The following is a 72089-nucleotide window of genomic DNA, read 5'->3' on the forward strand; positions in this document are numbered from 1 at the left end:
TGTTTTGGGATAAAATTTAACTCCTTTGATTTATGTGACGGAAGGAATATAAGTAATATAAGTCTATCTTTGATTAGATGAAGTAGCGTCATTAGCTATGTTTTTAATAGAAAATATATTTCATTAATATATAATAAAATTAAAATATTACTTAAAGTCATCTATAGCATACAAAACAAAAAATGTTATATAAAGTTTGGAAACTCCAATAATTTTAAAAAAAGAATCACGCACAATATAAATAGATGAACTAACTCCATTATTGTGACATATTTTTTCTAATAAATTTGAGGATATACAGGTTCAAATAATATGCCCAACAGTTATTAACGAACATATGTTTAAAATACAGTAAAAAATATTTCAAAAATATCATCCACACATAAACATTCATAATAATAAAATTTCAAACAAGATTAAACAACATGCCCACGCGTATGCGCGGGCTACCTTACTAGTTTTAGTTTTAAAGATTAAACCACCTATATTGATGGAGTGATGTTCTCAGATTTGTCATGATGAACTGGACAAAACTGGTAGCCTGCTGTGTATATGTCAAACTGAACTTTTACTGGGTTGTTCTGCTTCAACCAGCTGAGAGCCTGAGACTTGTTCACCAATTTATCAGTTGGGACACCTGCCACAAAATAAAAATTTAAAAATAAACAGTTGAGACTTGTCCAATGCCCACCAACTTGAATCAATCTTGAATCTATCTCTGTTCCCAAATATACCTCGCACTATCCCATAAAGAAAATCACTATGTATTCATCATGACATTTTTCTATGCAAAAATCGAGGCTAATTTTGAAAGACTATTTGTATGTCAGGATGGATTTAGCATGAGCCATTTTCTTTCTGACACTTCCATATGAGTCCAGATTGTACTTTCTATTCATGCAAGGTGCAGCACTCAACTTAGCGGCCAGCCTTAGAAGACACTGGTACATTATAATTGGATTTTTAGGATGTGAGAAGATTATTGCACTTAGTACTGACCTTATAGAACGCCATGCTGTAAATATCGAATGCAGAAAAACAGTTGTTCTTTTTTTAAGAGCTATTACCTCATAGGAGGTAATCAATAAGAGTACCAAACATTAGATCTATGAAATGGACGATCTAAACAATCCCGGAGTGACTTAAAAGTACTCCTACACTATAAATCAACATTATTAGGTCCTTGATTGAATTATGTTAAGGAAAATTCATCAAGCGCAGTCCTCGCATTCTTGTAACTTCCAATCCTATATATGATCTCGATGTTTATTCGTAAATTAATGTTCCTTGCCAGTGGCCAGAGACATGCGCGCCATGAACGAACAATGAATAGGATTAGCGAGGCCACTGCAATAATCCAGTTTGATCCCGACAACATCTATCCTTTTTGCCCAAAACATAATTGTGTACATCGATTGGTTTATATTTCTTTTACACACAAACAGATGGCACTTTGGGGTTGATCAACTGCTATTTGGTTTTGAATATACACTCAAAGATGGATGTTTGGCACCATATTAATATTCCAGGTAACGGTTCAAGGTTGCTACCAAGTACTTCATTGATCACAAAATATAGTAACCTTATACTGGATTAGACATACGCAAGTACTACAAATCTGGACATGCCCCTATCCAGATTTATAGTACTGGAATATGTCTAATCCAGTACGAGATGCATGGAGCGAGTAGTAATCACCAAAAGGCATGGGTAGACTTGATGTTGTCTCGAAGAGAATTCAGACTTCAGAAAATATGTATGACTAGTAAGGTGGAAGTAGCTCTTGCATTATGAATTTTGAATAATGTTTTGCTTCCGTGCTTATTACTACTACATAACATCAGAAAGAGCATTAATGAGTCTTTAACATATTGAGCACAAAAGGAGTACTTAATAAGCCATAAACATTTCATTGTCTGAACTTTTTAACCGAGCTGAAAATTATCCATGTAAATAAGCACTGAGATATATCTCCAGCACCCATCAGACCATTATTGTCCCGTATATACAGGTGGTAGGTGCTGCATTACTCTGCAGTAACAGAGTTGAATACAAATGATGTATAAATCAAACACTGGACATGTTCCATAAATAAAAAAAAAATCAGAACCAAAGAGAGATGAACAACACACCACATGTTAAAAGGCAGATCAGCCACTGGTTGTCTGGTTGGCCTGGGAGGAATCAGGATTTGCCATTTGACCGTATCACCCTGAACTGCCTGGTTGTCTTTGAGCCATCATCCTCAACACTCCTGGCACCATCAACCCTCCTGTTCTGGCAACGTCAACCAAATTCACTTGCTGATGTACGCCGCGCGCTTCTCACGAAACAGAGCTCAGCGTAGCCTTCCTGCTTGTGTGGTTGGGTCATCTTCACCGAATGGGGATTGTTGTTAAGCCAGAGAGCAAAGGCACAGGCTCTGGTGGGAGTAGGAGCCATGGCAAAATAGGCCTTCATGGTAAAATGGTATATCCGTGAGTCGGTTCCGTTGTTGATGAAAAATTGTGGCTTGATTGGCTGGTTAAATTGTGGCGGATTATTTTTTATGACACGCACAATGAACAAAAGAAGGGTGTTACGTTGAAGGTGACATTTGCTGCTTTATTAGGGGCGATATAATTTGCGCCAGTAACATTGAGGAGCTTCAGTAATATTAAGAAGCTGTTAAAAATTGAGTAAGGGGTAGTATATGGTAGGATATATTGTTTTCTTGTGATATGTTTTTTTTTTATTCAGATTTGACCACCTGAACCATGGTTGCATGGATCACTACAGGAGAAGTTAACTATTGCCACGAACATATTGCAACAACATATGAGTTGTGGCAATAGTTTATACTTTCACCACAATTTTTGGTTTTGTAGTAATAAATAAGACTTTCTTGCCATGATATAACGTTGTGGCGATACTTCAGCAATTCATTGCAATATAAATCAGAAAGCACCATGAAAATAAACGTTGCAACAAGAAAACTCTATCGTAGCTTAAGATTTGTTACCACGGCTAGCTAGCAACTCTACTGTAACTTTAGATTTGAAAAAAAAAACTACAATATTAGGGAAGGACCTAATATCAAATAATTAGGAGGGGTGAGGCTTTGAACCCAGGTCGTCTATCGCACCACCTTGTGGAGCTAGCCGGAAAACCCCTGGGCATTTCTCATAACTTTAGATTTGTGGCAATGCATAGCTATTGCCATGAATTTGGCTCTAATAATGCAACAATTTGTTTTGTGGCAAAAGGTCAATTTCGTAGTAGGCTTCTGAAAGATGCTGAATTTCTGAAATGATAAACTATAACTGGACCACAGTGGAAGCATATAAACCGAACTGCTGGTTTTTTAATTTATAAATTGTAGGGAATTCTTTGTGCCATACAGCAGCTGAGGCTACGAGAGGAAAACCACTAATATTCTTTCTTTTACAAAAGAAGAGCCGAATACTCCACGGATACAACAGTCCAGGTGAGTCAACTGCACAGAGAACACTCCTAGCCTCTACAAAGGTAGGATACACTGTCAAATCACAAGCACACCCATAAGTTCTGAAATAAAAGAGATATAGGAATTATTAAGAACCATCGATCATCCATAAAAACACTATCTAACCATCTACGTTGACACACGCTTTGTTGGATCGGTCTGCTCAGAATCTTCATCCACTGCTTGGCATGTCGAGTGGTAACTATACATGATACTTTACTTGGTGTGTCTAGCATAACCTACCAATATCCCTACATGTTGATGCAGGTGGGATTCTCGTTCCCCACATAATTTGGAAGGTGTGCAACGCACGGAATTTCCAGGGATCCTCGTCCAGGAGATAGCTAGCTCGCGCGCACGCGCGAGTATCTTAAGTCGCGCGCACGCGGCCTCCTCGTCCGTAGCGTTTACAAAATGACGCTACGTCGCTAATCCCAACGATCAGCGCTAATCATGGCAATTAGCGAAATGCTACAGTAATCTCTCAATAAAAATAAAAACAATTGCTTTTGAAATTTTGAGTTAAAAGTTTTCAAATATTGACTTGAAAATTTTCAAAATACGATTTGAAAGTTGTCAAAATATTGACATGAAAGTTTTCAAATCTGAGTTAAAAAGTTTTAAATTTTGAGTTGAAAGTTTTTAATTTTGAGTTGAAAGTTTTCAAATCTCGAGTTGAAAGTTTTCAAATCTGGGTTGAAAGTTTTCAAATCTAAGTTGAAAGTTTTTCAAATTTGAGATGAAAGTTGAAAGTTTTCAAATCTCGACTTGAAAGTTTTCAAATCTCAAGTTAAAAGTTTTCAAATCTGGGTTAAAAGTTTTCAAATCTAAGTTGAAATTTTTTCAAACTTGAGATGAAAGTTGAAAGATTTCAAATCTCGAGTTGAAAGTTTTCAAATATGAGTTGAAAGTTTTTAAAATTTAACTTCAAAGTTTAAATCTTAAGTCAAAAGTTTTCAAATGTAACTTAAAAAGTTTCAATCTATTAATAAAAAAAATCTACCAAAAAAAATTCCGTAAATACTATCATTATCCTTAACTAACATATTTAGTTACGTTAGTTTAAAGAAAGCCACTTGTAAAAAAATCAATTACGAAGCGTACAAAGAGACCAACGTCAAGGGCCCACGAGATTCGAGGCGGCACGCGGCTTACACGAGATTCCTAATTGGCCGCGTGGGCCGAGGGCCGGAATTGCGCGCCCGGGGCGCGTATGCGCCAATTAGGAATCTCGCCTCGTCCATGAGTCTGGGGTGTGTGCACAGTTGTGCATGAGTGGAGGATTTGGCAAGAGACAGGAATTCTGTAGTGCTTTTTTCAATGTAGTTTCTCTTTTTAATGGCACTTAAACACGGAGTTGGCCTTTCCCCTGTGTGTAATTTACTCATACGAATAAAATATATGGCCCGCCCTTAAACTTATGAGAGGGGGGTACCACTTGATGGTCCATAAACTTGAAAATTGCACATCAAGGTCCATCATCTTGGTTTAATTAGCCATAGCCGGTCTAAACCTCGTTTGACCAGGGATGACCGCCTATGTGGCATTCCACGTGGGCATCCATTTTTGTAGCCAGCCCCCTCCACAATGAAGCGTGGAGAAATATTTGCAGTTAGCCCCTTCAAACTATAGTACCACTTGGATAGCCACAAAATCCCCAAATCCATGCTCTGTCGCCTTCTCCCATGACAACTAGGGTTCAACGCTTCAGGCCGCCATGGCTCCTCCAAGCTCGTCCTCATTTAGTAGTCGCCGGAAGAGGTTAGTTGTTCCGTTGATTCAGTGCCCCTCATGCAATGATCAGACCATCATGAAGTGCACAGCAATGACGGATGCTAATCAGGGCAATATTTTCTAAACTTGCCTAGTCACCTGATGATTATTAGTTGAGTTCATTTGGTTTTGTAGCCACCCACCACTCCAAGCCGAAGTGTTGGGTAGCGATGAGGGAGATGATTTGACATTACTTGGATTTTCTGTAGAAAGATGGATCAGGGTGTAAGTTTTGGGATTGGGATACATCAATTATCTATAGAGTTATGTCTTCATTGGTGAATAAGATAGTGCAGATCAGTGCGGGGTATTGGGATGCCAATGTGGAATGCCACATCGGCGGGATAGTGAGGAGGGAGTGGTGGGTGGCTGAGAAAGTCTTGCCCACGTGGAATGTCACGTCAGCGGTCAACTCCAGTCAAATAAGGTTTGGACCGACCATGGTTCATCAAGCCATGATGATGGACCTATATGTGCATTTTTCTAGTTTATGGAGCTAAGTGGCACCTCTGTCATGTTTAAGAACCGGCCATATATTTTGCTCTTAAATGTATGGTCATTCTAATGATAACCTGAAGAGTGACTAATCTTGAAGTCATATCTCCAAAAGGAAAAATATATATGCAGTTGTAGGTGCACAATGATCAAAAGAACTGCAGAAAATGATGAATAACTATATGTAATCAGATCGTACTTCCTTTTTTTCTCTATAAAACTTGTGATGAGAAAGAGCACTTTGCTAAGAGCTAATGGCGGTATGAGGACTGGCCAATAAGGTTGCATGCTGTGGTAGGCCTGGGAGGCACCAGGAGTTCATCTGTTTTATACAGAGCTCAGGACATTCGACAGAAGTGAGGAAACGTGCTGCTAGTTTGGTCAGGTTGCCGGCAGCACAATGAAACAAAGCCAGAGCTAGAGCTAGACTTAACGGTTCCCTTGAAGCATGTTGAGCCCTCTCAGTCTCAGGGAAGCTCAAACCATCGTTGGGGGTCCCTTGAGCCAGGTAGCGCGCTTGTCCTTATCACTGTTAACATAGGAACCTACAATGTCGAACCATTCTTAGAGTGATTAATTTTCCCTCCACCTAAGAAATGGAGCCACATCAAGGAGGCAAACAAGACTGGGGACTCTTCTTACTGATGCCCCTCATAGAAAACCAACCTTGGTTTGTCATTGACATTTTCTTCTTCATGTCACCACTTTGCTATGGCAGGAACAAGACGCATGTGTGAAATAAGTTCTTGGCCAGCAGTGTCGAACAGTGGCACAACTGTGGGGGGTGCTAGAGGGGGTCAACACCCACCTATCCGGACGCCCCCCCCCCAACCCACAACCAACCTGTTGTTGTATGGTTGTACTTACAAGATCAGTTCTGAAAAAAAACATTAGCAAGAACATGATCTACAACTTTCATATTTAGTTTGTGATTTCTCATCTTTTTTGGAAGTAAAATAGAAGTTACTTATTTGTGAGATTATTCAGTAGTTTACATTGAAAGGATTTAGCAATAAAGACTAGTTCCAAACTTTCTGTGATATTATTAAAGAGCTAGAATTCAAGTTTTTTTAAAGGACTAGTTTACACATTAATTGTTATTGATGGTGACTATTTGAGACCCTTAGCTATCGATATTGGTCGATCGGTCTTATGGCTTATCCCCACACCCACACCCCCCTAATATCAAATCCTGGCTTCGCTACTAGTGTCGAAAGCAGATGTCTGGTGACCAAGTGTATGAATTATCAAAGCACAACCCCGCAAAAAAAAAATCATCAAAGCACAAAGAACCAAGACACATCCTTATCCACACAAAAGGAAAAAACAAGACTCATCCTTGGTAAATCCCACTTCTGATAACAGCCAAGTGACAAGGGAAAGGATTTTTCTCAGTTTTCTTGATTCCACAATGCAAACTGAATAAACCACTGAGTTGATTTCAATGCCTGGTTCTTCTTGAATCCCTTGAAGTTTGGCACATATCCCCATTCTTATTGTTCAGATTGTATATATAGTATATTTTAATTTATGCATGCAAATATTACCTTTTCTTAGTCCTTAATCCTATGTCTGGTTATTCAAATTGAGGTTTCTACTAAGTGTGTGATACCATACAAGAATGTTTAAGACTTGTTCTTTCTTTCATTTGTTAGTTAATGTGCTAGCTAGTAACGTCGAGGATCTTCATATATGGTATCGTGCTGCCCTTTTTTCCATGAAATATAGAGGCAGTGGGTGAGCCCAAGTGCTACAAGCTGATGGAGAGAAATGAAGAGTTAGTGAGGACGAGTCTACTATTCAGTGGGTTGTTATGGTAGGGCTGGGAGGCACCAGAGAAGCTCCTGTGTTACTTCATTTCTATTGTTCTGACAATTCTAGCAAACCGGCATCCATCTTTCGATAGTAGCATGAAGCCAACACATACCAGCTGTAATTAGTAAGAAGTTTATTTTTATAAGATAATGGAATTCATTCCGGCATTTTCTTATAAGAAGCGACAGCCAATGACTCCAAAATTACAGGTCAAAAGACTAGGATGAGAACCAGTCTGGTCTCTAGTGGCCCAATGGTAGGGTACACCTGAGAAGCAAACACAAACTCATGTATTACATACGGAAATTAACCCTTGTGTTGACTTCTCAGGAGTTTCTCTTTGTCATGCACTCAATAGTTTGATCTTGCAGAGGGGCATACATTGTTTGTCGACGGTAGCAGTAAGTCAACTCACAAAGGCCATAACATCTGTCGTTGTCGCTACTATTGTAGATGAATTTCCACTGGAATCAGAACATGACGAAAAGACTTAAGTCGCATTTTTGTCACAAATTTTTCTTTTGGTATTTTCAGATTAGACATATTTAGTTTGACCTCGTCTTTCCGTGCCAGTCTAGGCAGGCCCATCCATCTGCGTGTAAAATGATGAACTCAATAGCAGTGGTACACTAGAGGCCTGGTCTCGAGTCTGTCCAACTAACAGAGTCCTTGTTACACAATTGAGGGAGAATAAGTTCGGAGAAGCAACCTTAGTAATCCGAGCGATGCTTCGGTGCTCTATACTGGTAATATTATACTACCAGTAATTATTAGGGGCAAATTAGTAATTTACTAATACCATAATTAGAAGTAACTGTCATTTATGTTCTTTTCCAACTAAATCGATTTATGATTATCCATTGCACTGGCATCACTAGTATTCCTTGAAAAAGTCCAAAAAATAAGGAAAAAAAGTTTAGTAACTGCAAAATGATGATTATGCCCCTCCGCACATATTTCTTTGATACAATAATGTCCCTCCACGTTTCTACTACCGCTAAATGGGATGGTAGTATAAATAGATATGAACCCTTTTATCAAATGAGATCAATGGTTCAGATTTCTTTCTATACCAGTAGAGAGCACTGTAGTGGGGCTCTAGTAACAACTAACCTGTCTGCCCATAACATTAGTTCTGTGCATACACCGTACATCCATCTTTTTGGCATCCAATGGACAATTCTTAGGAGTTGATCATATGCCATTTGATTTTAATGAGACCCTTGAAGATGGAAATCTAGTACCAAATGCACGAGCAGACTTTGAAGTTGTATCTCCGGTCGAATGCGTACTTCAGAGAATGTGGATATATAACCACTATGAAAGTAAGGTGAAAGCAGCTCTTGCATTATAAATTCTAAAGGATGTTTTTGTTTGCTACTTGTGTCTATTCAACATCAGAAAGAACATTAAGGAGACGTACACATACTATGCCGTTAATTAGCCGTTAATATATTTCTTTGCCTGAACTTTTGATTGAGTTGGAGCAAAACATTATCCAAACAATTAAGCATTGAGGTATCTCCAAAACACATCTGATGATTGGCCCATATATACACAGGTGGAAGTAGGTGCTACATTCATCTGCAACGACAGTTAATTAATGAGGAATTTTATAGTACAATATACTGATATTAATACTATCAGTATAAACAAGCGTACCTTAGAAATTTGCTAGAAAATTAGAAAGGGCAAATGGCAACACAGCGTGCGCAAGGCGGTGGTGCACGGACTTGTGTGGTGGGTAGTGACGACATGCTATGATGAATGATGAGTGGACGATATTGAGGAAAGATGAAAGGGATCGATGGAGGAAAAGACCTAGCATTGCCGCTCTCAACAGCCATCAGTGTTGAAACAGTCCTACAGTGAAGCACTCGTCCTTCATCATGATTTTCCCTGGTGATGGCGAGTACTCCTTCCATCCAAAAAAGAACCAATTCCTGGCTATGAATATGGATATGTGCATATGTCCATATTCATAGCCAGGAATTGGTTCTTATTGGGACGGAGGGAGTACGCTGCGCTGAGCATGGCAGCTTGCCGAGGAGACATTCACACGGTGGGGATGATAAGATGTCATGCACGCATATTGGCTCCATCACGAGTAGAGCAGTTAGATGGACCTCACTGTCTTTCATGTCCCTCTTTGTGCAAAAACAGCACACCGGCAATGTGTGGCAGACTACCGCGTCTTCTTGTGGTGCCGCCTCTGATGGCACCATCCTCTGCCATATCTTCTTACTATCACTGTCAAGCCGGCCATATGTTCTTCAACCTCCCGTTGATGGTTCACTATGGTAGGATTAGGGCTAGTGTTCTGTCACACCCTAAAAATCCCAAATATATAAATTGTTGTCTAAATTAGAATTATTAGAATTTATTTTAAAAGCCTAGAAGAGAAGATCTAATTTTAAATAATAAATTACAATATAAAATAGGGCCAGATAAAATTTCATTAAATACTTTGCTTAATTCTATAATTCCTAGATTTTTCTGGGATTTATTTGAGCTAAGGAAGTATTTTTAATAAATGGAATTGCATTTAATGAATAATTTAAATTGGAAAAGGTTTTAAAAGTCCTCTTTTGGCTTTGGGCCGAAAGTCGGCCCAAAACCTTCTCTCTCTCTCTCCCCGGCCAAAGCCGGCCCAGTCTGCCCGCAGCAGCCGCGTGCGTGCGCCCTTGGACGCTGACAGGTGGGGCCCGCCTGTCAGGTCGTCGTCTACCTCCGGCCGCCCGCCGCCCGAGCCCTAGAGTCGCGCCGCCGCCATCTCCTTCCAAATCCGGCCGCCCCTTTTCGTTTCCGATGAAATTAGTAGAGGGGAAATGATCCCCGGGATCCCCTCTATCTTTTCTCTTATGGAATCGTCGGCTAATTTCGTTTGGAAATCCGTGGATTCGATCTCGAATCGGATTCGTCTCTCTCCTCTGAACCCTAGACTTTCCTTCACGTCGCCGGTCGCCGTGGGCCTTCGTCGCCGCCTCCTAAGCCCTATAAAAGGACCCCCGGTGTCTCCGCTACCCGCCGCCACCCTCGCCTTCGCCTCTCGTCGCCGGTAGAGCCCTAGCACCGTGTAGCCTAGCGCCGCCGTCGCCGCCGTTCGTCCAGCCGTGCGCCGCCGCCGCTCCGGTCGTCGTCGTCGCTCGGGAAGGCCGCCGTCGTGATCGCCAAGCCGTCGCCGACCTCGTCTGCCCCTCCGCCGTCGCTGACGACAACCGTAACACCATCGCCGTCGTCAAGCCGAAGGTCGCCGCCGCTTCTTCCTCGACGCCGTCGCCGTCCGTTGATCTTCCACCATTGTTTTGGTCACCGGTGAGTTCGCCGCGTCGCCCTCTACGTGTTGGTTCCCTCCGTTCGCGCTGTCGTGCTGTCGTTCGCCGGCGAGCATGCACGCCCGAGCCGTCGCCGGTGGTGACGTCACCGCTGACGTCATTGTCGTCATTCCCCGTGGCCCGGTCGTGGACCGATGGATCTTGGCCGTCCGTTTTGGATGAATCGATCTCGGCCGTTCGTTTCCGTGAGCCGCCGCCGTGCACCCGGTTCACCGCGAACCCTAGCCGCTGACGCAATAATTCCCTTTTACTTTTCAAAAATAATTCATTATTGCGTCATAATTCAATTAAAATCCATATAAGTGTTTTAATCCGATTTAATCTTTAAAAATTCATAACTAATTCATCTTAGCTCGGATTTAGTTGGTTCAAGTCTCTAAATTTTTCTAAAATTGAGATCTAGATGTTAAAAATATCAACATATACTGTTCATGCTTGTTTATGTGCTGTTTTGGTGATTTTGCTCTTTTCTCTTTAGATTCCGACGTTTCCGGAGAGTCCGTTTTTGCAGGAGAAGAATTTGAAGAGTTCCAAGGCCAGCAAGGCAAGTCACACAGATCCCAAACAACCCTTTGAGCATGTTGATCCCGTTTAAAGCTATTGTTTCTATTCAACTATTGCATTTATTTTCGAATGTCATTGGGTGGAATTAACCTATTGTTTGTTATAGCCCTTTTGTTCTTGATTACTTTATTCCTTGATACCTTGGGTTATTATAACTTGACTAGTTGAGCTTTATATATTGGTTCAGCTAGATATCAGATATGATTGCTTAGCCATGCTTAGAAACACTAGTCCATATAAATGGGATACTTATGACTCACTATTATTTAATGATGGCTTAATGATAGCTCACGATGGTCAATCGTGATTGGTTAATTAATTAAATTGCCAACTAAAATTTGATAATGGTGGGTTGTGAGCACATGGTTTTGATGGTCGTGCTCACGACGATTAAGGACCGGTTCACGAGTTTCAGTTGTGAAACATTAACCGTGCCAACCACAAGCCAGCGTGGGCAACGGCTTTACCTTTTGTATAGCATGGTTCATTGCGGAGCACCAGACTGAGAAGTGGCGGAGATAAGCCCACGGGGGTCGCTGGGGAGTCCATGCCTTGTTTATAAGGGGGTGATTATGATCCAGGAACGGTGCGCTGTGGTGGATTGTGTTGTGCGAGGGGTACTGTCACAGCTCCTTTCTGAGGTACCGTGGTGGTATTGAGGCGCATGGTGACGTTGTGGGGCTGTGTCTTGTGGGTACAGTGGTACACCTCTGGCCAGAGTAAAACTATTCGAATAGCCGTGCCTGCGGTTATGGGCAGGTCTAATAATGTCTTTCGTGATTAGTTTCACATTTCTCACCATAATAAAAGATGCTATAACTGGTAATAATTTGATTAGCTCCTGGTTTGGAATGGTATATTCCTGGTTTGGAGATAGAACTCTGCAGCTGGGATGGTTGTTCAGAATGGTTGGGCCTATGCAACAGGGTATGTTGTATAGCGTTGGATTAATATTGTTTAATTATTACTTAACCGTTTTATTAAATTCTGAAATGTTTATTAAATGTTGTTTATGCAAATGAAACCCTACTATGCCATCCTTTGTTATCCTGTGCACTTGCATATTTGCTGCGTGGCTTGCTGAGTATGTCATATACTCACCTTGCAATCATTCATCAGAGGAGGAGTTCTACAGTGATGCTGATGGTATGGAGGATTAGGTGTAACCCTGGTCAAGTTGCCTGTGGAGTGGAGTCGTCTGCACCGTTTATCTTATTTTTCTGCTGCTTAGATCTTTATTGGTTGAGAGGAACTATCTACCTCTGTAATGACATTTATTCGCTTATTAATTAGAGTAATAATTATACTCTATTATCAATTTGTTATTGTATGCCTCGGCTGATTCCTGGACGAGGGTTCACACGCATGTAAGCGTTTGAAATTTTGGATAGAAATTCCGGGCGTGACATGTTCAATATTTCAATTTCGGTAGTTCCATCAGGGGTTGACAATACGGCCGAAATTTCGGTTATTTCGGTCTGAAATAATTTGAATTTTTAATAAAATTTGGTCAAATTCAAATATTTTTTGTTGAATTCACAAAAAGTTGAAAAAATCCAAAAATATTCGAGCAAAATAATTTTGCATCGCGGGGGTGGGGAGGGGGTCTGATAGACCCAAAATTCAGAAATTTTGGAAATTTCTTCTTCTATGTGAGCATAGTCTGGAATATGCTAGACCTCTGCTTCTCCCTAAGCATAATCCTGATCCTCGCCATGGACCAAGGTTGACTTCAATCACATAGTACACATATAGACCAAACAACCGTTTCTAGTCATAGATATAGCAACCTGACCCACATTAGTCACGCGCACTAACGTTGACAATTGCCAACATTTCAAACCAAATTTCCAAGAAATTAAACCAACAGAAGGTTTCCAATTTCCTTGCCAATTTTACAAATAAACCAAAACAACACTTGGTTTCACAATTATTAGCCATCAACATTTCTTTTCCTGAACCTTTTAACTGAGTTGGAGCCAAACGATATTATCCTCAAAATTAAGTACTGAGATATCTCCGGTACGAGGTAGATGCTGCATTCAACTGCAGCGATAGAGTTAACTAATTGCATCGAATAAAATGCTGTATAAATCAAATACCAGATCAAAGAAGGAGGGGGGGGGCAAACAAACAACATTTCATATAAAAAAATTTTCTTGCAGATCAGACCACTCCAGGCACACAGCCATGTGCTTTGCAATGCCTTGCTATTTGGCCTAGGAGGCATCAGGATTTGTCATTTCGCTTCTCCATCATCCCTACGGCCATCAGGCTCATCATAGACCTACAGCTGAGCGCTTGCCGCCATCACAACTATACTTGAGGAAGGCAACGATGCTGCGCATGGCAGCTTCCAGAAGAGATGCTCACGCGGTGCGATCTAAAGAAGCCACGCGTGTTGGCGCCGGCACGGGGAGAGCGGTTAGATGGATGGACCTCACCGACTTTCGCCTCCCTCTTGGGGCTAAAACTGCACGCTGGAAGCGTGGGAGACTACCGCCGACGAGCTTCTTCTTGCGGAGCATCGGCAGAAGCCGGTCGCCTCAAAACCAAGATGGCCCTCTGCATGTAATTGATCAAACCAAGATTTGTAGTAATTAGTTAGTTATTGAGCTAGTAAAATTTAAACCACTGGATCGGTAGTATAATCCACTAGTATATGGTAGTATGGAGCACCGTAAAGGTGCTCTACAAATTTGCCACAAAATTGAAAAGAATGAGTGTTAGCGCAGCATGCCCACTGTGCAGTGGCACGGTGTGCATGGACTTGCAGTAGCTAGTAGCACCTCGCTATGGTGAAGGACGAGTGGATGATGGGGAATGAGGAATGGGCTCGTCTGGGGGAAAACACCTAGCGTTGTTCCATTATACAAAGCAAATTTATAGATTTGCATCCGAGCAGTAGCACAAAAATACAATTTTACCGCTTTTAATTTTATACTTTAATCTATTTAAGTGGAAGGAAAATCAATCTATACATTAGGACTTAGAACCTTTCATTGTACCATAAAGGCTCTATAAATAATTGCATCGAATGAAATGTTGTATGAATCAATCAACAGATCAGCAAAGAAGCGAATTCTCTACAAACACAGAGTGGGAACAAACAACACTTCATGTGAAAATACTTTCTGGCAGATCAGGCCACTCCAAGTATATTATATGTACCGCCATGTACCAGGTCACTTTGTAGTGCCTGCAGGCTGTTTGGCCTAGGAGGCATCGGGATTCATCATTTTACTTCATCATCTCCAATGTCATCAGGGTTGAGACAATCCTACAGCCAAGCACTCGCACTCGGCACAACTGTCCTTGACGAGAGTGAGCACACTGAGCATCGCAGCTAGGTGAGAAGATATTCACGCGGTGGGATGATAAGATGCCATGCTAGTTATCGGTGTCGTCATGGCGAGAGCAGTTAGGTGGACCTCGCCGTCTTTCGGGTCCATATAGGGGCCGAAACCGTGCACCGGCGGCATGGCAGACTACTGCCTATGTCTTCTTGCGGCGCCGCCTCTGATGATACCAGCCTCATCCATGTCTTCTTCCTGTTCCTGTCAAGCCGGTCATATGTTTTTCCTCCTCCTATCGATGGTCCACTATGGCAGGAGCATGATTGGGTTGCCTTTCAGCTGATCAAAGTAAGATTTCTGCTAAGCATGATATATGGTAGATAGATGGTTTAGCAGTTTAAGACACTGTGCTAGCCTTATTCTAAAAATTGAGTATCTGGAAAGAAACTTTCTGGATCATATTTTCTTATACAGTTCTCAAAATTGTATGGCTCTATCGCTGATGATTTTAGACATGATGAATGGCGTTGTCACTGTCACTTGGTCTGAAATGAAAGTAATGACATACCATACCAATTCCATTGTGCATATGCCTGATAACGATCCACACTCTGCATTCCATTTTGCATTTTGCTATTTCGCATATATTCCAATTTGTTGCCTAAAAACGGACTAGCCTCCTCTTCATCCAACCGACAGTCCACACTCCAAGTCCAGTGGAACTGCTCTCACCGGCAGCCACCTGATAACCTCAGCAAAGGATTCGACTCCCTCATCCTCCTTGTTACCTGGCATGGTCTCATCGTGTAGGAGGGGAAGCTCTAGGTAGGAGTGAAGCCTAATCCTCTAGGAGTCCTTCTCGCATATAGTCCTGAATTTTTTTCTTTTTCCTGCCTTATTGTTTGTTCGGGGCCTGATTTTAATTAGCTAACACAGCCTTTGCTCTCCTTTCTCCTCGTGTAAACTCCCATGACCGCTACATCAGGTCACAGTTGTACTTTTTTTTTCTCTCTTACTAATATATTGATGTGCAAAGCTCTTGCACATCAATATATTGTTAGGCTCGATGAGCCCATATAATGTTAGGCTCAGCATGGAACTTGTATTCATCAATGATGTATTAGCGGACTTTGAAAGTAGATGTCTCTATTGCAAATTCAGACTGCAGAGGATTGTGATAGTTGTGCTGAAACTAGGTGAAAGGGATTCCTGTATCATAATTTCTTAACAACGGCTTGACATCAATAGCTCCTGACAAGCAGCTTTAACATCGACAGCTCCTGACAGGGGCTATTTCATCATAATCAATGCACTAGCTAAGCTCTCCAGGTGTAGAAGCGGAATTGATGTGGTACATGCCAAAGCGCTTTGTTGAATAGTCCCACATTAGTTGTGGAAGGGCAAATGACCTAAGATATAAGTAGGGGAGCCCCTTGCCTCAACGGCTAGCTTTTGGGGTGACAGCGGTTGACATGCGAACCATGTTAGTTGGGCCAGAACGGTACTGTTGCCTTCAGCCCATATTATCTGTATCCAATGCGATTCATGTGCATGTTTAGGCCATTGGGCTGAAATGATAACGTGGTCTACGTGCAGCCCATATATATGGGGTGGGTAGGAAATGTTTGTGGTTTACATGCAGCCTGTAAAACTAGGTGGGCACAACGTTTTGCTACATTTACACAAGCCCCATATTAGTTTTAGTTCAAACGGGTGCAATTCCCCTTGCCACTGACATGTGGACCATCTATATCATCGGAATTGGACCAATATAGCAAATGGGTTACCACTCATATGACTACAGTGGCAAATTATAAAATTTCAGCCGTGCAAGACACCATGTCTTTGTCTTCCTCACTGTCAGGCTCGCTCTCGATCTGCCAATGTGATTACGCATTATTCATTCATGCCCCCTGCTTATCCTCAATCACATCTCCTCCTCCGTGCACGGCAATGATAGTTGGCGCCTCACGGGCTCACAGGATCAAGGGTGCACTCGGCACCACATCCTCCTCCCTCTTGAAGTTAATTGGCAACAAAACGATATGGCATGGAGTTTGTCTAAACTAATTATAAGGATTCTGAGCTGGGGACGATGGTTGATGTATAGATAATGATGAAACTCTTTAAGCGAGTTGAACATCCAAGTAATTAAGTAGAGGATACCTCTAGTATAGGGATGTAAGCGGGGCGGCCAAGCGGGTTTTTTTTGGCCCGCTTATCTCACTTCTAGTTCATTTTTTCTTCTAAATTTTGTACTAACATGTGAAAAATGAATTAGCAAGCGGGGTTTTTTTGCGGGTAGCAGGACTACCCACTTGCATATCTGTACCCCACCGCACGATTGTCCCATATAACCGGTTTGGTAGGTAGTGCATTAAATTGTAAAACCGAGTTGAATAATTGCATCAAATTAATAAATTGTTGTACAGACTAAAGATCATGGAGAGGCTGCAGATAAGTCACTCTAGGCTGGACACACGATTGCCTTGCTTGGCTTAATTAATTACCAGGCTTAAAGATGTTGATTGGCTTAATGTTTGATAAACTGAACCGGTTAAACCGGGGAAACCAAACGCCCACCCCTACCCATATATACAGGTTGTAGTTGCTGCGTCCAACTGTAATGACAATGGTGGAATAGATTCATCAAATGAAATGCATGCTTTATACATGATAGATCACAAGGAGCAAGAAAATTCCATAGCATGAGAGATAGAGAGAGAGAGAGAGAGAGAGAGAAAGGTGAAACACAATGCTTCATGGAGGCCGGTCAAGGCCACATCAATCATGCAACAGGTTTATTTTGATATGCATGGTTGTTGTTGGGCCTTGGAGGCATTGGGAACTGTTACTCCACTGATCAGTGACCAGTCCTTACCTGTGGCAGAGAGAATGCAAACAAAGGAAACCGTTGGGGCCATTGCAACATCTGTTTCCTCCTGGATCCCTTCTAGAATACCACTAATTATCATTTTTATTTCCTTTGATATTCATGTCTTGTATACTCATACAAATCTTGTATGCATCATACAAAAATGGTTTAAGAATTTAATATGTACGACTAAGTTAATGTTTCATGTTTGTGTCATATGATACAAGAATTCTTGGGAGATGTTTTTTCTTTCATCGTTTAGTTATTGAGCCACACCACGGTTAAAAATTTATATGATGCTAACAACTACTAATTGGGTAACATTTGAATGGAAAACAATTTATTATAATATTTTTCATTTTCAGATTGGCCGTCTAAATTGTTCTCAGAATTGTATGGCTTAATCTAATGGCTGCCTCATGCAGCGTCGTCTACACTTCCAGGTCTAGAATGAACTAACTGAACAAAACTTGCTGGCATGTGCATGTATGCATGTTATACTGAACTGCAGGTTTTGGATAATTCGCAGGGAAAACTTTTTGTCAAAGAGCACCAAATAACTACAGGCTCGGAGAAAAACACTAATAGTTTCATTGGACAACTGCAAAAATCTTACAGTCCAGCATTTGATGGTTGAGATTAAGCATGCAGCTGTAGCTGCAAATTGAACACCTACAGCACTTGAATATATAATTGCCAAGCAATGGATTGTGTACATCACAAAAGATATATATGAGATAAGCAATATGTATTGTGTGGTACTCCCTCCGTTTCGAAATGTTTAACACCGTTGATTTTTTAGTACGTGTTTGACCATTCGTCTTATTCAAAAAATTTAAGTAATTATTTATTCTTTTCATATCATTTGATTCATTGTTAAATATACTTTCATGTACACATATAGTTTTACATATTTCGCAATTTTTTTGAATAAGACGAACGGTCAAACATGTGCTAAAAAGTCAATGGTGTCAAACATTTTGAAACGGAGGGAGTACTTTCTGCTCCATAAAAGATGAGGTGAGTGAACCAACTGCAAGTTCCACAAGCTAATGAAGAGTGATCATAAAAATCAGTCCATTGGGTTGCTATAGTAGGCCTATGAGGCACCGGGAACTCCTGCGTTACAAATTGCATGGAAATTGGTACTACCGTGCATTCATACAGTTAGTTTGGTTAGGCATTGTGAACATGAAACAGTAGGACTGTAGAAGTGAGAAATACCAGCGTGGTGGGTTGCTGGCAATGATGCAACTGAGAGAACTGTCTTTTCACCAACAACTTGCAAAGATCCCATTCGGAATTCTAGTTTTCAGGGACAACACTTGCTTAAAGTGTGAAACCAGCTCTTTTGACTTAATTTGTTAGTAGCTAACAGTTGCATTTTGTTGTCCTCATTGATACATTCATTTGTTCTAAAAAAACACGGAATATTTATGTAAGCATGTTCGATATATCCCTGAGGCAGCTTATAGTGTGATCATGACAATTTTCTGTAGCATGCAGTCTGCTGCGACTTATGTTTTCTATGTCTCAAGAGGTGGCCTGGTGTTCATGTGGCAATCGTCTCCAGGATGAAAACCCTGATCTGGTTATCTATATTAGATAATGTTGGCATATGTTTGTCTTTTTTTTTTCTTGTTGAAGGTGTTACCTTAGGGATGTCTCTTGATGAAAATCTGGAACTTGTGGTTAGGTTGGTTTGGACAACATCGATGAACATATCCTAATTCCTTCTTGAAGGCAATGTTCTCGACAAATGGCATAGACACTATGTTGTCGTCACAGTTACAGGAGAGCAGGCAGTTGCAACAGTATGATATGTTCATGCTGTTTTAGTTTTTTTTTTCCCTTCTTTTCTTTTCGGGCTGGGTGCATCCTCACTAGATGAAGAGAGCACCGGATGTAACTTCACTACTCAATGAAATATCTAGTATCTAAAGAAAATGTAAATCTTACGTGCTGGACATTACTAAAACTGGTGCTTGCTTGCAGTTTGAACTAGCTAGAATTCAGAAAAATGCAATGAGGAAGTCAAATTAACACAGGCACACCGCTAGCAATTGTTTGATCATGTTTTTATTATTTATACTGATTACAAACTAAGAATTGAGGAATGGTCCAGACAATGGCAAATATTGGTAGATACAGATCCTGACGATATTACGCTAGCTGTCAGAATTCATAAACCTCCCAGAATTCTTCCTTTCTGATTAGCCACATGGATGATTGATCATACAATCCATTTCGTAGAAGCTGAAAGCGGTGGCGGTACATGTTGTCCTGGTGATGGAGCCTTTGACAAAACCAACCTTGGTATCATATCTTCTTCAAATCACCATGGCAGGGTACAAGGATCAAAATTTATGGGGAGAATGCTGGTAGGCGCAACCTGAATGGACTGTGGTGGCGACTGGCGACTTCACAAGAACTGCATCAATCTCTTGGCTATGCGCCTATGCTACGAGATCGATACACCCTCCCCCACCCCCTTCCTTCCCTAGCAAGGTTGAATCTGTGACTTGGTGGCAATGTGGCGTCAAGTTTGTGAGATGTGAGTAATGACAGTGTAAGAGTATTTCTTCACTCCAAATGCGGATAAAACGAAGGGTTCCATGTGAAAAAAACACCCACTGCCGCTTCCCAAAGAGACTGATCTATACTCCCTCTGTCCCAAAATATAAGAGAAATTGGAGGGATGTGATACATCCTAACAAACTTATGTCCAGATTCATAGTGCTAGAATGTGTCATATCCCTCCAAAATCCTTTATATTTTGGAACGAAGAGACTACCACTTAATTTTGAGCGGACGGGTGGGAGGTGGCTCAGTAGGATTATCAGGGGGCCTAACATATACTTGTATTAACGGAGAGTTTTCTATGCAAAAATGTCATTTGCAATTGTACGGCGATATGGGAAGCTAACATTTGGTACGATTGTCTAAAACTGCCCTTTTTGTGCCATAAAAGATAAGACGACTGAGCGCCAGTGCTACAAATTATCATACAGAAATGATGAGTTATGGTCAGGTCCATTACCGTGTCCAGTGGGTCACTAGCTAGGGTAGGTCTGGGAGGCACCGGAAGCTCTTGTGTTACTGATCCTCTTGCGACATCTTGAAGGATGACACTCAAGTGTTCTAGTTTACCATGTCCTTGAGAATTTTATCTTGCTGGGCTACATCTATCGCTTAAGAGTTGCAGCTCATGGGTGCGCACGAGCCGTAACATCTATTGTTGTTCTAGATGAATGCATGAATGGCTAGTGGGGCGAGGGAGGATGAAGGGAAGATAGAGATTTCAATATTTGTTTAGTTATTGTCATGTAGTAGTGTTATTGTTGGATTAAGCTATTACCCATCTTAATATCTACTTCTACAATGGTGAACCAAGTAGTAATCCTACTTATTTGCAGGTTTTTTTTCATATTGTGGATGCCCTCATGACAAAGTGGAATAATCCCATCAATTCACCGATACATTGTGCCTGTCACAATCAGTTTTAATGTACACATGCAGCTAGGGATGAAACTGGTTCGGATAGTTTCCGTTCGTCCAGACCATTTTTCGGATTCGGATAGTTTCGGTCGGAACTATCCGGAAATCCTCGGATTCGGAAACGAATTCGGATTTTTTTTCTCGGAAACGAAAACGAATACAGTAAGGGTACTATCCGTCGGAATCGGAAAACGGTCGAAAACTATCCGGAATGTTTTTCGGATATCCGCAGACATTGAGCAAATTTTAGAAAAAACACGTATATATACATAACTTTTTCATACGGAATCAGATGAAGACAAACTTTATATCAAAATTGTAGAGGTCGATGAGATCTACAACTTTCTTATTGACTATTTTATTATTTGAGGTTATTTAAGGGTCTAAATATTCATTATAATATACCATACTAATTTTTACAAAATCTCAGATCTACAATTCAAATGACATCTGATGGAGATGTGTTCCATATCAAAATTGTAGAGCTCAACGGGATTTACCACTTTGTAGTTTATAACATTTGTATTTGAAAGCATTTAAAGCATAAAACAAATATTACTAGTTTCGAAGATGTGAAGTAAAATAAATAACATCTCCAATTTATACAATGTCAAGTAAGTTATACATCTACTAAAAAGTCTTGAGAATAGAAAATGATAATCATATTTGCATATGGATCTCTTAGAGGAACAACCATGAAAATCGATTTTCATATGCGGTTGTGAGACCATCTACAAAATTGACGATATAAATGTTGGAGATGTTGAACTAAAATAATAAGTGATCTCTCTTCCTTGATCAAGAAACTCAATTTGAGGGGCTTTTTATATACCGGTAAATATTCGCTACCGTATTCGTTCCGTCTCGTATTCGCTCCGTATCTGTATTCGATAATATTCGATTTCATTTCCGTATCCGAGTTTTCGATTCCGATTCCGATTCCGAAAAAATATATGAAAACAAATATGATAAAGCTAGTTTCCGTCCATTTATGATCCATTTTCATCCCTACATGCAGCGATCTATTACCATTGGCATGTGAGTTATCCCTACAGTGGTAAGCTGCATTCTCGACCAATAATACGAATAAATATTGGGTGGGTTAGAAATCTTTGTTCAAGAAATTTTACGATCTTTGAGATACTTAGCACGTAGCTAGAAGTACCAAATTTTAAACTGAAATATGTGGTATCTCTCAGTTCCTTCTCAAGAATGATAAAATTACGTACCCTAGTTCGGAACCGCTACCTTGATTGGATGGAACTGTCAACGCCCCGTTCTGATTGATTACCTGGTTGCATTGGTCCAAAGGCTTGGACATAAATACATTCAAGTGCTATACTGACGTATTAGAACATTTCAGGGAATCATATATGCACATATAATGCAGTCCCATCATCCCACCTATTGATGAATTGTTCGTGTCAGGTATAGCTCGAGTGGGTTTGGAGTGGATGGTTCTGAATTAGTAAGGTACTAAAAGATACTCCCTCCGTTTCAAAATGTTTGACACCGTTGACTTTTTAGTACGTGTTTGACCGTTCGTCTTATTCAAAAAATTTAAGTAATTATTTTTTCTTTTCATATCATTTGATTCATTGTTAAATATACTTTCATGTACACATATATATTTTATATATTTTACAATTTTTTTAATAAGACGAACGGTCAAACATGTGCTAAAAAGTCAACGGTGTCAAATATTTTGAAACGGAGGGAGTAGTCATCAATATTTCCTTGTCTAAACGTATGTAGGAGTTGATTGGCTGGCCCATATATACGGAGTGGCAGGTGCTACATTGAACTATCCTGACAGAGTAGGAACAATTGCATAAAAATGTAATTGCTGTATAAATCAAAGATCGGAGGAAGAGCGACAACTTTTACAGGCTGAGAGAGAGATGAAAGAACACTTGATAGATAGCACACCCTGAAACTCCAGGGTCCAGCCATATGATGTTCCCTGGTTGTTGGCATAGGAGGCATCAGGAGTTGTCATTTCAGCCATTCGTTGGCACGCCGATCTTCCTCACACGAACATGCATCAGGAGTGGTTATGCTGGCTATATTTGACTCCTTTAGGTCTAATCTTCCTTGTTGCACACACACTCCGTAGGCGATGCCAACTCTATCGGTCAAAAGGAAAATCTGTAGGATCTCCATATAGAAATGGTCCCCCCCACCCCTACCCTAACCACCTCATAGACCATAAATTTTCGCCGATGCCAGATCTTATACAAGTTTTACGTGGGGAAATCAATTGTTTGAAATTGTTAGCATGTTCTCCCCTTTGTGTTTTATTATTCATTAGAGGTGAGTTTTATTCTGCAGGCCTTCTGAAATAGCCACCGTACTGGGGTTCAGTTGAGCCTCCTAGTAGTTTTCTTTCCATTATAGTTTGAGATTGTTTCCTCGTGGGATGGCACGGTCATTAGCTGGCGCCGGTGAAAACAATAAATTAGTTGTGCGAGTAAATTGCACCCACGGTACAACAACTTGGCAGGTGGGTGCGGTATAGTGCAAGAACTTGGGAATTGAACGTTTGAGTGCAATAACTTGACAAATGGGTGCGTTCTAGTACAATTTACATCCAATTACCTTTAAGATTTTTTTTTGTTTTCTTCACCTTCTCAAATATCAACCGAAATATAATAATTTTTACATCACTTTAATTGACTTTCAATTATTATTTTTACGTCTGAGTGCAATAACTTTACAAATGGGTGCGTGACCTATTGTTTTGCATAGGCCAGCCAATATTTGGATCCAAACCAAAATTATACTTTGTACTGTTAATGTGGCCCAAACATTGGTAAGGCCATTTTAGGCTATGAACCAAACCGGCCCTATACTACAGATGGGTTGCGTTGTATTAAACCGCAACCCACCCCCTGGGGGCAACCCACACCCCTACCCCTACACCACACCACACCACACTAGCACATCCCTGTCCCCCTCAATTCCCGTAATGGTGTTACTAACGGTACTATCAATTTCTACTGAGTAATTGTTTTACTGGTAGTAGTGTTTAAATCGTCGTATACATACATGTGTTGGTCCCACACCGTAACTAACCACTAATCAATTTCCCCCCTTTTTTTTTTGGATCTATAGAGGCAGGAAGCCGGCTCGGCAGCTGTGGCATCAGGAAGCGGAGGCGGCGGCGACGGCGATGGCGTGCTACAGGGAGGAGGCGCCGTGCTGGATCTAATGGGTTAGGCGGCAAGAACGGGCATGTCCATGTCTGGCGAGGAGGCGGGGACGGTTTCGCTCTCGTTTCCGTGGTTGTCGTCGGCTCCCTCCCTCAAGCGAGAAAAGCAAGAAGCGCGCCGCCTCCGCCAAGGCTGCCGACGAGGCCTCCACCAACCGCACCCGCGCTACCTCCCGACGCCAACTCCTCCGCTGGATCCCTATTGCTGTATCGTTCTCCTTGGTGAGGTGGGGACTTCTCTAGGGTTTGGGGATTGGGGGATTTATAGGGTTCCTCTGCCCTCCCTGCGTATAGGAACGAATCAGAATTTGGTTTTTCTTTTTTTTTTCTTTACTTCATGCGATGGGATTTTGCATGGTGGTTCTGCTCCAGATCTGGAAGCTTCAATGGCATGGGTATCATGTGAGAAGCTCCTTGCTGGTAGATGCCCCTTGTTCTTCTGTTCCAGATGTACATGCTACAGGGCGACACGAGCTCCTGCTCCCTGCACTCCATAGGTTAGCCTGCATCGACGAGGAATACTTGAGGACGCCAGGGGTGAAGAAGGGTGTAGCCTTTGGGAGCCTTGCCGCCAGATCCGCCGTATCCAGCGGCCCCGCGCGTCCCCGACATCCCTCTTGTCGTGGTCTAGGGTGCTGCGATGTCGTCTTGCCGTGGTCTCCATTCGGTTTGTTCTCCATACTATTTTAATTGGACATAGTTTTTTTGAGTGCTCAGACTGTTGTGGGATCTATTCAATAAGCTGTAATGACTTGTTGTCTTTCCAATTGCTGAAATCTTGGAGATTTTTTTCGGTTAATTTGGCTGAATAACAATGTTATGCGATGCTGTTTGTGCTTTGATTCTTCAGGTACTAATTAGAGATATTGGAGCCATTGTTTAATTACTTTACGAGCAGTTCAGGTACTTTACTAGCAATTCAAGTGACAAATTTGGTTCACTAATCTAGTTCACAAATAAGCAGTGAGATATGTAAACTCTGAGATATGTCATATTTTTACAGCATGTGTACAGTATTCGTCGTAGTTTTCTGAAATTAGTACTGCATGTCCTGTGAGATGTGTAAACTCTGAGATATGTGATATTTTTACAGCATGTGTACAGTATTCGTCGTATTTTTCTGAAATTAGTACTGCATGTCCTGATTCTGAATTTTCGGATAGATGAAAGCTCAAAAAGCTCGATCGGATAGCAGTTTTCTAAATTTTTGTTGTTCAAAGGAGCACATCGATTGAATTTTTTTTTCTGAACTTCTGACTAGATATGTTCGCTGTTGAACATACCCTTTTTTCTCTGTATATTTTTGACAGAACAGACATCTTCAGACTAAGACTAAGGTCTAAATTTTACTGAAATTATTAACTTCTAATTCTTGCAGGCATCAGCATCTACAGTGTGCACTCTTGCAGGTGGATGCACATCTTGATGGTATGGTGGTTGGTATTTGCTCTGTTGAAGATGTACATGTTCTAATTTTTTTGGTTGCTCATCTATATCTGAATTTTCTTTTTAATTGTGAATTCATTTGTGTTCAGGAAACTAGAAAAGAACATGAGAAGATTATGCCAGTGGTGGTGGTGCCACTGGAATGCCATCCTCGACATGTCCTTCGTCAACGTTCGTCGCCGGCGGCCAACACAAAGGGTCAACCCAGGACGACCACACCACAATTGATGACAGGCTTCGGTGGCAGGCGATGCGATGCCCTCTGGATTGTGCTTTTTTTTTTTGGTACCGAGTGTATATGTGTTTGTAACGATGATGGCACGATCAATTGTAAAAACAAAGTCCATTATACCCGTATTCGTGCAGTAAAATATTTACTACCTTATATATCAGGCCCAATCAACTACTAAGTAACTTTTTTACTCCCTCCATGATTGGATAATCCCAATACATATCAGTAATTTTTTTATTCCATGAATATGTTGCTTCTTATCTATTAGTAAATCATTTACTCATGGGCTGAGTCTCTATTAGTAACGCATGTACTCATTGCCAATACGAGATGTGGCTAGCAAACGATATTCTTATATGTTAGTAACTCATTGTGGGCCAAGTCTCTGTTAGTAACGCATTTACTCATGGGCCAATAAGGGAAGTGCCAAACAAATGTTACTCTTATCTGTTAGTAACTCATTTACTAATGGGCTTTGTCTCTGATAGTAACTCATTTACTCGAGAATAGTAACTCGATTACTTATCGAAAACATACTGATAGTAAATGAATTACTAAAGTCACACATATTATTGTTGGTGGCTGGGCTAGCAAAAGGTGCGGGATTGATACATCATTCAATTTTTACGTATAGTAAATATGTTACTTATCGTATATTGCGCCACAAACAATCATTTAGTAATTAATTTATTATACGTTATTTCTAAAAGGTGCGGGGTGAGGGATGTGGGGTGGGTGTGGCTGGGGGGTAGGGGGGAGGGTGGGGGTGGGGGTTGGGGGTTGTGAGGGGAGTAGTTTAGTTATAACGCACCCTGGGTGTGTGTGTATGTGCGTGTATATATAGATACTATACTACACGTGGGGTGCGTTGTATTAAAAAGCAACCCACCCCTACCCCCCACCCCGTCCCCAACCCTCCACATAACCAACACACCCCGGGTCCCAACTCGTGCCGATCCTCCTAACCATAGTAAATCAGTTACTAATTAGTACTATCAACAGAATCCACTGTACATATTTATTCCCAGCCATAACCAACCAACCTATTTTACCTATTCTTTTGGATCTGGAGAGGCACCCTCCCTCGTCGCCGGCGTTCGTCCTCCCCCAGGCTCTACCGTCCGCCCTCCACCGACGCAGACGTCCGAGAGCCCGCGCCTTTCTTCCCATGCATGGCCCTCCCTGCTCCTCGGCCGGCCATCCACATTGGCCGTGGTCGATGCGGTGCCGAACCCGCCAGCACCTCGCGTCGGCCACGGCTTCGACCCTCATCATCGGGGGCATCGACATCCCGCATGACCACGGCTGTGACAACCACTCCGACGGTAGGTTCCCATGCTGTGACTAACCACCCATCTGTTTTCCTTTTTTTGGATCTGAACAGGCGGAGGTGCTCCTGGCGGCGAACGGCTGACGGCCATAACCGGGGAGGACCGCCAGCTTACTCGACGTTGAGCAGATCGGCCGTCCTCCATGGTCGTTCCACCACCGGATCTGGCTGTTAGGATCGACAAGCAGGAGGTAACGGATCCCAATCGTCGAAGGCGACGGTGACCAAGGAGCGACAGTCGCCGTCGCCCGTGCAGGACAACGCATGCGGCAAGGAGCCAAAGGGGCGTGAGACCACCAGGGCAGTGCCATCAGCAGGAGGTAACGCACTCATGCATCCCTCGCCGGTCTGACCTGATCGTTCGCCGGATGAGGAGGAGATTAAGGCCCGTGCGCAGCCACTACCGCTCCGGCAAGGTTGATGCCTTGACGGCACAGTCTACCGCCTCCACGATGACATCTATGTCCAGATTCACCACCATCTCCTCCACATCCTACATGCTTTGCACTTTGCACCACTCACGTTCCTTCTCCTTTACTGTATCTTGTGTTGGTTCCAGTCTATGGTTGAATTTACTGCGACCTGCTTCTGAAAAAAATCCGCATCACTCTGATGATTTCTCTCTTTCGTTGTGTGTGATTTCCGCTTAGAAAAATCTCTTCAAATGATTTTGTAAGCGAACAGGTTCACTGATGAGATTTAAAGAAGTAAACGCTGCTTGGAATGTACATGCTGTCAAGAAAATTTAGGTGAACTAAATCGTTATGCCCTTTTTGGTTTCTTCTGACATACTAGTTGTAAGTTTGTTTGGAGAAGAGACTTTAATTAAGACCAAGAGAAAGGGCACATGTAAATTTGTTTATTTAATAAAATTATGTTTCTCATGAATACACCATGTAAATTTGGGTGGACTATGTGAATCTGGGCACATAGGCTGAGGTTTTAATACATCATTGCCCACTGCAGAGAAAGGACTGAACTATTAATTGTTTTGAGTACTTATTTACTCTCTGATCTTTTAACAGAAAAGGATATTGGTTGTTACTGGTTTTAGATTCAGTTAACCTGGGCAAGTGCAATTAGCCTTTGTGTGACCTTGTCTGAGATATCTTCAAATTGGTTTGAGTTCTGACATACTATAGTTCAGATGATTGGAGCCTTGAATAATCCACAATTGAAGATTTGAATGATCTTACCATTTTCTTTTTATCTACATATAGTACTTGAGTGCATGCTTTTGATGTATTTTTAAATTTTTTTCACACGTGTAGAACAAGTGCAAGTGACAGTTCAATGTTTCTTGCATGGGTGATGGATAAATGTTGGCGGGGAGGATTAAGGAATCTGCAACACTGCGTGGGCTCGACAATGATGTGTGGCACTTGCACTGTCCGGCGTCTATGGGTCTCTCTCAGCATATTGCATTCCCCAGCTGAAGGTTCCCTGCCATGAATTCAGAGAAGAAACAACATTAAGAGAAATATGTATTCCTGTTCTTTAGACAGTGCATCATTAGACTACTACCTCTATTACTACAAGAAGTTTGTGTTAGCAATAATGTGGCTACATGATGTTTGTATTAGCAGTAATGTGGCTGTGTTAGTCATTTGGAATTAGAAATTAATTCCATACACCGAGAGAAGCAATGTTGGATACTATTCTTCTTGTTCAATATTGTCCTATTGTACACAAAATAGAACATTATGTCGTCAGGTTGCGTTGTATTTACTGATGGGCCAATTGCGATAAGAGTGAGGGAGGAAAAATAAAAAAACGTTAGTAACTTAATTACTTATGGGTGAACAGCCTCAGTAATCCAGTTACTACATACTCAGTAATCATTTTACTAATGTGCCAATTGTGATAGGAGTGTGGGTGGAAAGAAAAATAAAGTTAGTAACTCAATTACTTATGGGTTAACCGTCTCAGTAATCCAGTTACTCATGTGGGCTAGTAGAGAACAAAATAGATAGGAAAATAGATAGGAGTGCGTGCGGGAGGAAAGAAAAAAACGTTAGTAACTCACTTACTAATGGGTTAACAGATCCAGTAATTCAGTAACTCATGGGCCAATGGAGAACCAAACTGATAAGAGTGCGGGAGGAAAGAAAAAGACGTTAGTAACTCAATTACTTATGGGTTAATGGGGGGGTGCCGTGAGGGGAGTAGTTTAGTTATACCACACCCTCGGTGCGGTTTAGCGCATCCCTATATATATATAGGTGGTGGGGTGGGTGGGTGGTGCGGGGAGGCCAAGGGTGTGGGTGTGTTTTAGCTATACTACATCCCTATATATATAGGGATGTAGACTCTGAAGCATACAACTTATATGAAGAATTTGAGCTATCCCACTCGCAAATTCCGGCTTTAGAAGATATTTGGAATTCATAGTTATACTCAAAGTAAGATAAAACAGCTCTTGCATTATATATGCTGAAGAATGATTTGCTTCAGTGCTTAATTAACATCACAAGGACTACTAACGATTCCTAAACATTAGTTAGGAACAAATCATTGGGGGTCTGGCTGGTTCGAACTAAGAACCAAGAAGAATCTCACTTGATGCAAAAAGGACTCCATTGAATCGAAGGAATTGGGGAGGATTTTTGTAAAATTGAACTAATCTCTATGAAATTCTTGCAAAATTCATATGTTCCAAGGAGCCAACTGTGTGAATGCTAGTCTGGCTTTCTCATGTACAAGACAAGTCTCCACATCTTTCTCTGGTTCGTGTAAAGTAAGATCATAACGAAAGGGTACATTAGTTATACACTACACCGGACAAGGCTACCTGTGACGGGCTCAAACTGTCACCTCTGACGGATTTGGCCCTGGTCAGAGATAAGTGGTCACTGATGACTGTCCTCACCTTTGACGGGTGAAGGTCCGTCAGTGGTGACCAACACCTGTGACGGACCATATATAAAACCCGTCACAGGTGACTATTAACCTGTGACGGACCTTATATTGTGACCCGTCAGTGATATCTTTAACCCAACAAAAAAAATTGAAAGACATAGCGTGCAACCCGTCACTGGTGTGAAAAACCTAGCAAAAGAAAAAATGGCGCACGCTGCCATGGTGGTGCTCGTTGTCACAGTTGCTTTGCTCACACAAGAAATTCAAACCGATAGATCTCATATAGCACACATTCATAGAAGTCATATAGCACACATTCACAGAAAGGGGATGGCAAGAATTTCTCAATCCACATACAACAATATAATATCAAAGCAAAACAAGAGGATGGCGGCCATGGCGAGGGACGGTCGGGAGGTGGAGGCGGCAGCGCCCTCTGGTGGGAGGCACATCCGGCCGCCGGAGCAAAGGGGAAGCAGAGCCGGCGTTCGATAGTCGGGAGGCGGCCTCGTCCGGCGGCTGGGACGCGGATCCACATCCCCTAACCTTGTGGAGGCGGGATCTGGTGGGGGAGGCAGGGGAGGCGTCCGGCAGTCGGTGTGGGAGGCGCTGGCGGCCGGATCCGGCTTCCCGGAGGCCAGATCCGGCGTCCGACGGTCGAGAGGCGGCCGCGTCTGGTGGCCGGGACGCGGATCCACGTCTCCTGATCTCGTGGAGGCCGGATCCGGTGGGGGAGGTGGGGGACGAGTTCGGCAGTCGGTGTAGGAGGCGCTAGCGGCCGGGAGGTGGCCGGGATGCGTATCCACGTCCCCCGACCTCGTGGAGGCCGGATCTGGTGGGGGAGGCGGGGGAGGAGTCCGGCAGTCGATGGGGGGGCGCTGTCGGCCGGATCCGGCGTCCGATGGCCGGGGGCCGGCGAGGCGTGGGAGATGGAGGCGGCCGGCGGTCGGGAGGCGGCGAGATGTGGGAGGTCGGGAGGAAGAAGAGAGAGGTGGAGGCGGGAGGTCGGGAGGAAGTGAGGGAGAGAGTTGAGGAAGAGGAGAGAGTGGTGGGGAGGAGTTGAGAGAAGAGGAGATAAGGCCGGGAGGTGGGTGGGTAGTGGGCCCCCTGGGTGGGTGGTAGGGGTTTCTTTTTTTTTAACTCACCAGTGACGGGTATAAAAATCCAACACGTTTGAGGTGAGGTATCTCACCTGTGACGGGTTACAAACTTAAAACCCGTCACAGGTAAGAGGTCATCAGTGACGGGTCTATATGTAGACACGTTAAAGATGTTGTGTGTCGGGTTCCTTATATAGATCCGTCACAGATGAGTACTTACCTGTGACGGGTTATTTTCTTGAGCCCTATCTATGACGTGATTTATTGTAACCCGTCACAGATGAGGTTATCTCTGACGAGGCACTTTGGTCCGTCACTAATAGGCCGTCACAGATGGGCCGATCTGGCGTAGTGATAACTTTTTATTGAACAAATTAAACGATTGTTTATTTTAGTGGCCAAATTAAAAGAACCACTTATTTACATTAGATCATGTTGATTGATCATATAGTACAAGGGAAAAAGAAAATACAACTTATATCATTCAACTTGTTTTCTTAATTACAGCGACGGAGAGAGCGACCTGCTTCATCATATCATCACAAGAAAATTGTTTTGCATCAACACTGATAATAATTTAAGCATCTTTGCATCTAACATGCAGCCCATGTCGTAAAATTAATTAGTGCAGTATTTATGTTGAATGCATGGGGCATTCTGCATTCGTGCTAGACCAATGTATCAATTACGACGATGAATTAAAACTACAACTTGTGTTGGCTAATTGAGTTGTTATTACTGCCACAACACGCAGCTTCCTCGTATGTATGCACAGCGTTGAGTGGTCTGTCTTGATTGGATTTGAGACGCACGGCTGTGAGTTTAGGAACAAAATTTGAAAATATATATTACTTTTCACGCTTTTATAATTATATATAATGTTTTCAAAGATTTGTGAAAATACACGCGTACCGCGGTTTGGTAATGCGCGATTGATTTTTTAGCGCCGCACGGAGATGTGGGACCGACGGCCGGAACAATCCCATGAATCGGGAGAGCGGTACCGTAGCGGTCCCGCCAGCCAGCCGTGCGGCACCACACGGTCATGCAGACCGGGCATCGCGCACTGCTCGGTCGCGCGTGGCCAGCCAGCGGGCCCGCAGGACCGACGCAGTACCGCGCGTCAGCATCGCGGGATTGTTCCGGCCGTTGGTCCCGCGGCTCCATGCCACGGGAAACAACCTGTCGCGCATTTTTGAACTGTTGTACGCGTATATTTTCACAAAGTCTTCCAAAACCATATATATAACCCTAAAAATGTAGGGATGAAAGTAGGCCAACCCGCGAACCCGCTTATAGACAAAATTAGTGGGTAAACTGTGGGTTACCTACTAATTTGACCTACAAATGGGTTTATAGGTTGACCCACTTGCATCTTTACGACGGGGCAAGCCGAGCCATTACACGGAAATCCATAGATTACCCCTTATTTAACATAAATGTAGGTTCGCAGGTCAGCCCACTTGCATTATAGCGCATGTCTCATGCATTACTTTTACAAAGTATATGTTTACACAACTCTATATTTTCATGTATCACCATACATAAAGTACTTTCCATGGCAGATCTATATCACTGGTGGAGAAACCCTTTGTACTCCCGATTCGTAACCGCCCTTTAGTCCCGGTTATCCAACCGGGACTACGAATCCGGGACTAAAGATCGCTACCATTAGTCTCGAGTGAAATAACCGGGACTAAAGATCGATCTTTAGTCCCGGTTGGTACCTATCTTTAGTCCTACTAAAGAGAGGGTAGCGGCAGTCCCATTAGGTCTCTTTTTCTTTTCTTTTCATTATTTTTTAGCCAGAGTTTAATCCCTGTATTTTCTCCCAAATCGAGTGGGATGCATATTCCTAAATCAAACCCTAAATCAAAGTAATATCCCAAAACATTCACATCACAAATCTTAAGTTACTTCAACACACAAATCAAATACATCACAAATCATTAAAAAAATACACACAAACCAAATACATCACATATTATACATCTCAGATCCATACAACAAATCACAAAATTATACATCTAAGTGAATCACAAATTGTAAAAAAAAAGAAAAAAAGAATGGATGCCGGTAGCGCCGCCTGCTCCCCGTGCGCGGCCTGCGTGCGGCCCCGCCGGCCGCCTACCACGTGCGGCCCCGCCGGGCGCGGCCCCGCCTGACGTGTTCGGGAAGGGAGGAGGGGGAGGAGGTGGCCCTTGCTGGGCATTGGATGGGAAGGGAGAAGGGGGAGGAGAGGGCCGGGATGGGAGGCGGAAGGGGAGGAGAGGGAGGAGGAGAGGAGATGGATCTAAGGAGAGGAGAGGCCGGTTGTTGTTGAGGAGATTGAGGCCGGTTGTGGGGGAGAGGATAGGGAATAGGGATTATATACTAGGCGTGATTTTAGTTCCGGTTGGTAATACTAACCGGGAGTAAAGACCGGGACTAAAGTGGTGATCTTTAGTCCCGGTTTGTGACACCAACCGGGACTAAAGATCCCCACCCCTCTGACAAGGGACTGACAGGGGATGAACCGGGACTAAAGATCATCGGGACTAAAGATCATCTTTAGTCCCGGTTGGTGTTAGCAACCGGGACTAAATATCATAGAATGGCTATGGGGTTTTAAACCGGGACTAAAGATCATCTTTAGTCCCGGTTCTTTTTATAACCGGGACTATTGTGGTTTTGGGGCGAGCGAGTAAAGATCAGTTTTCCAGTAGTGTATTTTCCATTTTCAAATATTTAAATCTAATCTATACATATACTAATTGAGAACTTTCTACAAGATCTCATATTAACCAGAAAGATCTAGCTATTGTTTAGATATATCGTACCATTGTAACCGTTAATGTAAAATCCAGTCTCTACGCTTAATGTTATGGCCCACGTTAAAGCCCATCCACCTTGCAGTATATGTAACGCACTATAGGCAAAATTGGTTATATAGCATCGAAAGTTCACGTTTTTGGTTTTATAGCACCGAAAGATACCGGTTCACTTTAATAGCACCCAAAGTTCACCATGTTCCCATTTTTAACACTTCCGTCAATTCTCGGTCGTTTTCCGTCCGTCTTGATCCAGCCACACACACGATATGACGTTTCTACCCCTCACAAGTACAAGTAGAATGCATGTCAATGAGGGGTAGAAACGTCATATCGTGTGCGTGGCTGGGTCAATAGCGATCAAGACGGACGGAAAAATTGACGGAAGTGTTAAAAATGGGAACAGGGTGAACTTTGGGTGCTATTAAAGTGAACCGGTATCTTTCGGTGCTATAAAACCAAAAACGTGAACTTTCGATGCCATATAACCAATTTTGCCCGCACTATATCATATCTCTCGGTAGCGCCTACCCCCATCGATCCCATCTGAAATAGCCAGTCGATTATACGAGCGGAACGTAGATGGGAACGACGAGAGCGTAAACCAGGCAGATGCATTCGCCGGCTGGCCATCAACGTTAATCCGATCAAACCCAGAATACTGACAACTTCGTTCCACGCGAGGAGATGGACATCGCCCTTCAATCTTTCTGCTTCAAAATTAGGTAAAAAGTAATGCTAATTTTATTTCCCTAACCGTCTTTATCTGTGTTTAACAAGAAGCGCATGCGTGTATATATGCAGCGCTGCTGCAGGAGCAAGCAGATCCTCAATAAGGAGAGAGAACAATTATGAAGAGAAAGCACATCAGGAGAGGCGATTATATAACTGCTTGCACTGTTTGATTTTATTTTCTGTCGTTACTAATTCATAATACGGATTGCTTGGTTCAAGTGGCCGCACGGTATATTTGCGTACACAAATTCGACCGATGACATGATCTTGCTTCTTGCAGCCAAAATAACAGTGATGCAAATAGAAAAGCTGCTCTTTGAACATCATGTGCCGGTAATTACAAATATATCATTATTTTTCGTACGTATATATTAAATAGATCTGCAGCGGTAACCAATCAGCAAGACAATGGCATCTGCATCAGATTCAACTGAAAGCTAATTACTTTGGTACTTACAAATTACTTTCCAGTAAACAATGGTACATGCAAATGTTTATCTTTGAGTTACATATTATCGTTTTTAGCCAAGCTAATTACTTTGCTATGTTTCTTAGAGCAAAAGTTTGATGACTATAATTGTTATAGCTATCTTTGTCATGCATATCATGCAGATTCATTTAAGGTTAGTTCTTTTTTTTCCACACTTTTTATGATGTACTGCTCCTTTTGTATCATTCCAAAAAGATTGGCTATGCTTCAACCATTTTGCTTGGTTATTTCATTACTAATTTTATTTGTCAGGCAAGATGCAATTTAATCCTAGGACCGACATATATATATATATATATATGGTTCACGTTCAATTTTCAAGATATTATTAAATTAACTAATCTATGTCAAGGGGCAATTTTTAACTATGAGGATCTTATATTCATCGTGTCATCCACAGGTAATTACGATTTTACTTTTCATCAATCTCTGCCCGCAGCAGGAGCTGCTCCATTACTCATAGACAAAGCCAACAACTTACTCTTCACAACGCTGGAGTATGGCATGATGGAGGCCACATCGACCTCCTTTGTCTTGCACATGACGATCAGCAGCGTGCCGGTGTGTGCATATACTGCTCAACTGACGACGTCAATTGGATACACGCAACCTCAGACTCTATAGGTTCAGACTATTTTCTCCATCCAGATTTTGAGGTAATCTTTTTTTTTTCATCTTGGTTGTTTTATTTACATATTTCTCATCTGAAATGAGATCAGGACTCAACCACACCATCACCACATCTAATAATATAAAATTTAGGTATTGATCCACAAAATAAAACAACTTTGTTGCACCTATAATGCAAATATAAATAAAACTTCATTGCAGTTTCAATTAGATGTCATTATTTACAAACATGCATATATTAAGAAATATCAACTCTCAATTTAAGATTTTGCATGAATTATAAATAACTTAGTATTTTAACTCTCGATTATATTAATTAGTTTTTGTTAATCTGTACACTATAAGTATAATTTTAAGTAAAACACAACAGAATATGTTTCAATTGAAATATTCTAGAGCAATAGAATATTACATAAATATCATCCACTCCTTATTTCAGTTTTTTTCGAAAAATTCCAAAATTTGAATTAATAAATATCATACACTCTTTAGTTTCAGTTTTTTCCTAAAAAAATGCTAATTCCAAAATTTAAATGAATAAATATGAAGTTGACTCCTGTTTTATAGTATTTTATTAGTTTAATTCCGAAGTTTGAAATTAATAATTTGTATGCAGTCCTTGATGTGGACCCTTTTTGGTTTAAATAGGTATAATTAGAAAAGTAACATTTAGCATATTAACTTTTTAATATTTATAATAATTATATAATAGCACGTGTGATGCACAGGTTGGCGACCAACATAATCATGTTAACTATGGGTCACATTAGTTATGACTCACTAATATAGTTTTTTTTTCTAAATTTTGAGCGTACAAAATAGATATTTAGACAAGTACATCATGATACTTATTATTTTTTAAAATTTGGAAGTATAGATCATATACCCAAAGAACAGTTTATGCTCCAGTACTTTTCATTGATTAATTGTACAGTTTGAATTTACTTGATCAAAAAAAATCTAAAATTACGACACCAGTAAACCTTTCTATTACTAATTTAAATAGATAATCAAAAGGCTGTCTTCTTTAGCAATTCAATAATTACAAAAATCTTGCAGTGCAAGCATTGCCTGCCACACGCGAAGTTCAACGTGGGCTAAGATTTTATTGCTATTATCAAAATTTTTAATTATTCTATGATAATTAAATTACTTGATATTTTTATTATTCTCTATCTATTTATTAAAGAGTTGTGTGGGAAAATCAAGAATATAAATAAGGTAAAGTTGTAGGGGGCAATCCTGCTAATTGCCTTTTAGAGAGATATTTTGAAAAACAAATAATCAAAGTTTCGACATCTGATTAAAACCTATATATTTATTTATATTATATTGATAGAGCCCATGCAACGCACGAGTTGGCGGCTAGTATTTTTTAATCTACGAATAATTTTAGAGTTAGAGGTTTAACTTCATGCATTCTAGGAGTCGCTCTCCGGGGAACTGAGTGGAACATTATCCGATGTATAAAAAAGCAATGATATATCTCTTGTCTCCCATCATATGATTGGCCTATACATATATATTGTATGTGTCACATTGAACTGCAATGAGAAGGTTGAATAATTGCATCAAATTAATGAAATGTTTTACAAATTGAAGATCAGATAAGGAACAAGAAATTCTACTGGCTGAGAAAGGGATAGATGAACACTTGATAAAGGCAGATCACACAATTTCGATGGCTATGCATCGAGTTGTGCTGTTATGCATGGATATTGGCCTAGGAGGCATCAGGAGTTGTCATTTCAACGATCCATTTATGCACTGACCTTCTTTAGTAGCTAGAAACATAAACATAAGGCGAAGCAGTAGCCACCAGCCTGATATTGCCTCACCCATAGTCTCCTTGATAGTACGAATGCGAATTGGAGAAACGTTGAGCTACTTGAATCCCCCTTCCAGATTTTCTTGGTCAGTATGGATTGCCCCATCTATTGTCCAGACTTCAGAGTGGTTATGTGCATGAAAATTTTGTATTAATCCTTACCACTTACCTACGTGGTTAAATTAAGGTTTGGTTGATATGATACAAGAATGTAAGGCGTGCTTTCAGAACATGCTAAATATTTGGAAGGAGAATTTTCTTATGATATTTTATTTTTCATAATTATATGGTTCTCATCAAATGGTTCCAAAGATGCTGACTGGCGTCGTTCTCTTTTTTACCAAACGGAGTAATGGATTGTTTCATGGAAGCTAGTCCAACAATCGAGCATTCCAACATTTTTACACTTGAGCTGAAGAATTGATTAATCATGCAGCTATAGGTGTATATACAACTCACATGCACAGCTTCAATAAATGCAGAGAACCAGACTGCGTTTTCACAAAAGATATGTGACAAGCATATGGTATCCTGCATTTGTGCTGCCTTTGTTGCTTCAGAAAGGATGAGATGAGCATTAATCAATTCTTCAGAAATGCAGTAGGCTACTACTGATAGAGTCAAAACTGAGGAGTGATGAAGTAGGCTAATTGACTTTGTTGCTTCAGAAAGGATGAGATGAGATGAGCTACTACTGAGAAAGTCAAAACTGAGGAGTGATGACAAGCTCAAGTTCTACAAGCTGAGTGATGAAGTGTTGTTAGGACCACAGTCCAGTCTGGTTGCAATGCTAGGCATTGGAGATATTTGGAGCTCTTGTGTTACAATCAGAGAGTATACATGGTGCTGTCCAGCAACCAGCATATGCAGTTTTGACTTTGTCAGTAATAGCCTACACTGCTTCAGAGCTAAGTCCTTCTATACTTGTATTGGTGATGAATGGTGTTTGCCGATTCCAAATCCATTAACTTCTCTTGATAAAACAATTCCGCTGGCATTTTTTTTTGCTGCAGCTCAGCCAACTTAATTCCAAATCCGTAAAATAAAATAGGTATGTACTCATGTTTTTTTATGTGAAGTGACAGTCTTCTTTTGTTGTTCTCCGACTATATAAACAACATCACCAAAGCAGCCTGCAGGATGATCATATGTATGTAAAGCTTACCTGCTAGATAGATTACTGCATACGATGGTTCCAAAGTTTCAGTTGAGCAAACAAATCAGAAGAAATTCTGAAGACAAACGCAGGCACATAGCTAGCAATGATTTGGTCATGGTTTACTTTGTCGTACTAAATTACAAATAAGATAACTTTGAAAAGAAAGAAGAAATTTGGAGGCAATGACATACACCTTGAGAAACAAATTAATCCTGATGAGATTATACCGTCAGAAATCAGAAGCCTCTTCCCGATTAGCTACACACACACTATAGACCACACCATCCTTCTTATGGAACAGTGGAAGCTGAAACTGGTGGCAAGGCATGTCGCCACCTCTGATAGATAAAATCAAAGCTTGGCCTCATCTTCTACGAATCGATCATCATGGTTCTGGAGCATATCGATCGGCAGGTGTATCCTGCAGGGATGGCGGCGGCGGCGGCTTTGACAGGACTCTGTGGATTTTGTGGCTGTTCTAAGGTGGCCCCGTGTAGCAAGTGCAAAGCTGTGACTTGGTGGTGAGGTGGCGATGTTATGGCCCATTTAGTAGAGCTCTAACTACTAAATTTAACTTTAGGAGTTGAGTTTGGAGCAGAATTGTGAAACAGTCTAAACATTGCTTCACATTTCTAGTTCATTTTGTGAGAGTGCCGCAGTCAACTTCACTCCCATTTTTTATGGAGCTGAAACTATTTGGTTGGGCTACAGCCCCAGGAGAGTTGGAGCTCGAGCTGGAGTTGCGTCAAACAGGCCCTTAGTCTTATTTGTGAGTTGTGACCGGTGACAGCGGCATTAGAGAATTTTGTTTTTTTTTTGGTAAACTCATGCCCCTTCTGACGCTCCTGTATGTACCTCTTAGTTTTGGTTGGATGGTAGGATCACTGGAATGGTAGCAATATGATTATCAAGAGACCTAATGGATACTTGCATTAGTGGAGTTTTTCCATGCAAAATATCATTTGCTACTATACAAATATCGATTCAGGAAGCAAACATGCAACATTTGACGATCTAAAATCGCCCTTTTTTTTTCCATAAAAAAGATAGTGACTGAGTGAGCCTAGCTAAGTACAACAAGCTGATGGAAGAGAAATGAAGAGTTCCAGTGACAACTAGGGGTGGATGTTGAGCTGGTTCGGCTCGGCTCGGCTTGGTCTGGCTCGTTAGGATAACGAGCCAGCTCGGCTCGGCTCGGCTCGTTATTCTAACACTGGTGGAGAAACCATCTTTACTTCCGGTTGGGAACCCTCTTTAGTCCCGGTTTTCCAACCGGGAGTAAGGATCCGGGACTAAAGATCATCCCGGTTGAAATAACCGGGACTAAAGACATCTTTAGTCCTGGTTGGTATCACCAACCAGGACTAAAGAGAGGGGATCTTTAGTCCCGGTTGATGTTACCAACCGGGACTAAAGAGACAATAGCGGCAGTACCAGATGGTCCCCTTTTCTTTTTCTTTTTTCTTTTTTATTTTCTCCCTAATCAAGTAGGCAAATCCCGAAATCAAAGTAACATCCCAAATTCACATCACCAAATTCATATCACAAATCATAAAGTTACTTATACGCACAAATCAAATACATCACAATATCCTAAGAAATTACTCAAATACATCACAGATCCAAACAATGAACCACAAATTTGTAACTTCTCAGTCAAATACATCTCAATGAATCATCACAATTTTTCTTTAAAAAAAAGAATGCCGCTGCTGCCGCCGCTCGCCACGACCGCCGGCTGCCGGCCGTGGCCCCACCGCCCGCCATGGCCACGGCCCCGCCGCCCGCCTCCGCGTGCGGCGCCGTCGCCCGCCGGCCGCCGGCAGCCGCCGCGCACGGCCCCGCCGGATGGGAAGGGGAAAAGGGGGAGGAGGAAGGGGAAAAGGGGGAGGAGAGGAGGAAGGGGAGGAGTTAGAGAGGGGATGAGGAAGAGAGTTAGAGAGGATAGATCTGAGGAGAGGGGGTGAGATTCGATCTGTCTAAGTTGTAACTATGGAGGAAAGGATAAGTGATAGGGATTATATACTACGTGTTTAATTTTAGTCCCGGTTGGTAGTACCAACCATGACTAAAGTGGTGATCTTTAGTCCCGGTTATTAACACCAACCGGGACTAAAGATCCTCGGCCCCCTAACATACATCTGACAAGGGATGAACCGTGACTAAAGATCATATTTAGTCTCGGTTGGTCTTACCAATCGGGACTAAAGATCAAAATTTTTATAACCGGGACTAAAAACAATCTTTAGTCCCGGTTCTTTTTGGATCCGGGACTATTGTGGATTTTGCCAGACCGACCAAAGATGGTTTCTCCACTAGTGTAACGAGCTAGAAACCAAACTCGGCTTGGCTTGTCTGCAAGCTCGAGCTAGCTCGTTTAGCTCGTGATATTTGGGGATAAGAGAGAAAGCAAACAAGGAGAGGAGAGGCGCCAGGGAAGAGCGGCGGTGGCGGTGGCGTCCACAGCGGCATTGGGCACCGGGGAAGAGCGGAGCGGTGGTGGCGTGCATGGCCGCGTCGGGTGCTGGGGCCTGGGGGAGAGCCGCGCGGACGTTTAGGGCTGGCAGCGGCTCATGTGATGATTGGGGATGGGGATAGAGCTAGGGTTTTGATGCACATATGGGCCACAAGTCCAGAGCGGCATGGGCTAGCTACCTCAGCTCGTTAAGGCTCGCGAGCAGCTCGCGAGCCAACTCGAGCTGGCTTGTTATCTCTAACGAGCTAAAATGCTAGCTCGGCTCGTTAGGAAAATGAAACGAGCCAAGCCGAGCTTGGTGCAAGTCGAGCGAGCTATCGAACATGAGCTTTCCGTCCAGCCCTAATGACAACTAGCATTGTCTCCAATGGATTTCAATGGTAACTACTACGAAACAAAAAAGAACTCGATTTTCCAGGGAAGGGGTTTAGGAGGCACCGGAAAACTCTCGTCTTACACGATCTCTTGTGTTATCTTGAAGGATAACACACGAAAGCGTTGTGTTCTTATGTGGTCAAGGATTTTATCTTGCAGAGCTACATATATAGTTTGAGAGTAGCCGGATGTGCATGGGCCAGATTACGTCCAACTTCTGTAGATAAACTTCCACTAGATTCAGCTCAACAAGACTATTGAGTTAAGAGTTTGGAACAATTCTTTTTCAATATGTTCAGTAGAGATACTTAGATGATGATCATTTTGGGAAGACCACAAGAATCTTAGGTGATCATCAAACTGGTATGGAGGGAGTGTTTCGTTGGAAATAGTCTCAAAAAGTCTAAATCTAGAGATGAAATCTTGGCACCAGATTGTTCCAAATAAGAGCAATTACCATCCAACATTTGGTACCTCGAGATACCATATTTTGCATACAAAATTTTGGTACCTTGAGATACTATAAGTACCTTGAGGAACCAAATTTTACATATAAAGTATCTCGAGGTACTAAAAATTTGTGGTATCTCGAGATATCAAATATTGGATAGTAAAATTACTCATGGATTAAGGACTTAATCACCTCCCGTACATCCTCGTTGCTGCCAATCACTAGAAGGGATACCATCATCTCAATCGGACAGTAAACCCATCTCAATTGGGCACAGAGTCCGTCACAGGCTAGAAGTCACAGATGTGAAGAGTTATCTCAATCGGGCAAACGGCCATCACGGATGAATCTATCTCAATCGGGCCCTAATTAAAGCCCGTCACCGATAGCTTTGACCCAGACGACCAGTCAAACTATAGCCCGTCACGGATGACCTATCTCAATCGGGCCACAACTAGCGCCTGTCACAGATGACCCATATCTGTGACGGGCATTAACTATAGCCCGTCACAGATCAGTCATCTGTGACGGGCATTAACTATGGCCCGTCACAGATGACCATCATCTCAATCGGGCCTAAGTTAATGCCCTTCACATATGAGTATAATCACAGATGACCCTCATCTCAATCGGGCCTAAGTTAATGCCCTTCACATATGAGTATAATAAAAAAAAATAAATTTTATTTTTTGGCTAGTCTCATTTTTGTCCTCACTTGAAATTCAAACTTCCCAATCGGTCACCCATCTTAACATCAAGTTCTTTGGAGATTGGCTTCCGGAAAAGTAGTTCTAACTTGTTAGTATGAGTATTCTATTAATCTTATTAAGCCCTAGGCCAGGATGTCAAATTGGGGTTATTAAATAATTTCAAATGGAAAAGTCACCAAAACCAAAGTTGTAGAACTCATCGAGGTGCAAAATTTTTATTTTGGTCATTTCTCCATATGACTATTTAAACAATTTGAAATTTGAAAATCAAAGTTTGAAAAGTTCAAATAGAATTTTAGATTAGTGAACGGCTTCAAATGAAAAAGTCATAAACAACAAAGTTGTATAACTCATCAAGATCTATAACTTTTATTTTAGTCATTTTTCTATATAACATTTTTTGAACCATTTGAATTTGAATTTAAAAATATGACAACTTCAAACAACATTTTCAAATACTAAATGATATCAACTGAAAAAGTCATCAAAAACAAAGTTGAATAACTCATCAAGATCTAAAACTTTTATTTTGGTCATTTCTTCATACGACAAAGTAATAGTAACATTGTTCACAAAGTTGACATATCTCTTATGTGGTTTTATAAACTATAACACATATATGTAAAATTTGTGAATAATATTACTAACATTTCGTCGGATGAAGAAATAAAAAAAAAGTTTTAGATCTTGATGAGTTATTCAACTTTGTTGTTGATGACTTTTTCAATTGAAATCATTTAGTATTTGAAAATGTTGTTTGAATTTGTTATATTTTCAAATTCAAATTCAAATTCAAACAGTTCAAAAAAGATGTTATATAGAAAAATGACCAAACTAAAAGTTGTAAATCTTGATAAGTTATACAACTTTGCTGTTGACATTTTTTCCATTTGAAATCATTTACTACCCGTAAAATCATTTTGACTCATAAAATAAATTATTATATTGCACTTAATTATTTTGCTATAGTTCAACTTACAAATATAAACATTTCATATGAAAAATGAAAAAATAGTCATCGGTGACGGGCTTTAGTTAATGACCGATAGAGATTAAGTATATAGCCTGTCACTGATGAGTCATCTGTGACGGGCCTAGTTGCTATCTCAAACGGGCCTTAAGTTGGTGCACATCATGGATGATGGTCATCGGTGACGGGCCACAACTTGAGGCCCGTTTAAGATATGGAATGTTATCTTAATCGGGCCTAAACTACGGCCCGTCACTGATAGGTGTCATCCGTGACGGGCTTAAGTTTTATGCCCATCTAATATGTCTGTGTGACCATATCTCAATCAGGCATTTTTTGGCCCGATTAAGATAACTTCCTTATGACGGCCCGCTATTTCTAGGCATATTAGAGCCCATCATACATAGAAGGATCTGTAATAGTGAATTGGGCTGGCTCATCCCTGACCTCTTTGCTCCTCCCCACAAGGACTCGACGAGGTCTAAACTGAACTAGGTCCTTCAGGTCTTAAAAGTTAGAACTATAGCAGGCAATCATATATACGTCCTATATATATATATATATATATATATATATATATATATATATATATATATATATATATATATATATATATATATATATATATATATATATATATATATATATATATATATATATATATATATATATATATATATTGCACTCTCATCTAATGTTGAATTGTGTAATTATTAGTGTAAAGTAAGTAGTTATTTTTGTCTCATTTCTCTTTAGCTCAACTGGGTTTATTGTGGATGGCTTTGAATTAAATTGCTAAGACATACACATGAGCTAGCATTAATTTCCTTGTCTGAACCATTAACTGAGTCGGCTGTTAGCCTATATATATATATATATATATATATATATATATATACAGGTGCTAGGATATCGGAATGACTTATGCAGTTATGCGTATTCCAAAAAAGAAAAAAAGAAGGAAATTGTACAGGCCAAGAGAGATATTATGAACAACGCTTCATGGAGGCAGGTCAGGCCATTGATCGATCAGCAGGTCAGGCATGGTTCTTAGTTTGGGCTTAGGAGACATCAGGAGCTGTTTTTTCACTGATCAAGGGTCACTGTCACCCTTACCAGCAGTAGTGGTCGAAACGTACCCATGCGGCAGAGCGGTTACCACCAGCGTTCGAGTTCCTTCTGTGTCTGTGCTCGAGTTCTTGAGCGACAAGAGGGACTGAGAACACTGATGAGCTTGTGGCAAAGTTTTCTTTCGGTTATCGTTAGGTCCCTGTACTACACATTGTGCATGCAAAAATCTAGTATTTGTGCTTTCTCTGGTGATATGATATAAGAGTGTTAGAATTTTGATCTTCATGATTACAAAGTTATATTGTGCTTACTCGGTTGACATGATAAAAGTGTGTTACAATTTTGATCCGCATGATTATGGAGCTATATTTAGTGTCCTAATTCTGTGCGATATATACAGAAATGCTTGAGATGTGTACTTTCTTTCATCTGTTCGTTACCAAGCCAGTGGCGCTGGGGTTAACATTCAGAAGAAGCTAAAATTTGAGTAATTTTGAACGAAAAATTCGTTGTGATATTTTCAGATTGGCCACATCAATTTATGTCAGAGTGGTATGTTTCTATCTGACGGTTTCGAATGTGCCAAGTGGCAACATCATCTACTTCCTGAACTAAAATAATGAGAGTCTGGGAGGCGAAGACTCTATTTCCTCTCTGTACCAAACAGTTCTCGGAGCCTACTGCGACATTAATCCAGCTATTTTCAACAATTCAGCCTGGTGTAAGAGTTGATTAAGTGTGCAATTGTATGTGCCATTGAACTCAGGTTCAGAACTTGATCAGCATGCAGTTGCAAATGCACATTGAACCCGGCTGAACAACTTGAATAGTAGACAATCAGATTGTGCATTGGCATATGCTGGGATTGTGCTGCCCTTTTTCTCCATAAAAGATGAGATTAGCAAGATTTAGGCTCTGTTCGCTGCTGCAGGTTCCCAATGGAAACAGTGCACACGGAAAATAGAGCGATCCATTAGCATGTGATTAACTAAGTATTAGCTATTTTTTCAAAAAGGATCAAATACGATTTTTGAAGCAACTTTCGTATATAAACTTTTTTTTAAAAAAAATGTATCGTTTAGTAGTTTGAAAAGCATGCGCGCGAAAAATAAGGGAGTGGGGTTGGGAAAAAGGGGTACCGAACACAGTCTTAGTGCTAAAGATGCAGAGCTATATATCATCATAAACCTAGCCGATTTGTTATCGTAGGCGCCTCTGTCACGTCACCATTTGTAATCACAGAAAATGTACATCCTAGCCGGAGCTAGACCATATCTACCCACAATTTACTATTTTGGTATGCACAAATCTACTGGGATACTGAAATTGCAGAAATATTGGACTATGTTGTACCCTAAAATTTATAAATATGAACAAAATTTTAACTATGACTAAATTTATAATAAAAACTTTTAAAAAAAATTGAGTGAAATAGTTTGCTGTTGGCAGGGGGATGAGCGGTATCAAAATTACCGACATTTTGGATATTTCAAACTGAGATTGCAAACATTGTTGGATCCTCATGTTGTGACGAAGTAGGTTGCTGACACGGCTGCCTCTAACAAAATCATTTAAATAAAATCGGCTTATCGCTATGGAAAGACAACCGGGTAGACCGAGTGGTCTGCCTTTGAAATTCAGCGGTTGTGGCATGAAGTTACACCAATTCTTTGTGTTTTCCGAACTTGCACACTGCTTATATTGGTTCTGTTTTCTCCCTAATGGAATGACGCGCAAATATGTACTGTTTTAAAAGAAAAACTCACACCTATATATCCTAGTTCAAAGAGTACAGGTTTTTGGGTGCGGAGACTACTTGTCTCGACGAGGAATAGTTCAGGGATGCCATTGCAGTTATTCAATTTGATGGAAATGGATGCTCAAAATCAAGACAAGATGGGAATTTCGCACCAAATTTCCACATAACTGATTTTTCTTTTCAGAATCGCTACGTATAGTTTTGGACTAAAATTGCAATGCACTGCTGCCTGGTTAGATGGTTCTGAATTGGCTTGCACTTAATTACATTCAACTGATAAACTGAACTGCAGATAGCCTCTGGGTCTAACAACTGTTGCAGTTAATTGTATATTCACACGAAATTACTGAGCAGGTTAATTTGGTCTCAAACCACTACTAGAGAAACCATCTTTGGTCGGTTGCCCAAAATCCACAATAATCCCGGTTTGAATAGGAACCGGAACTAAAGATCATCTTTAGTCCCGGTTGAAAGATCTGACGTTACTTTTTGATCTTTAGTCCCGGTTTAAAAGAGGACAAGTTGTGTCAGACCCCTCGATTATCTTTAGTCCCGGTTGGTGAATCTATTTTTAGTCCCGTTGTTAAACAACCGGGAAAAAAACAGCGAACTGCCCCGCCTCGTCCTCCCCGCCCCTTATCTCTTCTCTCTTCTCCTCCTCACCCCTCATTCTTATCACACTTCTTCCCCATCTCCATCTCCTCCTCCTCCTCCTCCTCCTCCTCCTCTCATCCCCCTTCTTTCCCCCTCTCCCCCTCCTCCCCTCCCCCTCCTCCCCTCCCCTCCGGCGGCGGCAGCCGTCGCGCACGGAGGGCCACCCCTGGCGGCGGAGGCAAGCGCGGAGGACCGGGCGCAAGGCGGCCGGCGGCGGTGGCCCGCGCGGTGACCGGGCGCAAGGCGGCCGGTGGCGGTGGCCCGCGCGGCGGCGGGGCGCAAGGCGGCTAGACACAAGGCGACCGGTGGCGGTGGCCTGTGCGACGGCCGGGCTTCGGTGGCCTTCGCGACGGCTGGGCGCAAGGCGGCCGGCGGCCCACGGCCGGGCGACGGCAACTGCTACTTGATTTTTTTTTATTTTGTGAATTTTTGTAGTGAATGATGAATGTTTTGTATATTTTTTCGATTTGGGAATGGTCTCACAAGATTTGTGGATGTGTATGTATTATTGATGATTTTGTTGTGTTGATTTGTGGATAATTTTATTGTGCATGATTGATGATTTGTGAATGAATTGAGTGGATTTGGGGTGGAGGAATAGATATAAGTAGAAAAAAAACAGCCGTGACGTGGCCCTATCTATCTTTAGTCCCGGTTGGTACTTTAGTCCCGGTTGGTATTACCAACCGGGACTAAAGATGGATTTTTAATCCCGGTTATTTCACCCGGGACTAAAGATGGGTATCTTTAGTCCCGGATTCGTCCTCCCGGTTGCAAAACTAGGAGTATAGGGGGTTTCCGAACCGGGAGTAAAGACCTTTTCTCTAGTAGTGAACAAGTCTAATATAGAGCTCAACGGTATTTGGAATAGACGGTTCTGAGTTAAGGTACTGCAGAAGGGATAAGTTTTTGGATTATTCTAAGTCAAACTTTACAAAATTGTGGCAATTAATATTTCTGACGGAAAACAAATAAACTATATAAGTATATTCAATGCTGAATTTAATGAGACTAATTCGCTACACTTTCCTATATTTTTTGTCAAAGTTAATTAAGTATGACTTGGTATAAACACAAAACATCTTATAACATGGAACGGAGGAAGTTGCCATTAATATTTCCCCCTCTCACTGGAGTTGATTGGTCCTACAGGTATAAGGAGGTGCTGCATTATTGTACAAGCAGAAACATAGATGGAACAATTTCATCAAATGAAATGCTCTAAAAAAACATATGAAGTGGTAAGAAATTATATAGGCTTAGAGGGATGAACAACAGTACATGCATAGAGGTAGAGTGGGTTACTTTACAGTGCATGCTTATCGGACTAGGAGGCATCAGGAGTTGCCATTTCACAACATCTTTTGTTTGTCCATCAGTAGATAGGCTCGTATGTGGAATAGTGGTTGCTGCCAGCATGCAAGTTCTTATGTTCCATTCCAACAGGCATGCTCATGGTCGGCTTGTGCTGTACACTGGATGCTACCCTGATAGATGGAACTGATCGGTGTAAAGCTTAACTATGGAGTTCACACATGCATGTTTCTCACAAAAGAAATGTGATACATATCATGAGCAGCTATTGATGTTGATCAACTAATTTTTTTTCAGATGACACAGAAAATCATACAATTAATTTTTAGAGTAAATTAACACCTTGTTTAGTACTGTATTACCTTTCTATGGTTGTTTGGCAATATATGCCATCTACTTTCTGTCACTTGATTCCCCGATTCCAATTTATTAGTTATAACATTTCATATATCTGCTATAAGATATAGCTTAATTACGAAATGCCAGTTTGGGAGCACAGAGCCCTATAAATTGGTATCGGAATACAAAAATATTGACATGGAAACTTAGCTCTTCATCCTATGCAACGGCTGTATCTCTTCGTAATGAAAACCATGGGTTGAACTCCCAACAAGTTCATCAAGTGCAGTCCTAGCATCCCGGATAACTTCCAATCTATATATGCACTAAAGGTAAAAGCATGGATTTTCCTTCCCAACTAGTGCTTAATGGGTATAATGGTTCTTTACTCTGTTAATTTCAACCATAAAAGCTGGAGAAATAAAAATATCATGCCAGTCTATTTTTCATAATGGATTGATATAGCAAGGCACAAGCAAAAGAACTTCTGATTGCCAAAGTCATGAGCAGACTAGGAAGTTATAATCTTATTATAGAATCTTTCTCGCAAATTCTGACTTGTGAGAACATATATTCTGAGAGAAGGTGAAAGCAGTTATCGCAATACATGTTCTCAAGAGGGGTTTGATTGAGTACTCAACATCATAGGATTACAAACTATATATATGCTCTCTCCATATTTTTTTGTTTGATGTTGGTTAGCTCAAAATTAAACTAACCAACATCATACATTTGTGCAAGGAGGTAGTATGTAGTATGTGCAAATTAATGTCAAAACTACAACAGTATCCATAGCTAATTATCTGGGAGCTCCCCTATTGTATTTGGATTGGGATGGTAGGGCAATGTGAGGCCCGAAGTAGAAGGCCCTGAATAGTACCGTAGGCTATGTGAGACCCTTATTAGTTGGACCAGCCCTGAATTCAGCCCTGCCACCGTGCTGGCTATCATGTCCTCGCCGCTGCTGAATCTTTAACTGAGCTCAACACTACCGTGAGTAAGAGTACTTAAGCGTTGCAATAAACCACTGGTAGGTTGGTAGTGCTTTAAACTGTAAATGTAGAGTTGAATAATTGCATCAAGTGAAATGTCATATATCTCAAAGATCAAATTAATGAAGGAGCAACAGTATACACTCTACAGGTCGAGAGAAATATGAGAAACAATGCTTTCGTGGAGACAACAGCTCAGGCAAATGATCCAGCGATACACAAAGCTGTGTTCGCTTTGTTGTATGTGGTTGGTAGGACTAGGAGGCTTCAGGAGTTGTCATTTGATCGTCGTCACTCTGACCTTTTTTAGTGGGTCATACTCATCTTGGGATGCTGTGGCAATTAGCATGTGAGTTCAGCCCGTGCTTGCTGCTCTGGAGCAATACAGAGATCAATGTCATTCTAGATTTACGTCTGTACTTGCTGGGTGGGAAGGATCTGCACACAACGCCCTCCCTACTTGCGGATGCCCTAGAAAGTGATGATGGTCTTGGTGTCCCCCCAAGTAATAGAAGTGTCCAAATTTAGATGATTAAGGTTTTTTTGGAAAGCTGAGATAATGATTACACTCAAATTATTTTTATCTCATAGGCAAATTCTATCTTATTGACGCTGGATATGCTGCTAGGCCAGGGTTCCTTCCACCATACTGTGGGTGTCGATACCACTTGAGGGAGTATGGTAGAAGAAACTACCCTCGTGACATGAGAGAGTTGTTTAGCTTAAGACACTCCTCTCTTAGAGTCACAATCGAGCGGGCATTTGGTGCTCTCAAGAACCGCTTCAAGATATTGTACAATAGGCCTTTCCATCTATTGCATACAAGACCCAAGTCAAGTTAGTTCTAGCATATTGCATACTTCACAACTGGATACTTCGGTTTGGGCATGATGGCCATGTTCCACTAGAGGATGATTTGAGTGAATCATCTGACGATGAAGAGGATCCCAATGACTTAGAGCAAGACAATAGGGAAATAACTCAACTTAGAGATGATTTGGCCATGGCTATGTGGAATAATAGAGGGACGGGTAGTAAATATGATTTTGGCTTTAAATAATAACGTCTGTTTTATTTGTAAATACATCTTGATTTGGACTTTAAAAGTGGCCCATACACACTCGGCGGCGGTGACTAATTAGTTCATTTTCATAGAGTGTAGTCGACACCGCGGCTTGCGGTTCCGGCGTCCAGAGATCGATATATAGGATCGCATCTGATATATGTACAGTTGGACTCCCAACGAATCAATACATCTTGATTTGGGCTTTAAAAGTGGCCCATACATGAGATCTCTTAATTAATGGCCATGATTAGATGAATCACCCAAGTAATGGTCAGATCTTTCTAATTAACGTGAGAGCTTGAAAGTGCCCAATTAGCATAGGTATAGATAGATAGATAAAAAAAATTAGAAGGAATTAAAATGACACCGTCCTGACGACCAGCCTGCTACCGAGAATGAGATCCATGCTGTTTGATAATTCAGTACGAACTTTTGGCACAGTATATTGATTAATTAGCTGTAATATTTGGTATATCCGCCAGCAATCACAATGCATGCATGGTTGAGATAAAAAAAAGTTCAGAAAAAAAACTGCCGTGGAACCTCCGCTTCATCCTGCCCAGAATCAATGGGCGTTTTGTAATCGTGCCAATCTCCATTGTTTCCTCCCTGTGTTCGAACACGTCTAAACAACCAGAAGAGCTATCAACAGTGGTACAGGCTAAAAGATGATCAAAGTGCTTTCTTTTGTGCAAATCTGACGTTCCTGAATCCTGATAACTTCCAATCCTATAAGCGCACTCAGGATAAACTCATGGATTTTCCTTCCCAGTGCTCAAGTTCATGTTTCAACTTCCAACCACGAATGTCGGAGTATGAGAGTAATGGGATATGATGATAAATTTTGCAGTGTACATCTATGCCATATGAACTGATATTCTATGAATCAGAGAACTTATAATCATCAAAGGGATAAGCAGATCGACTTAAGGTGTCTGTCTTGCAAATGCAGATTTGAGAGGGGACGTATATTCTGGAAGTAGGTGGTTGCAGCTTTTGCACAATATATATATATATATATATATATATATATATATATATATATATATATATATATATATATATATATATATATATATATATATATATATATATATATATATATATATATATATATATATATATATATATATATATATGTTATGAAGAATGGTTTGCTTAGGTGCTTAACATCAGAAGAAACAGTAATGAGACTTAACATATGCTAGTTAGGGGCAACATATAGGTTATTGGGGTCAAGCTTGGAATAAGTCTGACATATTTCTCCTATATATCCATGCTAAATAAAATGATAACAGAATTAAGGTAGATTTGTTTTATTTGCGGGCCTATAAGTTCTAGGCACTTATTTTCTTACACCATTCAACTGTTTTTCTTACAGCTACTTGTTTTGCATCATCACGACAAAATTCTCCTATGATGCAAAGTCAGGCTAGTAAAAAAAGGAGAAAAATAGCATTGCTTAACAAAAGATCCTCTGTTTTGCAGCAATAATGATAATTAAGCAATGATTCCATATAATGAAAATAATGGGAAACCCATTTTGCATCGATCGATTTGCCAGATGATTAATCAATATGTCTTTCAATACATACATGATTACATCATTCAGTAAAAGTACATGGATGGTAGCTTCAAAAGACCAACTGATGGACCTAAAAGACAACTTTGCCAATGGATGCATCGCCTTTGCCCCAAATGCTCTCATTATGCGACAGTCGCAGACCACCATTTCAGTTGAATCAGAATAAAATTTCACATGTTTGGCCAATGTTTGATAGGCCAGAATGGTAATTGTGCTATGCTACCCATAAGGACAGAACGATAGTGTGGTGTGCATGGGAGCTCATATTCGATGGGCGGGAATGGTAACTGGGATATGTGTAGCACATATAATTAAGGGTCTACTATTGGTCGCTGTCCCATTCCGAACGATATGATACCAAGTGTGTATCAGATCTGGTACCCAACCGTATTGTTTGATACCTGTTAGTAACACATATGGTACCTATCAGTATCAGGGCAATACCCATTGGTGCCAGGCTGATATTGGGTTGTCCAAACTGATGAATCGGACAAAAGTGTTAGTCTTATTCGTGTATGTCAGATCGAAATATAGTGTCAAACCAACATTCAGTTTTTGTATATATTATAGGGAATCAGATAGTACCCCATACATGCTCAGTTTATGAGAAAAGGAGCTAGCTAGCTGGGGGTAGAATATATACCCTCTTTTGTATGTTTTGGTGCTAGCAGACGTACACAATCCAGCCACTTGGCTCAAAGGTGGACACTATATAGCGTTGATTAAGTATGAATTTGTAGGTGCACATTGAACTCAACCACAAAACTTGAATGAGAGCATTCATATATATGTTGCCCATTTTGCCCCATAATAGATAGAGATGCATGAGAGCCCCAAGTGCTAGTGTGGTACAAACCAACAGAGAGGGATGACGCGTTATAGCGATGAGTAGTCCAATCTCTTGCTATGTTAGGCCTGGGAGGCATCGGAAGATGTTATGTTTCTTCATTCTCATCTATTATCTAGAAGGGCCGATTTCACCCAAGAGTTCCTCTTCATTATCTTTGAGGATTTGATCTTCCAAACTGGTGCACGTCCATCTTATGAGACAAGTAGCAAGTAAGTCTCCACTAGCCATCACTAGTTTTAGAAGAGGTATCTCCTAGTTGTGACGTATGTAGATGATGGTCTCCGTCCAAAATTCACATATGACATAATCGAGCATGGTCACTGCAGTAATCCAGTTTATAATTGTCTCGACATCGATCCTGTCTGCCCAAAACATCAAATGTGTGCATCGATTGATCTATCTTTTAGCATGTCATGAATGTCTCTTCGTCTTGATCATGTGCTAATTGGTTGGAAATATATGTATACGTTCAAAATCAAGACAGACGGAAAATTAATTAGCACCAAAATTTCCAAAGAATTGTTCATAGTCGCTACCTAGATTTGACTGAACTCTCCATGCCGTACTGCTTGATAAATTAGCAGGCTCTAAAGGCTTAGAAAAAATTAAAGACATTCAACTGATAAAGAACGTTTGATTGGGCATGCAGTCTGCAGGTTCATATTATTGAAATGATGAATTTAACATGGGTGTTAAAATTTCTTGGAGGTGCATATACATGTCTAACTGAACTGCAGCAGTAAGCCGTCTATTACAGGATCATATATTCAAATTCAAATATTACAGGATCATATATATATTCATATTTGAAAATATATATAGTGCACTCCTGTCTAATGTTGAATTGTTCAGTGTTGTCAGGTAGTTAAGTTTCTCTCATATTTTTATATCTTGACTGAATTAGGAGTGCAGGCTGTGATTTAAGGCACTAAACATAGCCGTCAACATTTCCTTCACTGGACCTTTAACTGAGGCCGTGTTTAGTTCACCCCCAACTTCCAACTTTCCATCACATCACATCACATCCAAAACTTTCCTACACACATAAACTCCTAACTTTTTTTCCAAACTATCAACTTTCCCCAAACTTTCAACTTTTTTCAGGAACTAAACACAGCCTGAGTTACACCACTAGAAAAAGCATTTTCGCCGGCAGGGGAAACGTGTCTTCCCAGGTGGACGGTCGGTCCGCTAGCAGTCGGTAAGCCCGGAGTAATCATCGGCTTAGAGTCAGCATGCTGACTCTAAGCCGATGATTACTCCGGGCTTACCAAATTTTACTGTTAACACCAACGCCTGCGAAGATAGGCTGGCTGGCGGTCCACCTGGGAAGATCATTTTCCCATGCGGAGTAGAGCTAGACGGGACGCCTGCAAAAATAAGAAAATGCCACCTGCGAAGATAGGTACAAAAATTTGAAATTTGTTACAATAATAATTTGCTCATAAGTTATTTTTCAATTATTTAATTATAATTGATGCATAAATAATATTTGTAAATAACAAGATTTGAAGTTCAAACCCCCTCCCCCTATATTTTAGTTGCTTTAGGAGAGAGAAACACTGGATAGAATGAACGGAGCTCGGGGAGGAAGATGATTATATACTGATATTTTCGCAGGCGAACCACATAACTGGCGCCTGTGAAAATCAATCTTCGCAGGCGGCGCACATAAGGCGCCCTCCTGAGATTATTGCAGGCGGAGGCGCGGAGCATTATGTGGGCCGCCTGCGAAGATGATTGTCGCAGGCGGCTCATTATGTGGTCCGCCTGCGATAACCAATCTTCGTAGGCGGCCGGCCAACTCCTCCCCGGTTCTAGTTTTCGCCGGCGGAGTTTTCACTCCATTGCGTATGTTTGCCTGCGAAAATGATTTGCCAACGTCGGCAAAAATGTTTTTTTAGTAGTGTTATAGCCCATACGGTGGTAGCCTTGTCATAGGTGCTGCATTGAACCGTAATGTCATAAATGGAATAATTGCAGCAAATGAAATGCTCTATAAAACCAAGGCAAGATGAAGGAGCAAGAAATGATGATACAGGATAAGATAGAGCGAGATGAACACCATGCAATTAGGCCAAACCGTGCAATGGGCTGTTCTTCGTATGCAATGTTGTTGGCCTAGGAGGTATCAGGATTGGTCATTTTGATAATCATTCGCCACCATGAACTTCGAGGTTTGCAGTCGCCGCCGGTTTGACTTGCCTCCACTGCTCCACTTAAGCCCATTTCCCCAGCTGCACACATGCCAAGAAGTATCCACACTAGATGTTTACAGTTGTTGATTTTGTGTGTTTGCTAGACGAATTTGCTAGTCGTAGCGGAGTGCATATATACGCCACTGCTGCAATCTTGTTCTATTGAGCTCGCAGTCTAAATCAGGAGATGAGACCTCAAAATGTTCAACAAGGATTTAATGAAGGGGTTTAATTCTTTGGTAATACTTAGAGCTTGAGAAATTTGGAAACGTCACAATGCGTGTATCTTCAATGGTGTTTATCGAGCTTGCTCATACAGTTAACTGCAAATGCCATCGTTGCCACTGCCACTCGCCTTGCACCAGCCGAGAGAGATGGGATTAGGGTGAATGGATAGGGTTGGGAGTGAATGGATAGGTCATGAAGGGTATTTTGGTCCGTTCAAATAATAATATGATTTTTTTATTTTTTTTTTCTAAATGAAACCTAACTGTGTGATGAAAAGAGGGTTAGACGGTAACTTCATTTTTCAAAAGTAGGGACAAATGAGCAAACTCGAAAATGTAGGGTCAAATTAGTTGTTAGACTTTGAAATATGGTCAAATGAGCAATTGTCCCTTAACTATTTCAATGGCATATAATAATTCTTTTTTGTTCATTCAAAGTTTATAAATTTTTGTCTCATGAAAATGCTTGTCATAATGTACTTAGGTTATGTTCGTTTCAGCTGGTTCCCAACTCTTCCATCTCGTTTTCCGCACGCATATGCTTTTCAAACTGCTAAATGATGCATTTTTTAAAAAAGTTTATATATGAAAGTTGCATAAAAAATCATATTGATCTATTTTTGAAAAAAATAGCTAATACTTAATTAATCTAATGCATCTCCATTTTTCGTGCGCCCTGTTCATATTGGGAAGCAGCAGGAACAAACAAGGTCATTGTACCATATGGTTGAGTTAACCTGCATAGGATTTTCATGCATATGAGACGTTGTAGAGGTGGCCAACTGGCCACAAATTATTATCCTCATAATCAACTTTAAATTTTCTTGATGATAACAAACAATACGAGGAAGCATCGCTGATGTGCTGTTGGATTCGTGCATTCAGATATGGTGCCAATAAATATTACACACGCGTGTACGATCTGAATGTGATTTTTTGAAGGTACTAAAAGACAGCCATCAATATTTTCTTACCCAAACATATGATCTGATTGTCCCAAAAAAAGGCAGTAGGTGCATCATTAAACTGTAAAACAATGAAATGAAATACTGTATGGATCAAGGGTCAGGTGAAGGAGGAAGAACTTATTACAAAGTCTAAGAGAGTGTGAGAGAGACAGAGAGGGGAAGCAAATCAGACCACCCCGGCCATGCAGCAGGTTGCTTTGCTATGCTTTGGTCGTTGGCTTCAGAGGCATCAGGAGTTGTCATGCCACATATCCGTCCTCACCCTGACCATTAGTGGAGAGGTGCGCATTTGGCGGAGCGGTTGCTGTCAGCACTGAGAGTTCTTGCTGGAGTGGTTACTCACATTCTCGAGTGACAGGGGGAGTGCAAGGGAAGCCAGGCTCGGTTCAGTAGAGCTCTCCAAGCTGAATTCACAAGATAATCAAGTAGCTACCCAGTGATTGGTGGTGTGTGGAGGAACGAAAATGTTGGGCATGTTTGGTTTGTTCCCAAATTGATTGTTACCAAGTAGAGATTTGCTCCGGTCCAACAAAAAGTATCTCGAGGTATCAGTACCTCACGGTACCAAGTCGTTTCCGATCGTTGGATCTAATTGGATAGGATGGACATTGTTAGATACAACTATCATAAACGATTTAGTACCGTGAGGTACCGGTATCTCGAGATACTTTTTGTTAGACCGGAGCAAATCTCCACCAAGTTTTGTTGACACCAAATTTTAGTGAGGCAACAAATGAAACAAATTTTTACCATCACTGACTATCAAGTGTTTGCAATTTCTGTCCAAAATTTCCCTGGCACGACACTATTTTGCCCAAAATTATCTCTTTTTTTCTGAATTAAGTCAAAATTTGTTCAAGTTTCAAAAAATGTTGCCCCAAAAAAATTCCAAAATTTCTGAGATCCAAGATCTAGGAAATTTTGGTGCCCCCAGCGTAAATATGCAAGACGTGATTGCAAACCCGACCCAATCTGCGAACTTACTCTCTTAAAAACTACATCAATTCTATCTGTAAATTGCTAGAGCTTCAAACCAAACATTGCCTCAACATTTTTACCTTGCCACTTTTGGCATTTTGTAAAGTTAAAATTTGGTCATGTTGATTTCAGCGGAAAAAACCAAACAACCCGGCCTGTTCGTCATTAAGCACCGAGATATCTCTGTTTCCCGCCGCATGACTGGCCGGTCCGCACATATATAGGATAGGTCGTGCATTGAGGTTCTGCATATATCAAAGATCAGATGGATGAACAAGACATTCTACCATCTTTCGGCCAGCAGGCAGCCTTTTTATTTGCTATACATGCTTGTTGGCGTAGGAGGCTTCAGGAGTTATCATTTCGCGAGTTCTTTCTTCAGGTCTCCTGCATACTTCTGCACTTGTATAGTTGTATTAGTTCTTATATCTGTGAAAGATGTGGTCAAAATTAAGGTTTCAACTTAGTGTAATACAATATGATAGAAGAATGTCTAGTTACTGAAGTAGTGGGGAATATTAATTATATTTTTCAGACTGAGCACCTAAATTGTTCTCATAATTATATGGCTAGAAGTGATGGTTTCAATGGTGTTGAATGAATGAATGGCATCGCCACCATTTAGTCGTTTACTTCCTGGTCTGGAATGACGAGAAAAGGTCCTAACTCCAGAAGATATGAGATAAGCATATATATAGCATCATGCTGCTCTTTTTTCTCCCTAAAAGATGAGATGAGTAAGATTAATATCAGTCCAATTAATGGACTGCAAATCTGCAATGGTAGGATTGAAAGGCACCAGGATTTCTTGGATTACGAATGGTAGGCAAAGCGGGGCCACTTTTGCTGCCTTGCAATGGACAGTGAGTGCAGTTTGCATTTGAAGCCTAGGGGCTGGGATCATGAGCTTACAAGGATCCCAATCCAGATGCAGGTTTTGAGGCGGGGACACTACTTTCTTGTGATGAACAATCAACTGTGTTTTAAGTTCATCAATAGCATTGTGTTGTCCTCGATGATTAATTTGTTTATTTGAGAATGGGCTGTTTGGATGGCACGCTCACTTAGCCACAATTTTTTTGGCAAAGTGTGGCAAGCAACACATTGTGTTGTCAATAATTTGTTGCATTGTCGCAAGAAAATAAAACTATGACAATGCACCCAATTCCTTAAAAATTGTGGTATACCATAATCGTGGCAACAACCAAACACTACCGTAACCTGGTCAAAAGTGGATGCCACAAGTGTGGCTCTCAACCAAACACCCCGTAGATTTTTTTCTTACTGTTGGTGGATCATATGGAAAGTAGCCCGGTAGGATCACATAATGGGATTGTGACCATTGGTAGTGATCCAACCCCATGGAGCATAACGGAAAATTGTGCATTCAGGAGGTTCCCATTTACAAAAGCCATTGTTCACTCTACTGTGATCAATCTGGAGCACTCAATATAATTGCATGGCCGAGCATGTCCCAAGAGTGTGTTTGGTTGGAGGGAGTTTTTAGTAGGGATTGAGAGTTTGGGGATGTAGCTATTAACTGTTCTATTTGGTTAAGAGATATGGGAGTTTTGGTGGGATAGAGACATGGAATTGATGGAGGAACTCCAAGATCTCAACCAACTATTTTCATTTAAGATCTAGTCTCTAACTAAACTCTCTATCAATTCCCATGACCTCTACCAAACAATATATTAGGACTAAAAAAACAAATTCCTATGTAAATCTCGTCATCAATCCCCTCATCTAAACTCCCAATTCTCTTTCCTCAAGTTGCCAAACGAGCCACAAGAGTGCATTGACATGTGGATCACCTGAGATGGTGGCTTTCCTCTGGCTACTGCCACCACCGTCGTTCACCAAATGCCTCACTGTCAAAGGCATCCCCGCCTCGAAGATCGACATAGCCCGCATCAACAAGACCCTTTCCACGGTGACGACCACTTCATGCAGATCTCGTCCTCAGCCTCCCCAGTGGGACGGTCAGACGGTGGATTTAAGTCCTAACAAATTCAGCGAGTGCAGACTTCATACTCCTAATGACTTCCAATCCTATATATGGTCTCGTGGTAAAATCGTGGGTTTTCTTCCCCATTTATATTAGTATAGAACTATAGATGTCTGAATGTCAAAGAAATGGAGCATTGGGTTCGTCTAAATTTATTCAAAGCATTCTGTATTCATGTTGGTCGACGCATAGATAACGATGGAAACTGCAGTGTTGATCACTTGTCTGGAAGCTTCTTTTTTTTACTGAGTTGAATATACGAGAGTAATTAAGCACTGAGATATATCTCTAGTCCCCCACTGCATGAGATTGGCCCATATATATAGAGGCTAGGTGGTGCACTGAGTTGTAAAGACATTGGTTCCACAATTGTGTCAGATGGATTGTTGTGTATATAGATCAAATATCAGCAAGACAGCCTACACGCTTTTAAGCACACCGCTGTTTAATTTTCTAATTTCTATGCATGGTTGTTGGTTTAGGAGGCTTCAGGAGTTGTCTTTTCACCCATTCATCATCACTCGGGACTCTATCACTTCCGGCATGTGAGTTATCCATGTGTTGGCTGTTAATTATCAAGCAGCAAAGGGGAGTGGAATCGTCTCAGTCAGTCAGTATCCTTGAATCGCCCTTCTAAATTGGCATAGATTTTTCACCTTATTTTCTTCTATTCTTCAGGTCCTGTATTCTTGTGCATGTGTATCTTATATTAGTTCGTACACATGTGGACTGTACTAATGTCTCAACTTAGTGTGACATGATACAAGAATGTCTAAGACGAGCTCTTAATTTCTTCCATCTGTCAATTAGTGAAACAGTGACACTGCAGTTAACATTCAAGTGATGCTAAAATCAGGATACACTTCTAAGTAGTGTGTGTGTGTGTGTATTTTGTAGTTTTCTGATTGGGCACCTAATTAAATTGTTCTCATAATTATATGGCTATAGGTTAACTTCCTGCTCCAAGGAAATTGGTGTACTAACCAAACAAAAAACTAGTATAGCATAATGTATATATATATATGCATGCCAAACTGAAAAATATATTTGGATAAATTGCTGGGAATTCCTCGGGCCAAAGAGCAGCAGATTACGAGAACAGGTGCTAACTCCAGTACTCTACAAGCTGGAAAGAATTTACAAATTTCTTCTTTTCTTTTGCAATGGTCTGATGGAGCCCACGTACTGTAACAATCCAGCATTTAACAGTTTTATATGCACAATAAATTCACCTGCAAAACATGAATAGTTGCAGAGATACGTGATAAATATATAGCATTGTGCTGCCCTTTACTCTCCATAAAAGATGAGAGAAGTGTGAACCGACATTCTACAAGCTGATAGAGAGTGATGAAGTGTCTAAAGATCAGCCCAATGGGTTGCAATTGTAGGTCTGGAAGGCACCGGGAGTTCTTGCATTACGAATGGTATCCAAGAAGGATGAACTGTGCATATGTATTGGTAGTTTGGTCGGATGGCCGTCACTCTATTTCTTGAAGCTATGCAGCTAGACCAGATGGATCCTCCTACATATTCTGTCCTCCGAGGGAAGGTGCGAGTTGTAACTGCGAAGTTTGTCTATGCTGCTGCTTGTTTACATCGTTTTGGTGAAATCGTCTTTTTGCCCTAGTGGCGACAAGGGAGAGAAATATTCAATTTTAGGCTAGTGTCTAGGACCATGAACTTGCAAAGATCTCATTCCTGATGCACGTGATTAATTAAGTATTAGCTTTTTCTAAAAATAGACTAATCTGATTTTTTAAGCAACTTTCGTATAGAAACTTTTTTGTAAAAAACACACCGTTTAGCAGTTTGAAAAGCGTGTGCGTGGAAAACGAGAAAAGTGAGTTGGGAAAGAGGGGATAAGAACACAAGTCAGCTGACGCACGTATCGTTTGTGTGGAGCTCTCATGTCGTTTGCGCTGCGCCCTAGATCATGGGATGGCACGAAGTGGCAAAGGGGTGTGGCGCCCTGGATCTCATCTCACCCTCCTGGTGGCTGTGAATGGTGCATCGATGGTGTAAGAGTAAAGCTAAGTGATCAAGCTCATACATGTCATGAGCAGCTAGCTAGGTTGCAATGTTGATTTTTTTTTTCTCTGAACAATCAGACAATCAGGCAGGAAAATATATATGCACGCTAATTTGTTTTGCTGCAATCAATCCCTGATCTACTTTCTGTCACATGATTGTCCATGTAATGTTGTTTCTCTCAAGAGCAATTTTACGATCATTAAGGAGTTACCATGAGATACCACTTTTACTATTAGGCAGGAAAATATATATGCACGTTAATTTGTTTTGCTGCAATCAATCCCTGATCTACTATCTGTCACATGATTGTCCACGTAATGTTGTTTCTCGCAAGAGCAATTTTACGATCCTTGAGAAGTTACCATGAGGTACCACTTTTACTATTATAAATTTGGTCCCTCAAGGACCATAGAATTGCTCTTGTCGCAAAGTCGCTCTCAGAAACCTTGCTACATAGCCGCAGAAACACTGCTGCAAAATCTCACAGCCTCATCCTCCCCAATGGTGTGGTCACTCATGATCAGACGGTAGATTTAATCGCAAGAAAATCAGCGACTAAGGATCTCATACTCCTGATGACTTCCAATCCTGCATATCTCATGCTCATGCATGGCTCCATTTCACCCATGAAAATGGGGGTAATGAGTGTACATCTAGCTGATATATATATATATATATATATATATATATATATATATATATATATATATATATATCAATTCTCAAAGCATAAGAACAGTTACTGATCTATCATGCAAATTCAGACCTGGGGGGATACGGAATATATTCTAAGAGTAGGTGAAAACAGTTATTGCGTTACATATTCTGAATAATAGTTTGCTTCAGCATACAACATCACACATAAGACAACAAAAAAAAATGTCGTATTCGTATGTGGCAACATTAGCATATAATGCACTCCCGTCTAACAACTGGTGAATTCTTAAGTTCTATTAGGTAGGTTAATTAATTAATCCTCTCCATTTCATATTATAAGATATTTTGACTTTTTTTCTTAGTCGAACTTCTTTAAATTTGACCAAATTTATAGAAACAAAGAAACATTTTCAACACCAAACAAACATACTGCGAAAATATATTCAACGTTAGGTTTAATAGTACTAATTTGGTGTTATAAAAGTTACTATATTTCTCTGTAACTTGATCAAGCTTATTAAAGTTTGACTAAAAAAAGAGTCAAAGCGTCTTGTAATATGAAATGGAGGAAGTATGTCCCAATTTTCTGTAGCTCAACTGGATTTGGATTAGAGATTTTGAAGTAACTCCCTAAAAGATAGCCATCAACATCTACTTGTCTGAACATCGGAGTTGATTGCCCATACAGATGTAAGGTGTTGTGTCGTGCATTGAACTACAACAACAGAGTTGGAATAATTTCATCAAATGAAATGCTCTATAAATCAAAGATGAGACAAAGGAGCAAGAAATTATATAAGCTAAGAGAGATCGATGAACAGCGACAGTATGCATGCACAGAGGCAGATCATGCCACTGGTTCAGCACTTCAGCCACGCAGCGGTGTGATTTTCTATGCATGGCTGTTGGTTTAGGAGGCATCAGGAGTTCTCATTTGACTTGATCGTTCTGACCCTCACCAAAAGTGCAAATATGCGCATCAGAGGAGCAGATTTCATAGTGTGGTATGCTCAATACGACATCGAATGTTGTTGATGTTAGGTCTCCATGGAATGTTGTCTCAGACTGAAGAAATGGTTGAGCTCATTGCAATGTTTGCATTCTCTTGAATCTCCTTTGTAGACCAGCACCAATTTTCCTTTTCTTGTGGTTAACTGGTTATTGTTCAGGTCTGTATGCTTGTAAAAGCAAATTTTGTGTTGGTCCTTGCTCCTATATGACAAGATACAAGAATGTTTTTTAAAGAATTTTGATACGCATGTTAAGTAATGTTTCAACTTTGTGTGAGATGATACAGGGATGTTCAAGACCTGTGCTTTCTTTCTTCTGTTAGTTACTGAGCCATGGACACTCAGGCTAACATTCAGAAGATTCTAAATATTGAGTAGCGGCGTTTGGAAGGAGAAAAATTATTGTGATATTTTTCTTTTTCAGAACGGCCACCTGAATTGTTCTTAGAATGATATAGCTCTATCTAATTATTTCAAAGATGCCGAAAATAATTCTATTTCAATAGAAAATTGTAAAAATAGAGATCGGCTAAACACCTTATCGAAAATATCGAACAACTGCTATTTGATAGGTATCTGTCGAACTGTGACGTTCGATAAGGTTGCATGGTAAAAAAAAATTAAAAGCTCATGGTGCCTGGCCTACTGCAACACTTATCGAAAAAATTGGTGTTCGACTGGACCCACTTCTGAGCTTGGAAGAGCCTGTCGATCTTCCATGGTTCAAAGGGGGCTGGGTGCCATGCTAATGACTGTAATTAAGCCTAAACCTAATGGTGAATAGCATGGTCAATTATTCAAGAAAATAAGTGAATAATATCATTTAATAAAAATACAAAAATATGCGTTAGGTGACCGAAATCACAAAAATAGAATCATATCGAACCTCCATTTTTTCTATTAAAATAATGTGCTTCACTCATATATCTAAACTATTAAAATAATATTGCCATAATACTAATAACTGTGGGTAAATTCCTAATCATATAGATATGCGTACGCATTGAACTAAAGTATATATATTCACTCATTTTCTTGAATCATTGGACCATGCTATTCACCAGTAGGTTTAGTCTTAATTATGGTCATTAGCATGGCACCCAATATAATGTCGAACTACGGAATGGTTGTAGTATCAAAAATCAAAACTTTTAGTGGAATTAAAAGTTTGTGTTGATGAGAAATGTTAGTGGTAACGTGCGGTTTCCCATACACCAGAGACTTTAGGTCCTCCAAGTCTCTAGTTTAAGCGTGGGATGGACGTGCACACGTGTGTGCGGTGTGTGATGTGAGTGAATTGAGTTCTTCTACGTGCTTACATGTACCCTCTTAAAAAAAATGCTTGTCACAATATACTCAGAGAATTTCAGAGACGACCAATATAGAGTTAACCTGTATATATATGCTTTTTCATGCATCTAAGAATTTGTAGTGGAAGCCACAAAGTTTATCCTCATAAAGTCAGCCTAAAATTTTTATCCTCATAAATGATAAATCAGCTTAAATTTTTCTTCATTGCGACAAACACTGTGGTGTTCGATTTATGTGTTCAAATTCGGGTGCCTATAAGTATTATGCACTGGTGTGCTTTGAATATGATTTTGGGAGGTAATAAATGTTAACCATCAATATTTTCTTGTCTAAACATAGGAGCTGATCGTCCCATTTCGCAGTGACAAAACAAACAAGTACCCATTAAGTCGGTAAGAAAATTTCTGCTTACTATTATCATAAAACAATGGTTTGGTTCGATGCTTGATTTGAACATATTGGTTAGGGATAAATCTGAACTTCTAACTGATCAGAACCAAAGGAGACGATCATTACTTTCTACAAAAGGTGTCCTGACGATGGCTGACCGACTTTTTGTCAAGCCTCAACCAAATAAAAAGATAGTCTTCACATCCTTCTCCTGCCCATGGAAAATAAATCAAAGTGAATTGTTTAAAATATGTTTACAGCTGGTTTTGTGTCATCACAGCACAATTGTCCGCTGTGAAGCAAAACAAGTAGCAAAAGAAAAAAAAATACAGCAAAGAAAAAGCATAGCTTGATATCCTTGTTTTATACATAGAAATGATTAAACATTATTAACATTTAAGGAAAACAATTAGAATTGACAAATCCACTTGTCATCTGTCGCTCATGATTAGTGTTGCCTCTATTTGTTTGGTGTCTAAATTTATAGAGTCCTTGTCATGCCTTCAACATTTTCTTTCCCAAAAAAAAAAAGAATCAAAGTACTCTGTATTGGTCCTGATCGATATATAAGTAACGATGGAAACTGTATTGTTTATTTCCAACCATGTAAAAAATGCGAGAGTACGCAGAAAGACACCGACATTTCCTTGTCTGAAATTTTTTTAACTGGACTGAACATATGAGTAATTAAGCACTGAGATATCTGTAGTTCCCCACCGCACGCATGGCTGGTCCGTCTATATAGGATAGGTGGGTGGTGCATTCAGTTGCTGCATATATCAAAGATTAGATGGATGAACAAGACATTCTACAGTCTTTCACTGTTTTGCATGAAACCTTTTAATTTGCTATATGTGATTGTTGGCTTAGGAGGCTTCAGGAGTTGTCGTTTCACCGGTTCTTTGTCACTGTGACTGTAGATGAGAACGCGTACAGCAGAAAATTTACTGCCGGCATGCAAATCAGTAGGTCCTGCATACTTGCGCATGCCATGTATATCTTGTTTATTTGTATTATTAGTTCTTACACCCATGAACGATGTGGTCAAAAACTCAACTTAGTGTAATCTGATAGAACAATGTCTAAGACCAGCTTTTTCTTTCATCGGTTAATTTTCGAAGCAGTGAACTGAGGTTATTAGCATTCATAAACTGAAGATATGTGATGATCATATATATATGGAATCGTGCTTCTCTTTTTTTTTTCCTCCATAAAAACGAGACGAGTTAGTCTACGTGATGGAGATCAGTGATGAAGTGTAAGAATACCGGTCGAATGGATAGCAATGTTAGGCTTGGAAGGTACCGGGAGCTCTTGGGTTACAAATATCTAGCGACAAGGTACCACTTTGCACTTTTAATGGTAGTTTGGTTTCGTTGCCATCACCGTATCTGATGAAGCTGGAGCCGCAGCTAGACCAGATGGATCTTCATGGCATATTATGTTCTTCAAGCTAAATAAAGAAACTACTTCGCCGCTGCTATCAAGATCATTCAGGGTGTTTTCAGGCGGGGACACTACTTTCTTCTGATGAGCAATCACTGTGTTTTGAATTCATCAGTTTCATTGTGTCATCCTCGATGATAACTTCGCCAGTTCAAAGAATATGGAGATTTTTCTTCCGATGAGCAATCAGCTGTGTTTTTAATTCATAAGTAACATTGTGTCGTCCTCGATGATAAATTCGTCAGTTCAAGATTGTGGTTTGAATTCATAAGTAACATTGTGGCTATTTGTAAAATCGCTATTTAATTCAAAATTATTTGTTTTAACGTTCGATACATCTGCTACAAACCTTGCTAGCTACACAGCTTGCAAAGTGCCATCGGGTAACCATGAGATTCAGATTATGTAATGGGTAATTCCTCACATAAGGATTCCAAAAATGCTAGCTCCACGCTTACACAAGTAAATTGAGTGCAAACCTCATAGTCCTGATGACTTCCAATCCTATATATGTTCTCTAGGTAAAATCATGAATTTTCTTTCCTTTTTGTGTTAGCATAGATGTCCGAATGTCAAAGTGATGCAGCATTGGGTTCGTCTAATTTTATTCAAAGCATTCTATATGAATGTTGACCGATGTAGAGATAACGATGCAAACTGCATTGCTTCCTCTGTTTTCAATGTGCAGGACATAAGTGTAAGATAGGTACCAACATTCCCTAGTTTAGTTGTATATGCTTCAGGTGTAGAGGCTGGATTTTAATCCATTTTCTTAAAAAAAACACAGCATTCCCTTATTTGGAACCTTTCTTTTTTTATTGAGTTAAACATCCTACAGTAATTAAGCACAGAAGAGTACCACAGTAAAATCGATCAGTGCTTAATCTCCACTCCCCCATGAATCCATGATTGGCCCAAATATATATAGAGGATAGGTGGTGCATTGAGTTGTAACAACATGGTTCCACAATCAAATATGAATTGCTGAGTGAGTCACTACTATAGAAACATATTTTTTTATGTGGCCGAAACCAATCTTTGCATGTGGCTGGCTGGCCCATCTGTGCCCAGGTGTTTGTTGAGATTACCAATTTCGCATGCGGCTGGCCCAACCGCATGCGAAGATTGATCTTCGTGAAGATGCATTATCGCATGTAGTCCATCAACCGCCCCCCGGGGGAGCGTCTTTTGCAAGCGAGACCCACCTGCAACCTATTGGTGGTTTCATCTAGAAAAATCAAATCTGTAGTAGTGTATATATATATATCTCTAAAATATCAGCAAGACACTCTACTTGCTTGAAGCATGCAGCCGCTTAATTTTCTGTGCATGGTTGTAGGTTTAGGAGGCTTCAGGACCTCTGTAGTGGAAGCGCACACATGCGGTGGAGATATCACTGCCAGCATGCAAAAGTTGTCCATGCGGTGGCTGCCCTAGAGTAGAAGGGGAAGTGGGATTATTCGCGTGGCTGATGGGCAAGAACAGGCTTCCTACCAAGGCAAATCTCCTCAAGAGAAAGATAGTCCCAATGGCGAAATGTGAGCTCTGCCTTCACCAACACGAGGATGCTGATCAGTGATCACCTCTTCAATTGTGCTTTCGCAGTGGCCTTCTGGGCAGCAATCAGGAGTCAGCCATCAGTTGCAGGACCATCTCAAGGATTTTGAGGCCCCGGCGCAAAATGTAAAATAAGGCCTTAAAATTCAAAAACAAAAGCCTTGCAATGGGATTTTAGGTCCCTTTACAATGAAATGGTTGATTGATCATGTTAATTGTTGTTGGCTTATTGCTGCTGCGAACAATCGGACAGTAACATAATCATGAAGAGGATTAGACCTTGTAATCTTGTTGGGTTCTTTTTTTCTTTTTTCTGTTTTTTCCCTCGAATCTGCTACTAATTAATCATGAATAATTAGTACTAATGGTAGATTTGGGGGGCCCATTTTGGAGGCCCTGAACACATGCACAGCTTGCACATGTGACTATACGGCCCTGATCAGTTGCCTCCACTATCCTTATAGGGCAGTTGCAGCCCTTGGCGATCATTCCTGTTGTCAAGTACCAAACCTTCTTCCTACTATGTTTTTGGAGCCTATGGAAGCACTGGCATGATATGGTCTTTAGGGGAGAAGCCCTGTCAATCCAACGACTCATACAACGATGTGTGGAAGATGCAACCCTATGGGCAGAAAGAATGAGCCAGATTTCTGTTTTCTGTTTGCTCTCTCCTCATTGTAAATCTTTGATCAAATTGAACACCATGTACCTCCCTCTTTTATCCATCTATACAAAAATTTCAGGTGGGGAAGCTCCACCTGAAAAAAAGCAGGGGAAGTGGGATCTCGAACACAGAAAGGGGGAACGGGATCGTCTCAGTCAGTCAGTTTCCTTGATGCCATGAACACTCGATCAAGAAAACGTTGATCTGATAGCGATGTTTGCATCTCCTCAAATCCCTTCCAAATTGGCACAGATTTTTCATGTTCTTTTCTTCGATTGTTAAGGTCCTGTGTACTTGTGCATGTGTATCTTATATTAGTTCTTACACATGTGGACTGTATTAATGTTTCAACTTAGTGTGACATGATACAAGAATGTCTAAGACAAGCTCTTAATTTCTTCCATCTGCCAATTAGTGAAACAGTGGCACTGTAGTTAACATTCAGGTGATGCTAAAATCAGGATACACTTCTAAGTAGGTGGGTATGTGTGTGTTGTATTTTTCCGGTTGGGCACCTAATTAAATTGTTCTCATAGTTATATGGCTATAGGTTAACTTCCTGCTCCAAGGAAATTGGTGAACTAACCAAACAAAAAACTAGTACAGCATCATGTATGCATGTCAAACTGAACAATATACTTCCTCCGTTTCACTATGTAAGTCATTCTAGCATTTTCCACATTCATATTGATGTTAATATATCTGGATAGATATATATATGTCTAGATTAATTAACATTAGTATGAATGTGAAAAATGCTAGAATGACTTACATTGTGAAACAGAGGGAGTATTTGGATAAATTGCTTGGAATTCCTTGGGCCATATAGCAGCAGATTACGAGAAAAGGTTGCAAACTCTAGTACTCTACAAGCTGGAAAGAATTCACAAATTTCTTCTTTTTTTACCAATGGTCTCATGGAGCCCACGTACTGTAACAATCCAGCATTAAACAGTTTTATATGCACAATAAATTCACACGCAAAACATGAATAACTGCAGAGACTCGGTACCATATATTCATGGACAGAAGATACACGGTGAGCATATGGCATTGCGCTGCCTTTTTTTTCTCTCCATAAAAGATGAGATGAGTGAACTGATGTTCTACAAGCTGACCAAGAGAGATGAAGTGTGTGAAGACCAGTCTAATGGATTGCAATGGTAGGCCTGGAAGGCACCGGGAGTTCTTGCATTACAATTTGTGTGTAAGAAGGCAAAACTACACAGGCATATTGGTAGTTTGGTCAGGTAGCCGTCACTGTTTTCTCAGGAGCTAGGGATGCAGCTAGACCAAATGGATCCTCCTGCATAATCCGTCCTCCGATGCAAGGTGAAACTTGTAACACCACAGCTCGTGGATGCCGCCGCTTCTGATTACATTGTTTTGGTGAAATCATCTAGCTTATTGCCATGCCAAATACAAGGGAAAGTAATATTCCATTTGAAGCCTAGGGGCTAGGACAATGAACTTGCAAAGATCTCATTACTGATGCAAGTTTTCATTCGGCTGGGTACAGTACCTCAGAAAGCAACTAGTTGTTTTGCCATGTCCATTAGCTAGCTTTTTTTCGAATAAGAGCCTGTCAGGGCCATAGCCAGTAGCTAGCTGTTCCATCATGTCGTCATCAATGGTAAATTCTTCTGTTTTAGAATATTGAGATCCTTGTTAGCCTGAATAATATTAAGGCAGACCACGGTATCATCATCTAGGGGGAATATCCAGTGAAAACCATCGAATAAGTGAAAACCTGTGAAAACTATATCTAAAAGTTTTGTAAATTTATAAAAAAATTACTAGAAATAGGTATAGTCATGAAATACATTCATACCAAATCTCAAGCCCAAACTCATCTTTATTTGAAAGAAAAAAAACAAATTTCGGGTGAATAGTGTTCTGTTACTATTCACCTCAAATTTGTCTCTTTTTTTCTCTCAAATGAAGTTGAGTTTGGACTTGATATTCGGTATGAATGTATTTCATACCTATACCTATGTCTAGTATTTTTTTCATGAATTTACAAAACTTTTAAATATGGTTTTCATGGGTTTTCACTTATTTGATGGTTTTCACCGGAGAGAGACTCCTACTGTGCTATATTAATAATTATAAAGGATATGTACAAACGGTGGATATAAGGGGGAGGAAGAGGAAGCAAGAAAATAAAGAAAAACAATTAAAATCGATTACCTACTGGACAGATTAGTAAATATGGTCATAGAATATGGCACATCGATGGTGTAAGAATTAATTAGCTAAGTGATCAAGGTCGTACATGTCATGAGCAGCTAGCTAGCTTGCAATGTTGATTTTTTTTCTCTGAACAATTAGACGATCAAGGAAGGAAAGTATACACTGTATATTCAGAGTAAAACACCTTTTTGCTGCAATCTGGCCCTGGTCTACTTTCTGTCACATGATTGTCGACGTACTGTTTCTCGTAAAGTTGCACTGAGAAACCTTGCTAAATAGATTGCAAAGTGCCAGATCAATGGCGGACGCAGGATTTGTTAGTGGGGTATTTTACTCATATATAATTACATATGTATTATGCCTAATGTTTGATGGACTTGTGTTAGAGGATTTAAGTTTAGTTGACTACTATACTACAAATATTGTAAGCCAGAAATCTAGTAGGAGAAACAGATTTGGTGAAGAAAAAGGGCAAAAAATTAAAGTATTAGGTATAGTTGAGTATGTATATAAATGTAATATACCTACATATAACTATATATATTAATGTTTTTTTCTGAAATTTTTTGGGTATTCCTGTGCATACAGTGAATACCCACTCTGTCTGACACTGTGCTGGATGGGGAGCCGCAGAAACACTGCTGCAAAACCTCACAGCCTCATCCTCCCTATTAGTGTGGTCACTCATGATCTCATGATCAGACGGTGGATTTAATCGCAATAAAACCCATAACTGCGGGTCTTATACTCCTGATGACTTCCAATCCTGCATATCTCATGCTCATGCATGGCTCTGTTTCACCGATGAAAATGGGGGTACTGAGATATCATATCATACTAGTGTACATAGCTGATATATCAATGCTCAAAG

General features: G+C 40.7%; 1 long non-coding RNA gene and 1 other non-coding gene across 3 annotated transcripts; both read left to right on the plus strand.

Moving 5' to 3' along the window:
• The first annotated feature begins 24247 nt into the window (after positions 1-24247).
• LOC9267015 (uncharacterized) lies at positions 24248-26177 on the plus strand. Its single transcript, XR_010738688.1, has 5 exons — positions 24248-24573; positions 24719-25013; positions 25197-25249; positions 25725-25774; positions 25882-26177. It is a non-coding gene; the product is annotated as an uncharacterized protein (transcript).
• A 729-nt stretch (positions 26178-26906) lies between these two features.
• LOC4352404 (uncharacterized) lies at positions 26907-29012 on the plus strand. Of its 2 annotated transcripts, none has more exons than XR_001541985.3 (2): positions 26907-27674; positions 28626-29012. It is a non-coding gene; the product is annotated as an uncharacterized lncRNA (long non-coding RNA). The 2 variants fall into 2 exon arrangements; XR_010738737.1 differs by having other exon boundaries at positions 27084-28103.
• Positions 29013-72089: the final 43077 nt, after the last annotated feature.

Source organism: Oryza sativa, chromosome 12 (assembly GCF_034140825.1).
Source record: "Oryza sativa Japonica Group chromosome 12, ASM3414082v1".
Lineage (NCBI taxonomy): Eukaryota > Viridiplantae > Streptophyta > Magnoliopsida > Poales > Poaceae > Oryza > Oryza sativa.